The 61,462-nt window shown below is 44.0% G+C and overlaps 1 protein-coding gene and 1 non-coding gene across 2 annotated transcripts; both read left to right on the top strand.

Annotated features, from left to right (window-relative positions):
• Nucleotides 1-2,999: 2,999 nt before the first annotated feature.
• Nucleotides 3,000-38,110, top strand: BLVRA (biliverdin reductase A). Its single transcript, XM_068973224.1, has 7 exons — nucleotides 3,000-3,030; nucleotides 15,869-15,990; nucleotides 18,957-19,076; nucleotides 23,528-23,625; nucleotides 28,798-28,905; nucleotides 32,911-33,082; nucleotides 37,826-38,110. Exons 1-7 carry the CDS (start codon nucleotides 3,019-3,021, stop codon nucleotides 38,082-38,084), a joined length of 891 nt encoding a protein of 296 aa, XP_068829325.1. The 5' UTR covers nucleotides 3,000-3,018; the 3' UTR covers nucleotides 38,085-38,110.
• Nucleotides 38,111-57,255: 19,145 nt separating this feature from the next.
• Nucleotides 57,256-57,362, top strand: LOC138080512 (U6 spliceosomal RNA). The gene has a single exon (XR_011144972.1). It is a non-coding gene; the product is annotated as a U6 spliceosomal RNA (small nuclear RNA).
• Nucleotides 57,363-61,462: the final 4,100 nt, after the last annotated feature.

Raw genomic sequence — 61,462 nt, 5'->3', positions numbered from 1 at the left:
AATATGATAATTATTAACTCTGGGTCCATTCATGTTGCTGCAAATGGCATTATTTCAATTCTTTTTATGGCTGAGTATTATTCCATTGTATGTGTCCTTATCTTCAATGAACATTTAGGTTCCTTCCATGTTTTGGCTATTACTTATAAATTATGTATGTATATGTGTGATATATATAATTGAATCACTTTGCTGTGCACCTTAAACTGACACAACATTGTAAGTTAACTGTTAAATCTTGAAAAAAAATTTGTAATTAAAAGAGGGAAGCAGTAGAATTGCCAGGTCAGAGTTCATTTGCTTACATTTGGAATTTTAATGGATGTTGCTAAACTGCTGTCTGTGGAGATACCTACCTATAGTTTCCCAGTGATGTTAAGGAATTCGCTGGTGGTCTAGTGGTTAGGATTCCGCACTTTCACTGCTGGGGCCTTGGGTTCAGTCTCTGGTTGGGAAACTAGGATCCTACGAGCTGCAAAGCATGGCAAAAAAAAAAAAAAAAAAGATATATGACTAACACTCTGTGGCAGACATTCTGAATTCTTGTCAGTCTGATAGAGGCTCTGGGTAAAGTCATTTCACAACTGAGGCTGAGCACTGTTTCAGGACTCACCAGATATTCCTGTTTTGGGAATCAGTGAGCATTATACAGCTAGAAGAGACGTTAAAGATGAAGTCCAGCCATTTAGCCTACAAATGGGGAACCTGTTTGACCGGGGTCACTTGAGCAGTCCTTGACTGAAGCCAGATCAAACCCTCTATCTCCTGTTTATTATAGCAGCTCTCTGGCTGAGTGTCAGACAGCCCTGGAAAGATCTCTGGAGCATTCTGCGTTTGGCTCCAGAGCCAGGAAGCTGAAAGTTACAACTCAGAACCACAACACGCTGACTGTGAGGCCAAGTGCTTTAACCTACCCTGAACTTCAGGTCCCTCATATGTAAAGTGGAGTTAATATTATTAGCCTTTTTGTCAGTTTTCAAAGATTAGGTTCATGTAGATAAAGTAGCTGACCCAGTCTCACAACTGTTATCCACCTCCTCCTGTTTTGTTATCGGACTTCCCCACCCACATGTAAGCCCCAAGGAACACTCACACTAACATTCTCAACAGGATAAGTAACTTGCCATAGAGTGATGGAGAGGAATCTGTGAGGGGCAGGCTCCTCCAGGAGCCCCTGTAGTCTAGACCATTGCCCAGAACACATCCTTGACTTAGTTCTGGGTTTTTCTGGCTTTGCCATCAGTGTCTTGGTTATTCTTTGGAGGTATTTTATGAACAAGAAGACATCATACCCACACTGACTCCCGAGGACCTGAGAAGAAAGCTCACCCTCTTTATCACTCACTCTCTGCTTTCTAGGGTCTGATTTCTAACAAGTTCCTCTATTCAGATTTTCCAGGAAACTTGGAAAGCTTCTATATGGCCAAAGGAGAGACATGTGTGCTGACCAGCTTGGGTCATGAGACCCACCGTCAAAAGCAGGAAGAAGGAACAGGAAGGGAGGAGGGAAGGGAATTACTGGAAACTTGTTATTTTCAGAAGGGAAATACTGAAAACCGGTTATTTTCAACGCACAGCCTAGGTGATCTGAGGATTGCCAGGAGTCAAGGCTTTTAAAGACAGGTGTTATTTTTGCTGTTGCCAGTCAGTTCATTTCACTACATGTAACCCTTCTTGTATTCTGAAAGAGAATAAAATCAAATGCAGGACTGGTCCAAGGACAGGGGCTACCTCAGCCTCCCTTTCTGGAGGCCCTGGAGGGCTCTCCTTCCCCTTCTCAGCTCCTCAGGAGCATCCTTTTTGTTGGCATCCCAGACAACCCCTCACCCCAGGCGGAAGGGCTGGAGAGGCTTCCTTAGTCCCTTCTCCATCACTTCTGTCCCCCAACCCTCACTCACCATCCTAGTTAAAATCAAGTGAAAATTCTAACTGTTCTGAAAATGAATGAAAAAGTTCACTCTTTGGGACCCATCTGTTCCACTCTCAATTCTAGTGATTCTCCAAGAGTGGTTCTCTGACCATCTGAGCACAGTCTCCTAGATACCTGTTGAAAATGCACACTCTTAACCTCTCTCCCCAGGGTAGAAGCTCTGGGGGTGCAACCCAGAAAAGCACATTTCCAACAGGCAGCCCCAGGAGTCCATTCAAGTTTGGAACCCCCAAACTTTGGAGCCCCAGTATTCTGTACAGGTTCCTTATTTCTTTGCCTTCTCTCTCTCGTTTCCCCTCATCTTTTCTTTTTCTTTCCTTATTCCCTGTGACTCTTGCTCACCTGTCTCCTCCCTTCTTCCTCCTCCTTAATGCCAAGGCTTCAGAGTAGCCCACTGAACTATTTTTTTTTTAATTTTTATTGTAAATTTTCATTTACAATATTGTATTAGTTTCAGGTGTATAGCAAAGTGAATCAATTAATATATATATATACATATATCCACTCTTTTTTAGATTCTTTTCTCATATGAGTCACTACAGAATATTGAGTATAGAGTTTCCTGTGCTATACAGTAGGTCCTTAGTAGTTATCTGTCTTATACATAGTAGTGTATATGCATCAGTCCTGATTTTTTAACATATTTAAGTCCCTGGGAAACTCAGCGAGGAGGGAAAAAAGAAGGTATATATTTCTTACTGCCTTGTTTGTCCCCATAAAAGAAGGGTAGACAGGAAGCTCCTCTCTCCAAGCCCCAACTTTGGGAAATGCATCATTCTTTTAAGTACACAGAGGCATCCCTTCCAGTATAGGAGAACACCTTAGAGGTTGGCAGTATCCGTTAGAGAAACAGTACTGGTGTGATGTCCTGGGGGGGCAGCGAGGACCTGCCTCAGAACAGACACCTGGGTCCCCTCACTGGAGGGCAAGGTGATGAAGGCATTTGAGGGAGACGGAGCCAATTGGACAGGAAGTGGGGGAGAAGGGGAGGTGATCAAGGAGAGTGTCTGCACAGAGTTGGGGGTGAGTGCCACCAAGGTCCTGATCCTCTGCTTTTGTTTTCACAGCTTCTACAGAAAGAGACCAAGATGAACACAGAGGTGAGTTCTCTAAGAGGACCGATTTAAAGATGCTTTTCTTGCAGCATGCCTCATTCCTCCTTCACAGAGCGTCTTTCCCTCCAGAGCTTTTGGAAACATCAGCAAACTTGAAAAGATGTCCCCTGCATCCTGCCACACACATGGCTCTGGGTGATATGGGAAGAATTAGGCCTTTCTGAGCTCTTATCTGTGTCTGTCCAGCTTTAGTTAGATTAGAATTTATCTACCTCAGTTAATCCTGAAACAACACTCATGGGCTGGGGTGGAGTGGGCTACAGTGGAGCATGGCAGCTGCTGGGCCCTAGTGTTATTCTGGGGACGATTGACTCTGCTTAGAAGGACCTTCCTCTGCATCACCTCCTTGTATTCTCACTCCCACTGAACCTGTTCTTCAGTCCAGTGAGATGCCTTGTTTCTTTGTACCTTTGTGTTTTCCTGACCAATCAGCCCTTTCTGCTTTCACTCCCTTCAGGTCCAGCTAGACCCTGGGGTCCTCTCCTCCACTGCTGCTGTGCTCATGCCCCCAGCTCCTTTCCCCTTGTCCCCCGATCCTGCATGGCAAGCCCAGAGGCCATGCCCACAGGATGGTGGTCTTGGGTGAGTGGCACAGTTTCATGCTATTTGCAGCTGACAAACTTCTCAAAACCCTCATCTGGGTACTCAGCATGCCCACCAGGCCCCCTCCTTGGCCCCCAGACAGCTCTCTTTCCCTCTGCCCTGAATAACCAGGTCCGGTCTTCCTCGCTCCTCCCAGCTCCTTCCTCACTCTTAGCCTTTTACTTTGTGGAGAAAAATTGGAACCATCAGACATCATCTCTCTCAGTTTCTGCCTCCCGATTTGTCTTGTTTTTCTTCCTAGAGGAAGGGATGTTTATCAGTGAGAGAGCTCCAGACTACGAGTACAGAAAATCCCAATTCAATGTGGTTTTTGTCCTGGAAGTCCAGATGGAGGGCAGGCTCCAGGGCGGGCTGACCCAGTGGCTCAGCCATCTCATCAAAGACCCAGGCTCTTTTCATCTCTTTGCTGTCATCCAGGTGTTGGCTTCATCTGGGAGATAGTGGCCCTCATGGTTATAGGAATGGCTGCCAGCAGCAGTTGGGGCTACATGCATCCTCATTCACTCTGAGTGGGAGAAAGAGATGGATTCTTGCAGCTCTCCCAGAAGAGTGGCAGCCTCCTTTCTTGAAGCTCCACCAAGTGCCTTTTTAGGCCTCATTGGCCAGATCTGGGTCATATCCCCATTCCTGGACCAATTACTGTGTCGGAGGAGCCAGGATTTTCTCAGCTAGTGCATCTTCTCCTCTACACCAGAGCTGGATCTGGGAAGGAGGAAGGGGAATGGACTTCAGGAGAGGACCCACTGCATTCCTTCCCAGACATTTCTTGTGAATGTGGGTCAATTGAAAAACATGCAAAGTTGAGAATTATGTTTTATGGGCAGACTTACTGAGAACTTAAGCCTGGGCTACGGCCTCTCTTATAGCTCTGAGGGACTGTTCTAAAGAGGTAAGGGATGTGCCAAGGATATATAGAAGTTTTTGCAAACAAACACAAAAAAACAGGTAGTTGGAAGGTGATCAAAAGATTGTTATTAATTAAAGGAAAGCAACTATCTCAAATTAGTGAATTTATCACTTGTGTGTGTATGAGAAGATGCAAGAGTCTAGGCTTATTGAAATCATTCTTCTGACATGCACCTTAGCACCCTAAACCAGTATCCTATTCCTTCCCATCTTGAGTCCCCTGAGGGTGCACCATTTTGGGTAGCTGCAGAGGTTGCTGGCTTGGTAGCCTCAACATCCTCTGTTTACTGGCATGATAAGCAACACTGTCCACACTCAGAACCAAAGATTCTGCTGCCTGTTCAGATTCTGTACCACCTCTCTGAATTCCTCTTTGACCCGCTGCATTGTTCAACTTGTTTCTACCAGTTCTTCCCCATCAGCATTTCCAACTGCTTTAGTTTTCACTTTTTCAGAAGGAAACAACACCTGAGGTCTTCTCAAGCTACTGTAATCCTATTTTCTCATCCCCTTCAGAAGGAGGCTTGTTGACATGCTCAACCTGCTATAGTCTTTTCCTAGTATTATACTGAAATTCATCTTTTAAAAGTAGTTTTTTAATATAATTCTAAAAGAAACATGTACCTCTATGCTCAGAGCAGCACTATTCACAAGTCACAGCACGGAAACACCCTAAATGTCCATCGACAGATGAATGGGGAAAGCAGATGTGAGGCATGCGTACGATGAAGCACTGCTCAGCCGCAAGAAGGAAACAATGCCATTTGCAGCAACGCAGACGCAGCTAGAGATGATCCTCCTGAAGTGAAGTAAATCAGAAAGAGAAAGACACATACTATATCACTTGTATGTGGAATCTAAAATATGGCACAAATGAGCCTATCTACAAAACAGAAAGAGGCTCCTTGACATAGAGAACATACTTCTGGTTGCCAAGGGGGAAGTGGGGAGGGAGAGATGGACTGGGAGTTTGGGGTGGGTATATGCACACTCTTACATTTAGAATGAATAAACAACAAGCTCCTAATGTTTAGCACTGCGAACTATATCCAATCTCCTGTGATAAACCATAATAGGAAAGAATATAAAAAAAGAATATATATGTGTAAAACAAAGAACAAGTTTTTATAAAAAATTCATTTTTGTAGTAGTGTCCATACACAGACCTAGAACAAAACTCAAAGCTACAAAATGTTAAATAGTCAAAAGTGAGTATCCTCACTAACTCATCACCCCAGCCTCCCCTACCCCAGGGTTGACCTCTGTTAACCATTTTCTGGTGCCTCTGTCCTCTTATCCGAAGGCGCCATGACTCGCTCTAATTCTCATGGTCTTGGACGTTGTGCACAGAGTAGAAACTTTGCACTCATATTAAGCTCATGGAGCCTGGCTCAGTAATAGTTCTGTCAATCGTCAACCACCCCTACTGTTCTATAATTTCGACTTTCCTTCTTTTGGTGGCTTTTCTCTCTTAACCTTTTAAAAATATTCCCAGACCGTGGGACCCCTCTCTAACTTGTCTGCTTTCTCTTCTTCCTTAAATACCCTGTGACCACCTTCTGTGACCCCCTTCTCACTGCCATTTCCTGTCTAATCCCTGGGCAGCCTGACATGGTCCTCACTGCTCTGGTAAAACATCTCAGAGCTCTCTCTGTCTCTGGAAGTGATACCTCCCTTGTGTGAATTTCCATGGCCCTTTAATGATCACTTCTTTTGTGACCTTCCATTCTCTGACTTGAATAGAACTGTCCGTGCGCCTCCTTCATCTTAGCATCCCCACAGCATCTGACCTGGTGCCTCAAACACCATGTGTTCTCATTGTGTGGCAGTTGGCTCAGTGATGGGATGATTCAGAGACTGTCTCGTCATCGTGTACAGCAATCCAGAGCTTGCGTGGATTAGTGAAAATGCAGAGGAAGAGAAACCTGAAGTGACTTGAGGCTGGCTGAAGCGGGGAGGGAGGAACAGGCTCTCAGCTGCAGTCAGCCCTTTGGTTTCAGAGGATTTGTCTGAGGCAGCAAAGACTCCCGGGATTTCCAGCACGTCACGCTGGGTGCCTGATAGAATTTGCGGAGCCCCTGGCCTTTGCCTGGAAGTTCAGAGCACAGTCTGTCAAGTGAGGCTGGTGGTTGGAGTCTAGCACAGGACAGGAGGATCCAGGTCAGGGTGGGACAGCCGGGTGGAAATGCCCAGTTGGCATTCCTTCCTGGGTCTAGAGCTTGGAGGAGAGGACAGCTCACCGTGCACGATGTTGGAGCCTTCAGCACAACGGTGGTCTTGGAAACCTTAAGGAGAGGCACCCCTCCCCGACTCAGGGAATACAGGGAGGAGAGAAGACCAGGGGCACAGGATTGAGCGTGGGGGAACGTGCACCACCAGGGTGCAGGATGAAGACGGAAAGCGGTGAAGGGTGGAAAGGAAATCTCGCTGTGAGGTGAGGGAAGACAGGGAAGGAGTGAATTTTAGGAAGGTCCCCTCAAGCATCAAACAGGAGTGAGGTCCAGGAGAATGCAGCCTAGGGAGAGCCCTTGAAGTTGGTGAAGATCTGAGATGACCTGTGATGAGGCAGAGAGGTTTGTAGTGAAACCCAGATGACAGCTGAACTGGAAGGGCGAGTGGGGAGAGCAGACGCAGCCTGGAGTTGTGGGGTGTTGGCTGATCTGGGGGCAGTGGGTACCACCAGGGGCAGAGTGTCCTGGAGGGCAGACAGCAGAGGACACCCGGCTCTGTAGTGAGGGCCCGGGAAGGGAGCAGGGTGTACGCCCAACTCTGTACAAACTGTAGAGTTCTCATCTACTCAGAGCATTCCTCGGATTTTTATATCTATCTGAAATGTTTCTGTTTTGGATAACATACATTCACATGATTCAAAATTTTGAAGAATTTCACACACACACGAAAACTTGATCCTGAGAAGTCCTCTTCTCTCCCAGCTACTCTGTTCTCATGGTCCAAGGCAACTACCTTTACTGGTTTCTTGTCAGTCCTTCCAGAGAGATTCAAAACATATACAAGTATATTTTTTCCTTCAGCCATTGCCCTGCCCTCCTTTTTTTTTTTTTTTTTTTTAACATAAACTAGAGCACATATCTTACACTGGTCTGTATTTTGCTTTTCTCACCCAACAATGTATCTTGGAGATCAGTCCCTTCCAGTACATAAAAAACCTCCTTGTTCTTTTTTTATAGCTATGTAGCATTCCATTTTCAAAGTATACCATAATTATCTAACCAGCCTGCTATTGATAACGTATACTTTATATTCAGTCTTTTGCTGTTACAAGCAAGGCTGCAATAAACCTGAGTCATTTCACTTATGTATGTGCTTTAAAAATGAATTCCCCCCCATGCCCAACAAAGAGTATTTGCATGTTAAATGTTTCCAAGCTGTTCTCCACAAAGGTTGCCTGTTCTCCTCACCCTCTAGCAACATATGAGTATGCCTGTTTTCCCATGCCAGCCAATGTGTGGTCAAACTTACTGATTCTTGTAAATGATTGAAAAACATTAGGTTGTCCTTCCTGACTTTGCCATCATCATACCCCCTCTTGGAGTGGGAACCTAGCACTTGCCCTCATACCTTCCACCTTGAAGTTCTATGGTGATTTTACATTTTTTTCTACCCTCCTTATCTCAAAACAAAAAAATTTTTTTTTCTGAGTTGGCAGAGCAAGCCTTGGTTGGTTTGATCTTCCCAACCCTTTGTATTTAAAGTGGATTCTTGTAGGCAACGTAGAGTTGAGTCTTGATTTTTGGTCCACTCCAACAATCTTGATCTTTTAATTGATGCATTTAGACCATTAACATTCAAAGTGATCACTGATACAGTTGGATTAATATTTGTTATTGTTTTCTATTCACTGACTTTGTTCTTTGGTCCTATTTTTGTCTTCCACGCTTCTGCCTTTTGTGATTTAAACTGAGTATTTTATATGGTTCCATATTCTCTTTTTTCTTAGCGTATTGGTTATACTTCATTTTTTAAACTTTTTTATTGGTTGTGCCAGAGCATGCAGTATACATTTACAACTAATTCAAATCCACTTTCAAATAATAACTGTACCACTTCACAGGTCGTGTGAGTACTGTAGAATAACAATAATCCCATTCCTCCTTCTTGTCCTGTGGATCGGTGCTGTCATTCATTTCACTTATGTATGTGTAGTTACATAAACGTAAATATATACATACGCATAAATGATTCAATACTTTGTTGCTGTTATTATTTTATTTAGATTAATTAAGAATAAGAAAAATAAAGTTTGTATTTTACCTTCACTTAATCCATCTTCCTTTCTTTAGGTAGATCTGAGTTTCTCACCTGTAATATTTTTCTTCTCTCTAAAGAAATTCTTGTCATATTTCTTGCAAGGTAGGTCTACTACAAATTCCCTCAAATTTTTGTTTGTCTAAGAAAGTCTTTATTTCTCCTTCACTTTGGAAGGATAACTTCACAGGGTACAGAATTCTAGGTTGGTAAGGTTTTCTTCTTGACACATGACATATTTCACTCCACTCTCCTTCCTTGTATGGTTGTTGAGGAGAAGTTGGATATAATTTTTATCTTTGTTCTGCAGGTAAGGTTTTTCCCCTGGCTTCTTTCAGGGTTTTTCCTTATCTTTGCTTTTCTGTGATTTGAAAATGGTATGCCTGAACATCATTTTTTGGGACAGGCATCTATCTTCTTTGGCATTCTCTGAACTTCCTAGATCTGTGGTTTGGTGTCTTGCCGTTAGTTTAGGGAAATTCTTACTCATTATTATTTCAAATACATCTCGTGTTCTTTTCTCTCTTCCTCCTCTTTCTGGTGTTCTCGTTACATGAGTGTTACACCATTTGTAGTGACCCACAGTCCTTGGGTATTCTCTTCCTTTTTTCAGTCTCTCTTCTCTTTGCTTTTCAAGTTTTCGGGGGTTGCTATTGAGATATCCTCAGTTTTACTGACTCTTTCCAGTGCTGTATCTAGTCTACTAATAAGCCCATAAGAGGCATTCTTCATTTCTGTTACATTGTGTTTGACCTCTAGCATTTCTTTTTTCTTCTGTCTCAGGATTTCTCTCAATTTCTTACATTGCCCATCTGTTCTTAGATGTTTTCTACTTTATCCATTAGATCCTAATCATAGTAATCATAGTTGTTTTAAATTCGCAGTCTCGGTAATTTCAACACTCCTGTTATGTCTGGTTTTGATGCTTCTCTCTTTCTTCAGATTGTGTTTTTTGTCTTGTTATGGCTTGTCGTATTTTCTTGAGCTCCAGACATGATGTATCATATGAAAGGAACTGCTTTAAATGGGCCTCACATGGTGGGGGTGTGTAGGGGGAAGGGACACATTCTACAGTCCCGTGATCGAGTCTCAGTCTTCTGGTGAGCCTGTGGCTCTGCACTGTGAACCACAGAAGTATTTTTCAGCTTATTTTCCTGCCCCTCTTAGGTGGGGGAGTATGGCTAGTGTGGGCTAGAGTTGGGTGTTTCCCTTCTCCCAAATGGAATTCTAGAGTAGCCTGGAGTTTTGTACAGTTGACCCTTGAACAGTACCAGGGTTAGAGATGCTGACTGTCTGTATAGTTGAAAATCTGCCTATAACTCATAGTCCACCCTCCACACACACAATTCCTCCATATCCACAATTCTGTATCCACAGATTCAACCAGCCACGATTGTCTAGTACAGTGACAATTTAGAATTGAAAAAAATCCACGTATAATCACTGTTCAAACCCATGTTGTTCAAGGGCCAACTGTTTTTTCCTACCCTGCAGTCAGTTAGGTTCTAATAATACCCCAGCAGGTTAGGGTCTGGTTAACTAGTTTCCTGTAAGGGCAGTCTCCTTAGGAAATACAAAGCACTGGTGAATTTCAAGAGTGATGCTTTTACCCAGTCTTGTTGGAAACATGAGAGGAAGTGTCTCCAGTATTTACTGTGAGAACCTGGCCAAGCTCCTGGAGGTAAACGTCACAAAGCTGAGAGGGGCTTCCTGTGACTGGGTCCCTCTGGGGTTTCTAGGTCTCAGAGGTGTCCGCGCTGAGCCCCCAGTCGCTCGTCTGTTACAGGTCAGGCTTCCTGTTGGCTCCTGCTGCGCTCCCCACTCTAGAGTCTCTGCTCCGCCGACGTCTGTTACAGGTCAGGCTTCCTGTTGGCTCCTGCTGCGCTTCCCACTCCAGAGTCTGCTCCGCCGAGTTATTCTCGGCATTAGTCCCTCTGTTTCTCCAGTCGTGGGGGCAGCAGTTCACCTCGTGTTCTCACCTCTCTTAAGGATCCTACAGGAGTCGGTTTTAGTTAGCTTTGCAGTCTGGTTAGCTGTTTATTTGTCAGGGTAGAGCGGCAGCTTTCAAGCTCCTTACGTGTGAAGTGGAAAGCCAGAAGCCTTCATCTCTTTGATTTGCAGTTTCCTTTCAGAACGTGCCTTGATGCCTCATGTAACATGAACAGACACAGGTGAAATGGTCTAGCAAAGTCATTTTTCTCAAAAATGAAGTTCTTTCCCAATGAGGAACTAGGTTGTTAATATGTCAGCATTTTCACCCATCTCTTGTCTCTTGGTATCAGTTTTGCAAAGGAATGTTGTCTAAACGAAATTTGAAAGCACTTTCAGTCAGACAGTATGCAAGCCAGGTTTACAGGTGTGTGTGTATCATTAATTATTAAAATGGAAAAAGTGACTTGGCTCCTTACAGATAAGGAAGCTGTTTCTTAACCTCATGCCTCTTTTAAAGCTAACAGAAACCTATGATCCTCGTTATTTTCTATAATGTAGTAATTTAGTACTTAATCTTAGGAATACCATAAATATTCAGCCTCATAAGGAGATTGCTTGTTTCCTTTTCCAAGTGAAAGAAGAAACAAATATTTGATCAGCCTCATAAGGAAATCGCTTGTTTCCTTTTCTGAGTGAAAGAAGAAGCAAATATTTGATCAGACTTGTATTTTGCCTGTTCAGTAGAGATTTCTCTAAAGACTGTCTTTCTGCTTTTTTGTGTATGATACTGTCAAAAATAAAAATTAAAAGCTAGACTTGTAACCCAGAAGGCACTAACTGGACTAAACGGCCTGTTGTCAGTTGGGCATTGTGGCCACAAGCTTAGAACTACATTTCCCAAAGTTCCATTTCATGTGTGAACTTGACCAGTGAGAGGCGCTCCTGGGAGATTTGGAGGCTGAAGAAAGAAACTTATTCAGAGAGCACAGTTGCTCTTCCAAGCTTCAGGCTGCAGATGCTTTCCTGGTCTTGGCTTCCAGGCAAACTCTTGAGAATCACTTGCTTGATTGCAGTAGGAGATGGTCAGTGACGGCTTCTCTGGCTTTAGCTCCCCAGTGGTTGCAGTGGTGATGTAAACCTCTGATTCCCCATGTTAAAACTCTGTGCTTAGAACACATTGCTGAATCCTGACTGGCACCTTGAGCAGTTTATAAGTTATGTAATAACACTAGTGCAAAGTCAGGGAGAGAGGAAGTGGAAGTATCCTGTTGTAAGGTTCTTAGGTTTGAAATGGTATAATGTTATCTCAGTCATGACTTAGCGACTGAACAACTCTCATGAACACAGATGCAAACATTTAAAATAAGATTTTAGCAAATAGAATCAATAGTATATGTAAAGGATAATACATTATGACCAAGTGAGGTTTATCCTAGGAATGAAAGGTGTCATTGTATCAACGGACTTTAAAAAGAAAAATATCACATGATCATCTCAATAGACACAGAAAAGGCACTTGACAAAATTAGACCATTTATGATTTTAAAATGTAAGCAAAATATGGATAAATGGAAGTATCCACATCCTGATAAAGGATATCTACAAAAAAATCTACAGCCATGGTGAAAGAAGAAACTTTATCCCCACAGATTAAAAGGTAAGCAAGACTGCCCTCTCTTACTGCTCCTATTCAAAATCATACCCACCCAGGGCAGTCAGGCAAGAAAAATGAGTAAAGCACATACAGATTGGAAGTAAAATCATTTCTAGTCACATCTCACTCTATGGTCTATGTGGAGAATGTAATAGAATTACAAAAAAACTGCTAGAAGTAATAAGTGAGTTCAGCAAGATTGCAAGATGCCAAGTCAGTATACAGAAATCAGTTGTATGTCTATATACGCACAATGAGCAATTGGAAGTGGAAGGTAAAGCATCATTTCATTTATAAATAAAATTTATAACAGCACTAAAAATCATAAAAATTTAAGTATAAATTTAACAAAAATGTGTGCAGAATCTATCCACTGAAAATGACAGAATGAAAGAAATCAAGGACCTGGATAAATGTATATATATATGCCATGTTCATGGATTAGAAGATTCATTTTACTGAAGATGTTGGTTTTTTTTCCTCATACTTATCCATAAATTCAGTATAATCCCACTCAAAACTCTGGCAGGAATTTTTATTTTACTTCATTTTATTTATCTAGTCATCGGTTCTAAAATTTATATGGAAAGGCAGGAGAACCATAATTTTGAAAAAGAAAATGAATTCACGGTGATGGACTTCCATACTTACCATAAAACTATAGTGATCAAGACAGCTTCCACCAAGGTACAAAGGCATTTCAACAGAACAAGGTTGGTCTTTCTCAATAAATGATATTAGGACAATTGGATAGTGTATGCAAATAAAACAAAACAAAAAAGCTTGATGGCTTCCAGAGAAGATGACCTGTGAGCTGGGTTTAAGGACCCAGTATATTTAAAGACAGGCCTGGCATCCCCTGCCTAGTTGTAGACAGTTGATACAGCCTGTTGAATAATCAGACACCTCACCAGTGGAGATTTATAGATGGCAAATAAACACATGAAACAGTGCTCAACATCATTAGTCATTGCTGCTGCTGCTGCTGCTGCTACTGCTGCTGCTGCTGCTAAGTCGCTTCAGTCGTGTCCGACTCTGTGCGACCCCATAGATGACAGCCCACCAGGCTCCCCTGTCCCTTTCGCCAGGCAAGAACACTGGAGTGGGTTGCCATTTCCTTCTCCAATGCAAGAAAGTGAAAAGTGAAAGTGAAGACGCTCAGGTGTATCCAACTCCTAGTGACCCCATGGACTGCAGCCTACCAGGCTCCTCCATCCGTGGGATTTTCCAGGCAAGAGGACTGGAGTGGGGTGCCATCGCCTTCTCCGCATTAGTCATTACGGAACTGCAAATAGAAACCTCGATGAGAGACCACAGCACACCTATTACAATGGCTAAAATGGAGAGAGGAGGAGACCTGGTGATACCAGGTGCTGGCGAGAATGCAGAACCACTGGACCCCTCAGACCTCAGTGACAGAATGCAGACCAGTATAAATGCACTGTTTCAAGTGGAAGCCAGACCCAAAGATGGCGTATTGTGATTTCACTTATATGATATTCCAGAAAAGGCAAAACTACTGGGATGGTAGACAAGTCGATGGTTGCCTGGCAGGGGAAACAGTTGACTGCAAAGAGGTATGGGTAATTTTGGAGGGGATGATAGAACTGTTCTGTATCTTGATTGTGGTATATATGTAAGTGTGTGTTGGTCAGAACCCATAGAACTGTACACGAAATGGGTGATCTTCATTATATGCAAAAAAAATCTAACTGATAGCATCAGGAAAGCCTTCATATGGTTTAATTTGCCCAAGTCTTGAAAGCTCTGAAGGCATCCCCCTGTGGATGGTAGGGAGAAGCTCCTTCCAGGCAAAAACAGGATTTGCAAAGACTGGGAGGGAGCGAACAGTCCTGTGTGTTCTCGGGAGGTCGAAAGCCTGAAGTTGTAAAGTGGAGGTGACTGAAAGGCAGTGCTGGAGAAGCAGGCTGGAGCTGGGTTGTGGAAGGACTCGTGTTTGGTAAAACATGGTCTTGGATTGTTTTTCCCCTTCAGTTGTTTTCTTACAAATTGTCTCATGGTTTGGGCTGCTGTACAGTGCCACAGAAATTCTCTTGAAGTTCAGAGTCCAGAAGTCTGAGATCAGGCTGAGATATGGCGGGCCCCCTTTGTGGGCTGCAGACTGCTGACTCCTCATCATGTCCTCACATGGGCAGAGAGCAGGGAGAGGGTCAGGCTGTCTTGTGACTCTTAGAAAAGTGCCAGCCCCATTCGTGGGGGCTCCTCCCATGTGACTTCATCTCACCCTGATTACCCAGAGGCCCCACCTCCTACTGCCATCATATTGGGGGACAGGGATCCCAGTATGCCTTTTGAGGGATACAGTCATTCAGTCTGTAACAGCTGGGAAAATGGAGACCTTTAATCAGGGGAAGGACTTAGTTTTCATCTGAAGCATCTGCTCTGGCAGCCCAGGGTACCAGCCATGGGAAGGGTGAGACCAGGGGAGGATTTATCAGATCATTAGGCAGGACGCAAAGAAGTCCTGGGCCAAGACCAGAGCAGTGGATGCAGGAAGGGGAGCAAACTCTGTAGGAAATGGTGACACCCAGATGACAAAGGGGAAGAAAAGGGGAATCTAAGGGGGACATTGGAGTTTCTGTGCTTGGAGGCATCCAAAAAGAACCGGGTTTGAAGTTTATAAAGAGAGGATTTTTATCAGTTTGCATTATAGTAAGTTGCTATATAACTTGAAAAACTTGAGTTGATTTTTCATTCTAATACTATATGCATTGTACCCAGATAATGAGTAGGCTGTCACAGTAGGGTGAGAGTGACATGAGTTGGAACCCAGAAAGCCAGAGTGGTGAGGAGTCTGAATAAGCTGATCGTGTGCCCATGTGCCCCGTCCCCCCGAATCTCACTGAGCACTGTCACTTCTGTATGACTCTCCGCTGAGTCAGATTTGTACGTCCACTGGAGGAGAAATTTAGGGAGGACAGTGGTACCAGCTTAGGGCTGGGTACAGCTTCAAGATGAAGATCTTTCATTAGGGGGGAGGTGGCCGTAGAAGTGGGTGGAGAGCCAAGTGTGCAAGGAGCCTTTTCCATGGATGACACAGGTCAGAGCAGCCACAGAAATATTTTGGGGGAAGCCTTCTCTCCAACCCTGCATTTCAGGGAGTCTCATTCCCCTTTCCTGCTGTGGCTTCTGTGATCTGTGTTGGCTCCTGGCTTGCTTGTCTGGTCCCTGACTGGTCCTGCCCACATGTCCGTTTTGCTGTTCTATGCTATCTGCCCAGACTGTTTCATCTGGGGGGTGTTCTTTTAGATTTTAATAAATGTTTATTGGATTTTAAATTTTGTCAGAATGAAAAATATTTGGTCTTTTCAGTTGATGTTGTACTCAAGCCAAACAAGCTCAGCATCCATACACGGCAGGGAGGACACAAATACTCAAGTTAAACATTGTAAGTATGAGCCTGGACCATTTTTAAACCCCACCTAATCCCGTGTGTTTCAGCCCGAGAGGAAGTTTGGCGTGGTGGTGGTCGGTGTCGGCAGAGCTGGCTCCGTACGGATCCGGGACCTGCGGAGTCCACACGCTTCCTCAGCGTTCCTGAACCTCATTGGCTTTGTGTCCAGGTGGCTTTGCTTTGTGCCCTGTAATTCCCCGGGAGCTGGGTGCAATGGATTAGGGTTCTCCAGACCCCAGAGAGAGCAAGCCAGCTCTGGGGTCATTCCAGAGAACTCTGCAGGGTCAGCCCCACAAGATCTCAGACGGGTCCGGGAACTAAACAGCGCTGGCCCTACAACTGGGATGTGCAGTGAGTCATCCTATAGGGGACTGCAAAGGCAGAGGTGGGGAAGGTGAGCACAGGGCCTGACAGTGACAGGAGGGGCACAGTGAACACACGTGGGCTGGCCTGAAAGAAGGCTTTAGGTGTGTTCCATCAGTTAACTATGACAGCCTTCCAGGGCCCTGGGCTTTGTAAGCCTGACCAGTTATTTGACATCAATGCCAATATCAACCTACTTGACAGATCCAGAAGCTGAACCGCAGAGAGGTTAAGTAATTTGCCCGATGTCACACAGCTGGAGAAGTGGAAGAGCTGGACGACGGTGCACGTCTATCCGATTCCAAAGCCTGGCTTTTAAACACCGTGTATTCATTGCCCCTTTGATAATTCCGAACCCTGCTTTTAAGGATTATCATTTATCTCCTATAACTCAGCCAAAACATAACTTTAACTGCGTTTCTTCTTCCCTTACTCACCCTCAGCTCCTCCTTGACCCCCACCACTTCCATACACACTACTTAACAAAACTCACACCATGTAACATCAGTTATCAGAAGTCATTGTGAACCTGAGGTAGGCCCTATATCAGCCCAGGCATTGGGGCAGAGAGCAAGTCAGGCAGGTCTCTGCTTTTTAGTGCTTTAGAGAAATCACCTAAATGCCAGTACTTAGACCAGCGTAAGTAACCATCATGATGGTCCATGTAGAAGTTCTTTCATATTTTAATGTATGGGACCTGCCTTCTTCCAGTTTGCCTGTCTCAGAACCTAGCCCTTCCTTAAGGACTTAAAGTGACTTTGGGGGCACAGAGGCAACCCAGAAGTGCTGGCAACCTGCCCTTGGTCAGTCTTCCCCTCGCAGGAGGATTCTAAGGGAGCAGCACAGATGGGACTCGATATCACGCTTAGCAGCACTGTTCCTCCCCCTGCTCCCCTGCCTGCATTTGGGATCTCACGTACAAGGGCTCCAGGCTGAAGGGGGGCTTCTGCTTCCCCAGCAGCCCTCCTCTGCAAGCTGGTGCTATGCCTGACCTACCCAGGTCCCATAGGATGGCCATCATCCTCCCTCCCTCTCGCTTTACCACCCCTCTGCTGTTATCACACTGTCCCCTCGCCACATGCTCTGTTCCTCACAACCTACCTGCTAAGACCTGTCACCTCCGCAGGAATCCTCTTCTGAAACCCTGAACTGGGTGTTCCTTGCTTTCCTGGAATCTCCCACTTGTACCCCTGGCACAGCATTCCTCTGGTTATTTTTATTTGGCCATGCTGCATGGCCTGTGGGATCTTAGTTCCCCAACCAGGCGTCAAACCCGTGCCTCCTGCATTGGAAGCACAGAGTTTTAGCCACTGAACCACCAGGGAAGACCCCGCCTCCTGTTATTCTTGTGTTGTAGTTATGTAGTCTCTTCCTCCCTCTACCAGACCAAGCTTGCTAGAAGCTGAGGACTTTAATTCATTCCCCACTGTTGCAGAATCCAGTAATTGAGAAACCAAGCACCACCCTTGGAGAATTGGAGAGCTCAGGTTTATTACGCCGGTGAGCCCGAAAGAGTCAACACTACAAGCTCTGAGCCCCGAATAAAGGGGTTACAGAGTTTTTGTAGACAGACTATAGTGGGCAAATCTAGCTGCTAATAGGGTGGTTTAAGGGGTTTCGTGAGTGTGGGAACAGTAGTCAAGATGGGGAGGGGGATGCTTGACCTTTACATGGACAGGCATGATTAAGCAGGTTTGCAGGGTTGGGCAACTGCAGACAGCAGGACAAGGGTGAGTGAGATAAGCTCCAGTTCCTAGTGTTGTAAGTCTTTCTGAGACTACGTGACCTCTGTGATCCAGACTTTGCAAGGAGCAAGCTGAGTTACAGAGGCAGAACGAGCAGGAGGTTATGTAAAATTTTAACCTTTCCTCTTCACCACAGCTTCCCTACTGGGAAGGCACAGGGAGGCAAGCAAGAGGCATTGGTCAGACCAAGCAGTGCAGATGGGGTGGCCCCCACAGGAAAGAACCTACCAGAATGTTTTCAGCAGCCAAATTCCCCCAGCTGCCCTCTGGCTGCTGCCACTCAAGGGGGCTCTGCGCTGCCCTCAAGCCTCCTGCCAGCTGCCCCGTTTCCTCTGTGACAATCTTTGTTGGAGGATTGCTTCTCTGCTCCAGCCTCGGCCCCGGGGCAGCGTGCAGCCAGCACTCTAAGCTGTTCTAAAGCAGGGGTCCTTCTTACTGTGTGGGAGTCAGAAGGCTCAGGCTCCTGTCCTGCCCCTACTACAGTTAGCTGTGGAGCCCCTGCCTCTCTGGGCTTTGTCAGCTCGGCTATAAAGGAGGCAGTGACGCCTGCCTTCTGCTGGATGGACACAAGGCAATGATGTACGTGAAGGAGCTCAAAGTCACACAGCACTGTGCCCCTCAGAGGTGTTAGTGTCTTGGATCTGGATTAGGTTTGACAGTCCTAGTGTCTGGCCAAGTGCTTGGAGCTGGCAGTGACCATAGAGATTACTTCTTATGAGATAACAGGAGATCCGTTCTTTTTATTTTAGAGATGACATAAATTCAAAGGCTCCCACATCATACAGGCTGTTAGTGGTGGTATCAGCACTCAATGCCAGTTCCCCAATTTCTTACTCTGTGCTGGAGGCTTTGTTTCTTACTTTGTGCTGGAAGTGTCCTGGAAATGAGATGGAAGAAATTGCTTTCTTCATTTCCAAAAACTGATCACCAGGACATTGTTGGGAGCTGGGGAGCAGGATGACACTCATTTATTCTCAGCCGATGTTCTGCCTGTTTTGAGTTCCACTTGTCTGTTCTTCTCAAACAGACGAGAGCTGGGGAGCATTGATGAGGTGCCGCAAATTTCTCTGGAAGAGGCTCTTTCCAGTCAAGAGGTCGAGGTTGCTTTTATTTGCAGTGAGAGCTCCAGCCACGAGGACTACATCAGGTGGGTGTTCAAGTCCTCTGCTTGCACAGTAGTACAGGACGGTGAAAATGCCTGGGCTAGCGTCTTACACAGGGATCTTAATAATCAGTGGGATGGATCCAGGACTTTCAAAAATTATCATCAAAATGTTAACTCTCAATATGGGTTATAAAGGTATAAGGACATGAAAAATATAGGACTAATATTTAGTTCACCATAATTAAAAACATTAGACACATAAAGAATTATAGTGCCTTATTTCATTGTAAAAATTTTATTGAGAGTAGTTTGACTAGTGCCTACCTTCTTAGAATCTGCCTACAATGTGGGAGACCTGGGTTTGATCCCTGGGTTGGGAAGATCTCCTGAAGAAGGGAAAGGCTACCCACTCCAGTATTCTGGCCTGGAGAATTCCATGGACAGAGGAGGCTAGCAGGCTATAATCCACCGGCCGCAGAGTCAGACACGACTGAGCGACCAACATTTGCCTTCTTCTCAGCGTATAACTTAGGATATGGAGCCAATGTCTTTTTTGTGCCTTGGAGAAATGCCATAGTTCTTTCAGCTTCCAACATTTTATCCTTTGTACTTTAAACAACATGAAATCTCTCTGAAAATATCTCTAGGAGTTCTTTAATAGGAAGTGTTTTTTGCCATGAGTTGATTAAGGAAATAGTGGTGGCCTAGAAGATCATGGCATCCGGTCCCATCACTTCATGGGAAATAGATGGGGAAACAGTGGAAACAGTGTCAGACTTTATCTTTTTGGGCTCCAAAATCACTGCAGATGGTGACTGCAGCCATGAAATTAAAAGATGCTTACTCCTTGGAAGAAAAGTTATGACCAACCTAGATAGCATATTCAAAAGCAGAGACATTACTTTGCCGACTAAGGTCCGTCTAGTCAAGGCTATGGTTTTTCCTGTGGTCATGTGTGGATGTGAGAGTTGGACTGTGAAGAAGGCTGAGTGCCGAAGAATTGATGCTTTTGAACTGTGGTGTTGGAGAAGACTCTTGAGGGTCCTTTGGACTGCAAGGAGATCCAACCAGTCCATTCTGAAGGAGATCAGCCCTGGGATTTCTTTGGAAGGAATGATGCTAAAGCTGAAACTCCAGTACTTTGGCCACCTCATGTGAAGAGTTGACTCATTGGAAAAGACTCTGATGCTGGGAGGGATTGGGGGCAGGAGGAGAAGGGGACGACAGAGGATGAGATGGCTGGATGGCATCACTGACTCGATGGACATCAGTCTGAGTGAACTCCAGGAGTTCGTGATGGACAGGGAGGCCTGGCATGCTGCGATTCACGGGGTCGCAAAGAGTCAGGCACGACTGAGCGACTGAACTGAACTGAGCTGAAGATTGGGGAGGTCGCATTATATTCATAGAGTAAGAGAAATGAAATGTTTCCCCCACACATACCCTACCCCCTGCCCCACCTTTGAATGCAAAGCCTAGAGCTCTCCAGGCATTTGGTGGAATGGAGCCTGGAAGGAAGAGCCCCATGGAAAACCTGGCAGCCAGCAAGGCAGTGCCACCTGCCCCTAGAGCTCAGCTTTCCTTTTAGGTCCTGACATTAAACTACAGCTACTTCCACAGTGTGGTTGCCCAGAAGTCAGCTGCTGTCTCTTTATTACACTCACTGTAAATGTGGACAGAAGCGCCTTTATGTGGAGCCCCTTAACCTTCTTTGGCACCAGAGAAGACCTGAACGAAGTAATCATATAATTCCCATACTTATCAATGTTTGTCCCCTAGAATATCTGGAGCATGAAAGCCGAACTTCTGAGCACAGCACTCTGGGTCCTTCCCTTACATCAGACTCCCAGCTCCTCTTAGGACCTCGTTTCTCTCTCTCTCCCTTCCCCTGCCACACAGAAATGCTGAAATTCACACCATGTCTTAATGGACAAAGCCCCATAAATGCCCAAGCCCCTGCCTATGCTGCTTATCATGAAATACCCTCATCCCCTGGCACCTGGAAAATGCCTGTTTACATTTCAAGACCCAGTTCAGAGCCTTAGTGAAATGTTTTCCAGTTGCCTCAGACAGAGCTGGCTGCCACAAGTTTTGTAGTCTTTATTTATAGCTGTCATGTGGTAATGGAGCTACTGGAGGTGATAGAGGCCAATGGCACCCCACTCCAGTACTCTTGCCTGGAAAATCCCATGGACGGAGGAGCCTGCTAGGCTGCAGTCCATGGGGTTGCGAAGAGTCGAACACAACTGAGCGACTTCACTTGCACTTTTCACTTTCATGCATTGGAGAAGGAAATGGCAACCCACTCCAGTGTTCTTGCCTAGAGAATCCCAGGGATGGGGAGCCTGGTGGGCTGCCGTCTGTGGGGTCACACAGAGTTGGACACGACTGAAGCGACTTAGCAGAGGTGATAGAATTCCAGTTGAGCTATTTCAAATCCTAAAACATGATGCTGTGAAAGTGTTGCATTCAATATGCCAGCAAATTTGGAAAACTCAGCAGTGGCCACAGGACTAGAAAAGGTGAGTTTTCATTCCAACCCCAAAGAAAGGCAATTCCAAAGAATGTTCACACAATTGTTCACACAATTGCACTCATCTCACACGCTGGTAAAGTAATGCTCAAAATTCTCCAAGCCAGGCTTCAACAGTACATGAACTGTGAACTTCCAGATGTTCAAGCTGGATTTAGAAAAGGCAGAGGAACCAGAGATCAAATTGCCAATATCCATTGGATCATCGAAAAAGTGAGAAAGTTCCAGAAAAACATCTACTTATTCTTTATTGACTACGCCAAAGCCTTTGACTGTGTGGATCACAGCAAACTGTGGGAAATTCTTAATGAGATGGGAATACCAGACCACCTGACCTGCCTCCTGAGAAATCTGTATGCAGGTCAAGAAGCAACAGTTAGAACTGGACATGGAACAACACACTGGTTCCAAATTGGGAAAGGAGTACATCAAGGCTGTATAATGTCACCCTGCTTATTTAACTTATATGCAGAGTACATTATGAGAAACACTGGGCTGGATGTAGCACAAGCTAGAATCAAGATTGCTGGAAGAAATATCAATAACCCCAGATGTGCAGATGACACCACCCTTATGGCAGAAAGTGAAAAAGAACTAAAAAGCCTCTTGATGAAAATATAAGAGGAGAGTGAAAAGTTGGCTTAAAGCTCAACATTCAGAAAATGAAGATCCTGGCATCTAGTCCCATCATTTCATGGCAAATAGATGGGGAAACAGTGGAAACAGTAACAGACTTTATTTTGGGGGGCTTCCAAAATCACTGCAGATGGTGACTGCAGCCATCAAATTAAAAGATGCTTGCTCCTTGGAAGAAAAGTTATGACCAACCTAGACAGCATATTAAGAAGCAGAGACATTACTTTTGTCAGCAAAGGTCCGTCTAGTCAAGGCTATGATTTTTCCAATAGTCATGTATGGATGTGAGAGTTGGACTATAAAGAAAGCTGAGTGTTGAAGAATTGATGCTTTTGAACTGTGGTGTTGGAGAAGACTCTTGAGAGTCCCTTGGACTACAAGGAGATCCAACCAGTCCATCCTAAAGGAAATCAGTCCTGAATATTCAGTGGAAGGACTGATGCTGAAGCTGAAACTCTAATACTTTGGCCACCTGATGCAAAGAGCTGACTCATTTGAAAAGACTCTGATGCTGGGAAAGATTGAAGGCAGGAGGAGAAGGGGACGACAGAGGATGAGATGGTTGGATGGCATCACTGACTTCATGGCCACCTGATGCAAAGAGCTGACTCATTTGAAAAGACTCTGATGCTGGGAAAGATTGAAGGCAGGAGGAGAAGGGGACGACAGAGGATGAGATGATTGGATGGCATCACTGACTTCATGGCCACCTGATGCAAAGAGCTGACTCATTTGAAAAGACTCTGATGCTGGGAAAGATTGAAGGCAGGAGGAGAAGGGGACGACAGAGGATGAGATGGTTGGATGGCATCACTGACTTCATGGACATGAATTTGAGTAAGCTCCAGAAGTTGGTGATGGACAGAAAGGCCTGGCATGCTGCAGTCCAAGGGCCGCAAAGAGTTGGACAAGACTGAGTCACTTTCAGTCGCTGCCGAAGGACTGCAGCACACCAGGCCTCCCTGTCCATCACCAACTCCCAGAGTTGGGAACTGTCAGTGGTAATAGACAATTTACCTGTTGACACGGCTGTATTTCTCCTCCAGAATAACTGGTAAACAGTACCTGGTTGGATATGTCAGTGGACATATGGGTGAATGTTCAAGTGAGCACATAACTAGAAAGCCTTTCTCTTACTGCTTAATAGAAAATAGCTTGGATGCAGTTCATCCTCCCCACCCCCTGGCCCTGACTCTCATCTGCATTCTGTCATAACATACTTACCCGGAGACTTGTGTGCATTTTTCACAGTCTGTCCTGCACGGTACTTAAGCAAAGTTTAATTGAAGTGCATTTTATCTGTATTTATCCCTCTTTTCCAAAGGCAATTCCTGAATGCTGGAAAGCATGTCCTTGTGGAATACCCCATGACACTGTCTTGGGTGGCAGCTAAGGACCTGTGGGAGTTGGCCGAGCAGAAAGGTGATGTATGTTCTGTGCGTCTGGAGCGCACACCCTCTTACTAAGAATTCCTGCCTCTAAGACTTCTGTGGTACCATCTTCATGCCTTATAAACAACCCTGTGTCAGATACATTACTGGCCCAAGGGCTCCCAGCTCAGCCCCCATACTGTAGGCACATAAAGCGCGGGGGTGGGGGTGTGTTTGTGTAGGAACACGGGGCAGAGGAAGGGATGGGAATTTGCAGACTTTTGTTCAAGACTTACCAGCTTCTTTTACTCTAATGAAAAATATGAATTAGCTTCTACTTATGCTAATATTATCTTGCTTTTATTCATGTGATACTTGTATTGCTAATGGAAAAATGCCTAGATTAGGGTAATTGATTGTCTGATGTGCACAGTTTATAGTTTTTGTTGTTTCTCAAGAGGAGCACTGTTTATTAATACTGGGAACTTGGAAACTCTTCTAAGCATATGTTATTTTGCTTAATTCTCTTAGAAATCCTTGGAGGTAGGTATTTTCTCTAGCTTATGTATAGGAATCCATGGCTCACAGAAGTCAAAAATTTTCTACCAGAAATGGAGCATAACCTTCAAAAATTGTATGCCTGTAATTTATATAATATTGTACATCTACTATACTTTTAAAAAAAGTTTTGTACCAGGTCACAAAGCTAGTAATGTGACCACTAAATGGGAGGTGGAGATTTGATTTCAATCCTTTTGGGCTCTGAAGTCCACGTTTTTCCCTCTGAGCCTTGCTGAACACCACAACTAGAGAGAGGCCCACATGCCACCAGTAAGACCTGATGCAGTCAAATATAAAGAAATATTTTTTAAAAGGCATGTAGTCCAATGGAATAGAATAAAGAGCCCAGAAACAAACCCTTGCGTATATAGATGGTCAAGTGATCTTTGACAAGGGTCTTTGAGATCACACAGTAGAGGGAATGGACAGTCTCTTTAACAGAAAGTGCTGGGAGAGATGGATAGCCACATGCAAAAGAATGAAGTTGTACCTTTACTTTATACCATTTAAACTCACACAGCCCTAAATGTAAGGTGTAAAAGTATAAAACTCCTGGAAGAAAATGTAGGGAAAAGCTTCTGGACATTGGCCATGGCAGTGACTTTTTTTCTGGGTGTGACACCCGAAGTACAGGCAACAAAAGCAAAAGTAGACGTGGGATTTCACACTAAACTAAAAAAAGCTTCTGCACAAAGAAGGAGGCAGTCAACAGAGTGACAAGGCAACCTACAGAAGGGGAGAATGAGTTTGCAAATCAGGTACCTGATAAGGGTTAATATCCAGATTATATAAAGAGCGCTTAACACTCAACAACAACAATAAATAACCTGATTTTAAAATACACAAAGAACCTGAAAAGGTACTTCTCCAAAGAAGATTTACAAATGACCAACAAGCATACAATAAAGATTGTCACATGGGAGAAAGGCCTTAAGAGTACACTAAGTGTGGGAAATATTTTATGAGCAAATCTGTTTGAACACTGGAGAATTCACCCTAGAGAAAGGCATAGATGAACATGGAATTTGCAATTTCCTTGTTCAGCATAGGGTCACTGGAGGAAACTGAGGGGCCATCGGTCTGAATTGAATCTCACTTCCGAGTGCTTCTGAGAGCAGCCTGAATTTTTTCCTTACTCAAATTAGAGATTATAGAGTATTGAGGCACTATTGAAGGGGATGTATTTCTCAGTCCTAAAAGAACCATACTTTGTGATGGCCACGATTCTTTGAGCTAATGTTGCTGTTTGCAAGACCACTGGGTCCAGGGAAACCATAATTGGTACAGAAACTTACATGGCAGCCGGTAAACAATCCACCTGCCAATGCAGGAGATGCAAGGTGCGAGTTCGATCCCTGGGTCGGGAAGATCTCCTGGAGAAGGAAATGGCAACTCACTCCAGTATTCTTGCCTGGAAAATTCCATGGACAGAGGAGCCTGGTGGGCTACAGTTCACTGGGCCGCAGAGAGTTGGACACAGCTGAGCAACTGAGCACACATCACTAAGGATTAAAGGAATGCAAAGCAAAGCCACATTGAAATATCTCCTCAAACCCATGAAGACAGCCACTATTAAAAACAAAACGAAACTGGGACTTCCCTTTTGGTCCAGTAGTTAAGACTCAAAGCTTCCATGCAGGGGGCACAGGTTTGATCCCTGGCAAGGGAACTAAGATCCCACATGCCACACAGTATGGTCAAAACAAAACAAAAAATCGGAACAAAACAACAAATGCTGGTGAGAGTGTGGAGAAATTAATTAGAGCCCTTGTGCCCTATTGGTGGGAATATAATATGGTTCAGCCACTCTGGAAAACTGTATGGAGGTTTCTGAAAAATTTATAAATAGAATTAGCATATGATCTAGCAATCCCAGTTCTGGATATAATCTGAAAAGACTTTAAAGGATTTGGAAGAGATATTTGCACACTCTGGTTCATAGCACATTATTCACAATAACCAAGAAGTAGAAACAACTCAGATGTCCATTGATGAATGAATGGATAAAGAAAATGTGGTGAATATATACAATGGAATATTATTCAGCCTTAAGAAAGAAGTGAATCTTGTCACAAGCTACAACATGGAAGAATCTTGAGAATATTATGGTAATATAAGCTAGTCACAAAGAGATTATATGAAGTATCTAGAATAGTTAAATTTGTAGAAACAGAAAATAGAAGGATGGCTGCTAGGGAGTGGTGTGGAGGAATAGAGGGAGTTATTTTAGCTGGGTACAAAATTTCAGTTTTGCAAAGTGAAAAAGTTCTAAAGATCTTTTGTACACAGTGTCCTTATAGTTAATACTACTGGACTATAGACTGAAAATTGGTTAATAGGGTAAATTTTATATTATACATCTTACTACAATTTTTTAAAAAACAAATTTAGAAGAATCAGAGCAATCAAAATTGAAGAGAGGATTTGACCTCAAGTGGAATGTTGATGCACAATAATTAGAAAGCCCCAAATGCAGCATCATTAATTTAACAATTTGGGCAAGTCAAAATATGTATCAAAGAATAGTAAAAAATTCAGATCTTTTGTAAACCTAATTTTACAGAAATACATTAAAAAATTATTTTGTACAGAAGTGTACATGCCAACATTTTAAGAGCAAAAATTGGCATGCAAATTCAGTATTCAAAAGAGAAAGGTTAATGGTTAATTATGGTATTTTCATCTGATGAATGCTATTCAGGCTCTAAAAGTCATAGATTCTTACTGTCATAAAAAAGGTACATGATACATGACTAAATACAAAACGGTAACAGAACTACATGTAGTATCACTTTAAAACAAATACAGATATGTGGACAATTTGTTTTGATAGTGGTTATTTCTTGGTAGTGGTATTTTGGATGATTTTATTTACTTTCTATTTTTCTTTATTTTTCATGTTTCCTATAATGAGCATAATTTGTTTTACTAATATGAAATAATACATTTTTAAAAATTGTTAAGAAGGTGCTAAATTGTATATATAGTATAGCCCCCCAAAACAAAAACAAATTTTAAAAAGTTACACATAATTTGGACAAATCACTAGAGAAATTTAAATATTTAATGTAAAGGAAAAAACATTAAGATATAATAAAAGCACTCCATAGAAAGAGAAAATAAATTTATGTTGTATTGCTTCTGCTGGTAGGGGGTAGAATTATAGAGATGGAGATCTCATCTTCATACAAGAAAGAGTTTTCTAAGAATCATAACTGTTCCAACATATTTACCCAGGACGCCATAGAAAATAGTTTCAGCATTGGTATCATATAGTTTACTACTCCTTGGTTAAGAGTACTGTTTGCATTTTAAATATCACAAATATAATGGAAAATCATATTTCTGTTTTCATGGGCGGGCACACATAAAATGAATCTCTAGCCCCATCTGTTTCCTCACCAATCAGATGGGACAGCTTGCCAAGTCTGACATATTTAAATAACGAGTGAGATAAGCTTTTCTAGCACTTGAATGCTAGAAACTAGTTAAACTAGTTAAAAATCACGAACCCTATGACCCAAGAATTTCTGAGAAGTACATTTTATTTCTTCTACAAAAGTAGCTTAACACCAAAGCCACTGAAGAAATTGAATAATAATTCTGGTGTTCATCTGATTATCTGAGTTTTTGTAATTTGAGACAGAATTGCCTTGTGATAAATTCAGAGATTTTAAGTGCAGAGTTAAATGAATTTGGACAGAGTATATATACCCATGTAATGATTACTCCAGTCAAGATACAGAACATTTTTATTATTCCAGAAAGTTCCCTAGTGCCCATGTCCTGTTGGTCATTTATACCCACAGTAACATTGATTATCTACTACCAAACTACCTTTCCGATTATCTCTCAGCTAGGACCTGAGATCTTTTCTGTATTGCTTAAACATCAGTGTCAACATCGTGTCACATACACTGGAGGGGAAAAAAAGCAAATGAAACAAAATGGCAACAATGATTAACTGGTAGCATTCTGAGTGGTTTCATTTTTTTCTTTATGCTCTTTCACGTTTTCTCAATTTTCTACAATGACATGAATTTACATTTATACTTTAAAACTAAAAATAATTTTGTTTCTACCGTATGATCACAATCATGAAAAATAATTCACAGCAGAATGACAAAAGGGAAATAAACCAACATCTTAGTAGTGGTTCTTTCTGGTAAATAGGATCGTGGTATTTTTACTTCTCATTTTCCTCCCAAATTTAAAAACACGTGTTATTTCTAAGATAGACAAAACACTCTATTTTGAAAGATGAGGCCAAAATGGTTCTTGAGAATTTCATAAATTACTAGTTATTTTAGAAAGCTGCTGAAATATGTGTGAGAAAATGAATGAGCTGAGACTTCAAGTCCATTAATTGCAAGCTGCCCTTTCATTTTCTCCTAAGAAGTTCTTATTTCATAATCCATGGCTGTTTCTGGCTTGCTCTCACATTTTTGTTGCTATAACTGTTTGTTTTGTGGAAGACTATTTATTTGAAACAATGACAGACTTACAGAAGAGTAGTGAATATGATACAGTACAGAGAACTACTTTTTCTTGAATCGTGTAAGAGTAAGTTGCCCAGCTGATCCCCTAATAATTCCATGTGTATATCCTACAAATAACACAGTTGATGATAACTGCCTTTTTCACTCCATCCTGGTCATGACAGGGAAAGTCCTGCATGAGGAGCATGTTGAACTCTTGATGGAGGAGTTTGCATTCCTGAAGAAAGAAGTGGTGGGGAAGGACCTGCTGAAAGGGTCTCTCCTCTTCACAGGTCAGTCCTTGGTGAGATCACAGGTCATATGTAACTGGTGAGGCAGGGTGGGGTGAGGTGGGGAGGCTGAGTTCTTTCCTAGCTCTCTAGGATGTGAACTTGGATTCATTTCTGCCAAAGAGTCTCTGCGGGCCAATTTAATTTTCCCAAATAGCCACAGACAATAAAAATATCTATTTTGCTTCTTTCCTCAAATGAGATTTGATTGCTTGGTGGGCCTTGGGTAAAATATGTGTTAGAAATCTGAAGCACATTTATACTTTTGGCCCAGTCGATTAGACAGAAGCTTCTCTCATGAAATCCTGATGAATTGGAGATTATATTCTACAGATTAAAAATGAAGGCTCTCTTTTAAAAAGGACTGAGAAAAAGGTTCCTTGGAGAAGAGAATATTTTTATACTTCTCTGTGCAGCAAATAGACTATGCATAGCCCCTTCCTTCCTCCAACAAGTTATCAGAACAGTAGCTGCAGCCAAAATATCCAGTCTACTATATATCCAGCTATTTAGGTTGGTCTTTCTGGGAGCACCTCCATTAGCAGTAGAGAATGAACGACCTGGAGCTTCCAGCTCTGCAGTCTCCTTTGGGCGGACCCCTTAGATTTATCTGTACCCTAAGGCATTAGCAGTAGGAAATTAACAAGCTGGAGCCTCCAGCTCTGCACCCTAAAGCATCTGGGCCACCTTTCCTGAGGACTTGCATTACAGGAAGGAAAGTGTGACATTGTTAAGTGGGAAAACCATTCATCTCTAATCTCATTTCAGAATCCATCTTCATCCTTTATTTTATTCCTTTTTGTATGTTTTAAACTTTTTTTTTTCCTTTACAATACTGTATTGGTTTTGCCATACATCAACATGAATCCACCAGGGGTGTACATAAGTTCCCACTCCTGAACCCCCCTCCCACCTCCCTCCCCATACCATCCCTCTGGGTTATCCCAGTGCACCAGCCCCAAGAATCCTGTATCCTGCATCGAACCTAGACTGGCGATTCGTTTCTTATACGATATTATACATGTTTCAATGCCATTTTCCCAAATCATCCCACCCTCTCCCTCTCCCACAGAGTCAAAAATCTGTTCTGTACATCTGCGTCTCTTTTGCTGTCTCGCATACAGGGTTATTGTTACCATCTTTCTAAATTCCATATATATGCATTAGTATACTGTATTGGTGTTTTTCTTTCTGGCTTACTTCACTCTGTATAATAGGCTCTAGTTTCATCCACCTCATTAGAACTGATTCAAATGTATTCTTTTTAATGGCTGAGTAATACTCCATTGTGTATATGTACCTCAGCTTTCTTATCCATTCATCTGCTGATGGACATCTAGGTTGCTTCCATGTTCTGGCTATTATAAACAGTGCTGCGATGAACATTGGGGTACACGTGTCTCTTTCAATTCTAGTTTCCTCGGTGTGTATGCCCAGCAGTGGGATTGCTGGGTCATAAGGCAGTTCTATTTCCAGTTTTTTAAGGAATCTCCACACTGTTCTCCATAGTGGCTGTACTAGTTTGCATTCCCACCAGCAGTGTAAGAGGGTTCCCTTTTCTCCACACCCTCTCCAGCATTTATTGCTTGTAGACTTTTGATCGCAGCCATTCTGACTGGTGTGAAATGGTACCTCATTGTGGTTTTGATTTGCATTTCTCTGATAATGAGTGATGTTGCGCATCTTTTCATGTCTTTGTTAGCCATCTGTATGTCTTCTTTGGAGAAATGTCTATTTAGTTCTTTGGCCCATTTTTTGATTGGGTCGTTTATTTTTCTGGAATTGAGCTGCAGGAGTTGCTTGTATATTTTGGAGATTAGCTGTTTGTCAGTTGCTTCATTTGCTATTATTTTTTCCCATTCCGAAGGCTGTGTTTTCACCTTGCTTATAGTTTCCTTTGTTGTGCAGAAGCTTTTAATTTTAATTAGGTCCCATTTGTTTATTTTTGCTTTTATTTCCAATATTCTGGGAGGTGGGTCATAGAGGATCCTGCTGTGATGTATGTCAGAGAATGTTTTGCCTATGTTCTCCTCTAGGAGTTTTATAATTTCTGGTCTTACATTTAGATCTTTAATCTATTTTGAGTTTATTTTTGTGTATGGTCTTAGAAAGTGTTCTAGTTTCTTTCTTTTACAAGTGGTTGACCAATTTTCCCAGCACCACCTGTTAAAGAGACTGTCTGTAATCCATTGTATATTCTTGCCTCCTTTTTTGAAGATAAGGTGTCCATAGGTGTGTGGATTTATCTCTGGGCTTTCTATTTTGTTCCGTTGATCTATATTTCTGTCTTTGTGCCAGTACCATACTGTCTTGATGACTGTGGCTTTGTATGTTTTAAACTCTTTTTGCTTCCCTGGTGGCTCAGAGGTTAAAGCATCTGCCCACAATGTGGGGGACCTGGGTTCGATCCCTGGGTCAGGAAGATCCCCTGGAGAAGGAAATGGCAACCCACTCCAGTATTCTTGCCTGGAGAATCCCATGGATGGATGAGCCTGGTGGGCTACAGTCCACGGGTCGCAAAGGGTCGGACACGACTGAGTGACTTCACTTCACATAGCCATTTAACAATGTGTGATAGTTTCAGGTGGACAGCAAAGGAACTCAGTCATACATATGCATGTATCCATTCTCCCCAAACTCCCCTCCCATCCAGGCTGCCATAGCATTGAGTAGAGTTCCCTGAGCTGTACAGTAGGACTTTGCTGGTTATTCATTTTAAATACAGCGGAGTGTACATGTCGATCCCAAATACCCTAACCATCTCATCCCTACTCTCTTCCCCACTGTAGAAGTTCATTCTCCAAGGCTGAGATCCATCTTCATCCTTTAAAATGACCATCTAATGAGCATTGTGGCCACAAATAATAACCATCAATCTGCACAAGGAATTGTGCTAAGTATGTGACATGCATTATTTCATGTTAATTCATAGGATAATCCCATAAAGTGGGTATTCATTACCCCTGTCATACAGATTTTTTTTTTTAATGAAGTTCAGAGGTGGGTAGCTTCACAAAGTTGACCCAACAGTTATGACTTTGGGGCTCAGATTTGTGACAGCTGCTCAGTCCTCTGCAAAGAGAAGGAGCAAACAGTGACCAGCCCAGAGGGAGCTGTGTTTCCTGTGTAAGTCTGACACTTAGGTCCTAGTTATTTCAAACCATGTAGTCTATGAAACTTACAGTCTTGGTTTGCTATTATTTACCTTTTTATTTGATTTGCTTGTGATCTTCTTTAGAACATACTCATAATTATGAGTTGTTTTAAGTCAGTATCAAGTTACAAGAAATCTGTGGTTTAAAGATCAGTGTAACAGATATGATATCTTATAAATTGAAGTTATGTTTAAAATTTAGACTGGGAACAGAGGAGAGTAACATCTTGACCAGGTTTCTCACCCAGATCCTCTTTGGAATGTACTGTTGTACCTGAGATGATAGATATTGAAGTCTAAGAAAACACCACTGTATCAATTATCTTGATATTGATGTAGTCTATAGGTATTACTGTTTTCCTCACAGCTATCACGATTCCTTCGCCCTCTTATAATTTATACAGTTATATATTTATAGGAATATAGGCTTGCAGGACTAAAATATGTTAATTCTTCTTTTACTTCAAGTTACTAAGAGAATATAGATGTATATGTGTGTACCACATATATATGTGTATATATGTGTGTGTGTGTGTGCATGTATATATATATATATACATGCACATACACACATAACATATACATGTTAGAAGCCTGAAACATTTTTATTTCCCTGTGGGCCAGATAACCTGCAATATCCAATGAAATATTTTATTTTACCAACAAACTGAATTTCACAAGCAGGAGCAAAGGGAGACGTTTCTCTGAAAGTCTCCATAAGAATCATCTCGCATACCCCCGCTATGAGGCAAGGTTGTGTGTTCTGATCCCCAGCCACATCTGTTGGCTCCCTGTCACCCCCAAATCACCAGCCTTTCCCCTCCAGTCCCCGACTTGTCTGTGTTTCCCCACAGCTGCCCCACTGGAAGAAGAGCGGTTTGGCTTCCCTGCATTTAGCGGCATCTCTCGCCTGACCTGGCTGGTCTCCCTCTTCGGGGAGCTTTCTCTCGTGTCTGCCACTTTGGAAGAGCGAAAGGAAGACCAGTATATGAAGATGACCGTGTGCTTGGAGACAGAGAACAAAAGGTAGGTCGGGAAAAGCTGTGAGGAGTGGGCAATATAAGGACATCCTTGTGTGTTCATGAGGGAGAATTCGGGAAGACCCAGGGACCTAAACCCCAACCCCCGACTCCAGAAGAGCCATCTGCTTCTGCAGTGGGACAGGTGCTGAAATCTCACTTGCGTTGCTTCACGCCTTGCTCCTAGTAGCCCCATAAGGTTAAAAGAAGCATACAGATCTGATATGTTGGATATGTTTAGATCAGAAGAGCCCCCGAATGGCTCACAATTAAACAATCTGGAAGTCAGAAGGCCTTACAGAGGAGGAACACTCTAGTAATGAAGATGTCCCCAGGAGCTCCCAATTGTAATTGGGACTTGAGGCATCCAATTCTAATTTTCCCTATGGGAGCCCTGGAGAAGGAAATGGCAACCCACTCCAGTATTCTTGCCTGGAGAATTTCATGACCAGAGGAGCCTGGTGGGCTATAGTCCCTGGGGTCGCAAAGAGTCAGACATGACTGAGCGACTCAGACATAACACACAGATATGAGTGGGTTGCCTAAGCCACACAGTGAACAATATCAGATATAGGAGCAGAAGTCCGGTTATATCTGTGACCTGCATTCATTCCAACATTTTATTGTGAAAGTTGCAGGCACTGGTGAAGTTGAAAGAACTCTGCAGTGAGCATCTGTATAGCTACCACCTAGATCTTGCCATTAATATTGTACTGAGCTTGCCTGTATCATGCCCAGCTCTTTATCAGCTTTATCACATCACACTGTTGTAATGTTCCCCAAATACTGATTCTTTATTCTCCATACCACGTCTTTTTTTTTTTTTTTTTTTTCATTTAAAAATGTTCAAGAGACTTTAAAATAGTACAAAGATGTTCGGGTTGACTATAAGATCATACTGAGGTGGTGTCTGTTGGTTCCTCCATTGCTAAAGCCTCCATTTGATCCTGGTTCATTACACACCCTGATAATTCTTCCAGTTGGGTAGTAGTGATATTCTTTGATTCCCAGCATCTTCCATAAACTGCTGCACGTCGATAAATGACAGAAAACACAACGCCAGAAATAATCACTAAATGTTTGCAGATTTTACCTGAATATCCTTGATGTGTTGTTTTTCGAAACCAAGTCCTCTTGGTCCATTTGGGAAACCAACATCATGATGGGTCCCATCTGGTACAAAATGCAGCTCTTTCACCAGCAAACAACCCTTCAAGATAAAAAGCTTCATAACAAGTCTTTAAAACATTAGGAGCCTCTGCGAGTTGTTTGCAGACACAATTCCTTAAGTTAGAGCCGCCTTCTAACAACATAGTGGAACAGAGCAGAGCTGCAGCAGGGCTTGAGGAGGTGGGGAGGCATGATGTTGAAAGGTCACAGTAAAAGGACCAGTGAGACCAGGGTCATTGCCTGAAGCCCTGTTGCACAAAGTGCTAGTATTTGCTAACGTTTACTGAGTTCTCGCCAATGTGCCAGGGCCTAGCGCTTTTACAAGAATTTTCTCATATAATGTTTATACCAACTGTCTGGAACGGGCATTATTATGATCACTTGGGAAATTATGATCACCCGAGACTCAGAGAGGTTAAGAAACTCGCTAAGGGCACACAGCTAATAAATGATTATGTGAAAATCATGCTCAAGCAGCCTGTCTGCAGTCCTCGAATGATCATACCTTCTCCTCCACAATGCACAGGAAGGGCACAAAAAAGGAATATCATTGAAAACACATCGGGCCTTATCTTTACCTCATCCTTACCTATCAGTGAAGTAGGTATCATTAGCCGCAGGCCCCAGATCATCCAGGAAAACCCAGTGCAGCTCACTTCCAAGCCTGTGTTCTTTCCATTTTACTAGCAGTTTCCAAACTTTGTAGAAATAAGCATTCAAACACTTTTTCAACCCAAACCTATATAGAAGAGGTGCACATTTCAGTCCTCTTGTTGAAGCTGGTTGGTAGGGCTGGGACCAGAGCCAGGTGCACCCCCCACCCCCTCGTCCTGTTAGAAGAACAGAGTTAGAAATTGCCACCTCTGCAGTGCTTGAGACACATGCTGACTAGAGGAGTGTGGCTGAGGATGTATACCTTCCTGTGGAAGGTGAGAAGGAAGAAGCATTTTTGCAGGTAGTCAGAGCTCAGGCTGGTGAATGCAGATATTTGTAAGTGGAGGTTTCCAGAGAGGACCAGAGGAGCCATCTGAGTCCAAGCTTGTGGTTTGGGTCGGGAGGCCTAGAGCTAAGAGCTGTCCAAGCCCAGAACATGGATGGGCCCGGGGCCACCTTTAGCTCCTCTCTAATTGACAGTAAAGTCCCAACAGCTGATGTCCTCACTTAAACATGTGAACAGGGAGACTCCCCCTGATGGTTCATAGTTAAGACTCCCCGCTTCCAATGCAGTGGGCGGAGGTTCAATCCCTGGTCAGGGAACTAAGATCCATATGCTGCATGGTGCGGCCAAAAATTATATATATATATTTATATACACATATATATATGAACAGGAAACAACATAACCAAGTTTTGAGCAGGTGGGACCACAAAAGGAGGAAGTTTCTCTGTCTACATCTCTTGATGTTTCCTGGCATGTGTGGGTGTTGGCATGGTTCCCCCTTTATGTACTTCACATATTTTTCTCTTAAACATTTTACTCACTCTCTAGTGTAGGTCTCGGTAAGCTGAAGGGAGGGTTCGTTTACCCTGAGCTTCCTGCAGTGCTCAAAAGAATCTTAAGTGATCCGTCTGGGCCCCTTTCTTGCAACCTCATATCATATATCTGTTTGTTTGTTTTATGCCTCACAGCATGTAGGACTTTAGTTCCCTGAGTTTCCCAACCAGGGGTCGAACCCATGCCCCCTGCATTGGAAGTACAGAGTCTTAACCACTGGGCCACCAGGGAAGTCCCCCCATACCTGTATATTTAGCTTTATTATGTCCCATCCCTCTAGAGGCAGAGAACAAACAAAAGGTAGTCCCGCTTTGTCCATTAGCAACACTGGTCTAAACTGCCCATTCTGGACCTGCCCGCCTGCAGCCTGGGGGGAAGGGGGAAGGAATCCGAGGAAGGGTAATGGGAGACAAGACCCTGATGCCTGTTCAGGATTGAACCCTTTCTCTGTTCATATCACAGCCGTCCAACCAGATTGCCTTGTCCTTGACCCTGACTCAACCCTGTAGGAGAAGTAAGGACGGGAAGGCAAAGAGAAGTAGCCAGAGCAAGTCTTCTTAAGACTTCCTGAAACTTTGTTCCCAGAAGAAGGAAGGAAAACTTCTGTGTATATGTGTGAAAAGTTTGAATGCAGGATATCCATATTAAATTAAAATTGGAAAGAGCTTGAATATTTGGCAATAATAAAATAGTAAATGAATTATATAATCAGTTGTCCATGATATACAGATGAAAATAATCATCATAGCAGTATCTGTAGGATGATATTTTTAAATAAACATAGTCAAAAATTAGTTATATTTTAGGGTTTATATACCACATCAGTTCAGTTCAGTTGCTCAGTCATGTCCAACTCTTTGCGACCCCATGAATCACAGCACGCCAGGCCTCCCTGTCCATCACCAACTCCCAGCGTTCACTCAAACTCACGTCCATCAAGTCAGTGATGCCATGCAGCCATCTCATCCTCTGTCGTCCCCTTCTCCTCCTGCCCCCAACCCCTCCCAGCATCAGAGTCTTTTCCAATGAGTCAACTCTTTGCATGAGGTGGCCAAAGTACTGGAGTTTCAGCTTCAGCATCATTCCTTCCAAAGAAATCCCAGGGCTGATCTCCTTCAGAATGGACTGGTTGGATCTCCTTGCAGTCCAAGGGACTCTCAAGAGTCTTCTCCAACACCACAGTTCAAAAGCATCAATTCTTCGGCGCTCAGCCTTCTTCACAATCCAACTCTCACATCCATACATGACCACAGGAAAAACCATAGCCTTGACTATAGACAAATACTTGAAAGGATTGTCTCAAACTGAAGAGGTTTTTATTTAGGTGAAAGAATTATGGATTTTTTTTTCTTTTTCTTGTAAAAGTCTTTAAATCAATGCTGTATTGTTTTTAGAATACTTTTTAAAGCAGATTTTGTATTTTTGCTGTCATATTATTCAGTGAAGCTTCTTTAGATCAAAAGCCTAATTAGGCTTCTCTGTTTCTGATTAAGCAGGTAACACAGTTATTATCTACTATAAAGACAGAAGAGGTAAACCCAGAGAAAGGAGAAACTTTAGAGAAGTGGGGTATGTCCCATTAGGACTGGAGATTTTTCTGAGTGCTGACCTTGACCTTGACCTGGGGGGCACATGTAAAATGGAAACAAATGCTTTGCGAGCAGGCAGAGAGTGTCTAGTCTTTTCTGGCATGTGCGGGGGATCACAGACCTCTTTGAAATGGGATGAAAGCACTCTAAGAATTCTTTCCCATAAAAATGCACATACACTTGGAAACAGCAGTTTGCTCCAGAAACTCAGGTCTGCATCCTCAGGGCTCAGGGTAGAAAGTCCTGAATAATGAACTGATATTCACACCAAAATCATTGCACAGATTCCCCTGCCTGGTGGCAAAACTGAATAAAAGGACCGTTGGTCAGTAGAGTTGCCAACAGTCACCATGGCCTCTGGGGGGCTGGTGGAGGTCGGGATGCAGCTGCTGCAGGAGAGATGGGCTCACAGGAGGATCTAGCAGGGGTTGCTCAGGTGCCAGCAAGCATCCATGTGCCCTCAGTGAATTTAACACTGTGCCTCTCGCCTCCGCAGCCCGCTGACCTGGATTGAAGAGAAAGCACCTGGCCTAAAGCGAAACAGACGTTTAAGCTTCCATTTCAGATCTGGGTCCCTGGAGAATATGCCCAACGTAGGCATCAATAAGAATATTTTCCTGAAAGATCAGAATATATTTGTCCAGAAACTCCTGGGCCAGTTCTCGGAAGAGGAGCTGGCTGCCGAGAAGAAACGCATCCTGCACTGCCTGTGGCTCGCAGGAGAGATCCAGAAACACTGCTGCTCGACGCAGTGAGGGGAAGGGGCAGTGCTGCTCTGCTCAGCAAAACCGGAGCCTGATCTTTATCGAGAGTTGACCTTTCTCTCTGTTCTTACCATTAAACATGTCTTGGGTAAACAGGATTTGCTTATTGTCACCAGCTATGTTGGGGCCTCCAGTGGGGGCTCCCATGGGAATGAAAAAAAACAAGCAGCTAACCTTGGTTGAGCAGCGCTAAATGCTTTAAGATGCCTGGTTTCACTCAGGCTTCCCAGTGGCCCTGCCAGATGAGTGTTATCAGATATGTTTTCCTTAGTATCTTTGAAAACCTTATTTGAAGTCACCCAGATAGTAAACAGCAGAACCAGCCTTTAAAGCCCACTCATATGCTAAATCACCAAGAAACAGTGCCTTGAACCCTATTCCCTGCCTTGGAAAAGTCTTAGTCACTCAGTCGTGTCTCACTCTTTGAGACCCCATAGACTGTAGCCCACCAGGCTCCTGTATTCCTGGAATTTTCCAGGCAAGATCACTGGAGTGGGTTGCCATGCTCTCCTCCAGGGGATCTTCCTGACCCAGGGATCGAACCCAGGTCTCCCACATTGCAGGCAGATTCTTTACCATCTGAGCCACCAGGAAAGCCTTCTTTCCACCCACGTGCCCCCCACCCCTGTCCCGCCAAACTGGGTGGTCATGCCTAGTGCTGGGGATCCCAAAAATGAGTAAGATGTAGCCATTGCCTTCAAAGACTCAATGTCCAGAGGGAAGCAAGTCACATAAACTAGTCATTGCCGGAGGTCCAGAGTGCTCCTGGCCATCTGGAGAAGGGTTCAGGGAAGATGTCCATGCCAGGTCCTGATGATGAAGAGCTCAACCATGTGAAGGTCAGAGGAGACGGCATTGTGGCCGGGAGCAGGGTGAACAGAAGGGAGTGAGGAACAGCCTGGCCGGTGCCCTGGGGCACTGGGTCTAGAAGTGGGAGTCCCAGGGAGGCAGAGCTGATGTTGGGGGCCCTGTAGACCAGGTGAAGGGCTGGGGAGTTATTAGGCTGTGCAGAGGCACCAAAAGGTGTTACTTAACGCAGGGGGGCGAGGGTGTGCATGGTTAGGTTTCTGGTTTAGGTAGAGAACTAAGAAGGCTGCCTGGAGAGGAGACTGGAGACCCAGGAGGAGATGGCCAGGGGAGCCACGCGTGTTTGTAGCTGCAGCCCTTGGCTCCTCTGGACTCATGTCCAGTTCTGTCTGCTGACCTTGAGGCAGAGTGGAGTCCCAGGAAGCTGCTCTTCCGTGTCACTGGTGGCCCTGTTGCATCTTCTAAGTTGGTGTTAAGAGTCTTGCTTCTGTCAATGTCTCTCTCGGTTTGTTCTGCTCCCTACTTGCCTTTGTGAGCTTTAACTATTTTGGAATCTGTGAGATGGAGGCAAACTCCATTTTCTACCTCTGTTTCTATCACTCCATCACCTTAGTTGGTAAAGTAGGCAAATATATTAAATCTGAAAAAAAAAAAATCCTTACGGTTTTTCTTTCATTTGCCGCATAAAATAATTTGTAATAAATATTGGCCCACTGGTTCTCTTGTTTTATTATCCACATCAAATGTTGCTCAAGGCCAGGAAGTATGGTATCTGTTTTGTATGCTCAGCTGCATCTAGCATGAGGTAAGTGTTACAGATTCAATAACCAAAATACAGTGCTGTAGTCTCTCCCATTTGGGCTTCTTAACTTGACTGTTTCAAAATATTGGCCCTATTTGATACTGGAAGTAGGGTGGGTAGCAAAGAAGACCAGAGCTGGACAGTAAAGAAGTAGAAGCAGATTTTATTCAGAACAGTTGCAAAAGGGGAAGAGAGACCTCAGCACAGAACAGGACTCAGTTCTGCACAGAGCGTGGGCAAGTGGGGATTTATAGCCATGAGCAGGTCAGTGGATGAAAAATCGCTGAGAGGAAACATCAGGTGTGGGCGGGGGGCGGGGGGGGGGGGCCAGGGGAGGGGGGGTTTGACTACTCTGACTTCAGATGATTCTTGCCAAAGGCAGGCTGGCAAGATCAGATATGAAGGGTGAGGGATGAGGAATCTGATCAGCTATTGAAGAATTTATTAGGATTCTTGCTAAAAACCGGGCAATGGAAAGACAGATGGGGAAGACAGAAGGTTGAGGTCTAGTTGAGCAGAGGGTTCAGAGCAGCCTTACTAAACCTGGTCCAGAAAACAGTCTTCGTCATGGGCTATGTGATTACTAATTGATATTGACAATCCAGCTTGTTTTGTGTTTGGTCAAGAGATCCAAGATGGAAACATTCATTCGTTGTACTAACTGGAAGGAACTGCAGAGGGAGAAGGAAGAGGAGACGGGAGGAAACAGAGGCGAGAGAGAAGACAGAGCAGCGGCCTTGCTCTTCTGTTTACAGCTGCCCTCGCCTTCTGGGGCATCTGGAATCATCCTGGTTTCCTGCCCCACCCCGGCCACTCCCCACTGACGCCTTTCCCAGATACTCCTCTCTCTGAAGGCTGCACTCAACTCTCCAATCACAGCTCCTCAAAAAAGAAACGACAAGTAGAATCTGAAAAATAGGACAGGGACTTCCTTGGTGGTCCAGTGGCTAGGACTTCATGCTCCCAAGACAGAGGGCCTGGGTTCGATCCCTGAGCAGGGAACTAGATCCCACATGCCGTAACTAAAAGTTCTCGTGTGCTACAACTAAGATCTGGCACAGCCAAATATTTTTTTTAAAAAATGAAAGCTTGTGTAGGGAGAAGATTTTCTAAGTGAGAAGTCAGGGAAGGCTTGCTGAAAGAATATGCTGAAGCCTGGAGGTTGAGAAGGACTTGCCGCAGGCACAGGCAAGCGAGGGAGGGCAGGACATTCCAGGCAGAAGGAAGAACATGTGCAAAACCTGTGTCCAGCCAGGCCTGAGGCCAGCATGCCCTGGATGGATTAGGTTCAGGTATCTGAAGTTACTTTTATTAATTTCCAGTGGCTTTAAGCCTAGCTTTTCTTTCTTTCTTTTTTTTTTTTTTTAAGTTGTGGGATGAGAATGATCTGCTAACATTGGAAAGTCTCTTTGGCTGACATTTAACCATATGAATTATTATTGACTAGCTGAAACTCCAGTACTTTGGCCACCTCATGCAAAGAGTTGACTCATTGGAAAAGACTGATGCTGGGAGGGATTGGGGGCAGGAGGAGAAGGGGATGACAGAGGATGAGATGGCTGCATGGCATCACCGACTCAGCGGACGTGAGTCTGAGTGAACTCCGGGAGTTGGTGATGGACAGTGAGGCCTGGTGTGCTGTGATTCACGGGGTCTCAAAGAGTCAGATACAACTGAGCAACTGAACTGAACTGAACTGAAGCAAGCAAGATGCTGCAGGCTTGGTGCTAAGAGTTTTACCTCCCCTAGTTCACTTACTCTTGTCATTTCCACACAAGGACTTTTCATTCAACCTTTTTAACAAATGATAAAACAGACTCAGAATTTAAGCCACATGGCCAGGTTCCCTCATCTAAGTCAGCAATGTACAGCCTGCAGGCCACATCTGGGGTTCACCGACTGTAAAGATTGGTGGGAACACAGTCACATTCGTTGATGTAGTGGGCACAGTTGCTTTCATGCGGCGACAACAGAGTTGAGTCATTTTGACAGTAGTTGTATGACCCATGAAGTTGAAAATATTTACCATTTGGCCCTTTATGGCAAAGATTTCCCAGTGTTGAGCTCTGGGTCCATCTGGCTGCACTTTTCTGTTCAGTCCCCATGAACCCACTCATGTCAAGGTAAAAGGTAAAGCCACTGTCATAAAGTCCAAACTACAGTCTGGAAATCACAGTGGGCAATTAGAACACACTTCCCAAAGTTCACTGTAACTTCCTGGTTCCAGTATGCATCCAAGATTCATTCATTTGTATTTAGCTATGATTGAGATGGCATTATTGACTCAATGGACATGAGCTTGGGCCAACTCCGGGAGATGGTGAGGGACAGGGAAGCCTGTTGTGCTGTATTCCATGGGGTCATGAAGAGTTGGCCACAACTTGGTGACTGAACAACAACGTTTGAGAGGTCTGCACTGTGTGAACACTGCTGGTACTGGGCTCCAGGAAGACTGCAGTGATGAAGACTCAGCCTCTGGATGCTGACAGCTTACAAGGGAAGGGTACATGCCAGCTTGAGAGTTTCATGTCCTAGGACAGGCAGCCTGAAGCCAAGGGACCCCAGAGGAGGGAGCACTTGTGTGTGAGAATTCTGGGAGGAAGCAGCATTGGGGTTGAGCCCAATAACAAAGTAGGAGAACAAGGAACGTTAGGGGAAAGTTAGCCACGCAATTTGATAGCACAGAAGAGCATGGTGGGAGACCAGGCCAAGAAGCAGGAAGGGGCTGAACCTGGAAGACTCCAGGGTGAGAGAGGGTGGAAGCTCAGGAGAGTGGCAGAAGGCTGGCTGCAGCCCCAGGCACTTCACTAAAGGGAGCTGCAACCTTGGTTTAAGAAAAAGGTCAGTGTCTCTGGGGTTCGGTTTCCACATCTTAAGAGAAGGGACAGGAAAGCAGATCATCTTCATTCCTTTTAGGAGGACTATGAGCAAGAAAGTAACACGAGTCGAGCTGCACCTCGGGCTGATGAAACCTGAGAAGGGGATTGGGACCCCTGTGTTCTCCCCAGGCAGGTGACTGAAAGAGAATCTCTCGCCTGGGAGAGGAAGAGGCTTTCACATGATGACAGCTGAGTTAAAGAGACAGAAGCAACACACTGAGCCATAGCTGAAGTATCTTCCATAAAAAAGTAAACCCCAAGATCTCTTTGCTGAATCTTGATCAACAGAACTGACCTTCACAGAAAGGTAATTTGGGATATTTCTATGGAGGTTAGAGAGGCCTCTGAAAGAATGAGAACATCACCGACTCGATGGACATGAATGTGAGAAAGCTCCAGGAGTTGGTGATGGATAAGGAAGCCTGGCGTGTTGCAGTCCATGAGGTTGCAAAGAGTCAGACATGACTGAGCGACTGAACTGAATGAGAAACAGTGGAGATAAGATATCAAGAGGCTGCAACTAGGGCCCAGGAATGAGGTTAAAGCGTCTGCCTCCAATGCGGGAGACCCGGGTTTGATCCCTGGGTTGGGAAGATCCCCTGGAGAAGGAAATGGTAACCCACTCCAGTATTCTTGCCTGGAGAATCACATGGATGGAGAAGCCTAGTAGGCTACAGTCCACGGGGTGGCAAAGAGTCAGACATGACTGAGTGACTTCACTTTCACTTTCTTTATCTTAGGATCTAGAAAGTTTAGGCTCAGCATGAGGTAGGAGGAAAACTTAGGCAAGATGGCAGAGTTGCTGAGAAGAGGGCACAGCTACAGAAAAGCATGTCAGAAAGTGTGTTCACTGCCTAACCCTTGTACCTCCTTCCTGAGCCTGTGGCAGATTTCTTCACATGGATAGAAAGCTCCCACGGCAGTGGCCACTTGTACCCTGTATGGGAACTGCAGCCAGAGTCAAGAACCCTCTTAATGGTCCTTTCTTTGCGAGATAGTCAGTCCATATCTCATTTGTTCCACGTGGGGGCATGAGAGACTTATCCAACCAATGCTAACCCACCTCTAGTCCGCTGCCTGCCTTGTTACTGTGCTGCCCTAGGTGGAGGACTAGTTTTCAGCAGCTCACAGAGCAAAGGAGGATGTTACAGGTTGTTGAAGATCTCCAGGGACCTTGGACTCCTGTTCACATCAGGGAACTCGACTCAGATTTCCAGGAGAAACTAAAACTTAAAACTGAGATGCTTGCCTGGATTACAGAATGGGTAACCTCATCCTTGAAAAAAGGGAGTACAAAACAGTTCTTTGAAGAAGCTATAGTTTCAAAGGAAGGACCGGGCTGAGCTGAGCTGAAAGCCCATGGGGAACAAAGGACCAGGAAGCACAGCCCACCGCCAGCTGTATACATGTGGTGCCCCCACCATAAAAGTGCCTTCAGAAGGAGGCAGTCAGGCTTGGAGGGAGGGGACAGGGGTTTGTCAGCCACTCAAGAGCAGACTTCTTGGGCTAGATACTTTGGATGTGGGAGAAGCTGGAATCCATCACAAGTAATTAACAAAACGCTTGGCAAGGAGGGGGGATGGGTAGGTGGCCTGGTGAGAGAATGATGCCCAGGAAGAGAGGCAGGGAAAGCTGGTCTCTCTTCAGCTTGACAGTTGGGGAAAAAAGAAAGCCACGGGACTCTAATGGTGAAATCTGCATTCACAGAAAGACAGTACCGAACCCACTCTGTGCTTTTCTGTGTGCCAGGGAAAGAAGTGGGGAAGAAAGATTGCAGGGCAGCTCCACTTGGCAGGTCTTCTGCCTTGCACATTGTGCTCGGTCACATCCAGCTCTTTGCAACCTCATGGACTATCGCCTGCCAGGCTCCTCTGTCCGTGGAACTCTCCAGGCAAGAACACTGGAGTGGGAAGTGGTGCTCATATTTAAATAGCTTGTCAAAATATTGAAATCGATGTGACATCCACACAGGCTGAGAAGGATGAGTTGGTTTTCAAGTTCCAGAAATCAAAAGTATAAGCAGCTACACGATGAAAACCTTCCCTTCATTCCTGTCTGCATCTACCCATTTTCTCCCATCTGCTGTCATGAAGGTGCTGCTACCACTGCTAAGTCGCTTCAGTCGTGTCCGACTCTGTGCGACCCCATAGACGGCAGCCCACCAGGCTCCCCCATCCCTGGGATTCTCCAGGCAAGAACACTGGAGTGGGTTGCCATTTCCTTCTCCAATGCGTGAAAGTGAAAAGTGAAAATGAAGTCGCTCAGTCGTATCCGACTCTTCACGACCCCATGGACTGCAGCCCACCAGGCTCCTCCATCCATGGGATTTTCCAGGCAAGAGTACTGGAGTGGGGTGTCATTGCCTTCTCCGTCATGAAGGTGACAGATGTTGAAATTAGCCCCTACCACTTTAACCACCTAAAAGTGTATGGTTCCATGGGATGAAGTACATTTGCATTGTTGTGCAACCATCACCTTTATCCAGTTCCAAACCATCCGAAAAAGTAACTCTGTACCCATTAAGGAGTCATGCTTCAGTCCTCCCTTCCCTGTTTCCTGGTGTTGGGCTGCACTCCAGAGGCCTGCAAGCCTCATAATTGCCCAACCACAGGACTGAAAAAAGAACCTAGAGATAGCAACAGACATCAGTGACTTATTGGACAGGGGACCTCACTCATCTGAAGCAAAGGGTCCTAAAGGAACTCCCCACCATGCACAGCGAGCGGCGGGTCAGACACGGCAATAATTTTCACTACCTGGAGAAGGAGGCTGCCATTTATAGGGGGAATGAACATCAGGTTGGCTCATCAGTTACCATGGAAACCATCGGCTGGGGCAAGGGGTAAGCACATAATCAGGCACATAAAAGTTACTGATTAAGCTCTATAATTAGGAGGATTGGATAGTCCTGTGAGTGAAGTTGGGACTGGTCAATCAGGAAGTGTACAGGGAGCAAGAGAACAGCCATCTTGAGTGGCCTGACCATACACTCCACCACTATATGCTTTGCCTGACCCTTACAATCTTGGCCCATCCCTCTCCCGTAATATCTCTGAGGTCAGGTAGGTGGAGGGTCACTGCAACCAAATACCAAAATGCAATACAGACAAAAGCAGCTAGAGAGTACCAAGAGAAAGAGACCTAGTATGCTAAAAATATTAATAGTGATTCACGAAGATATGAGCAAACTTTGGAAGCAGATGCTTATTGGGGCAATTTTGCATGGAAGTCCAGAGGAGGATGACAACAGCACCTCACCATTGACCCAGCAATGAGACTCAGTTCACAGCAAGGTCACCCCTGCCACCCAGTCTGCAAACAGATCCCTCTGCTCAGACTAGGGGTGAACTGTAAGACATTTAATAGGCATAGTACAGGGGAGATCATGACCATTAAGCAAAATACAAGCAGTGACAGCATCCTGAGATAACACCACCCTGCCTGTGGCTTTTGTCCCAGCCTGCAATACCATACTGCCCACCCATCCCAGTCCCTATAGCTAGTGTTGAATTCAGGACTTAGCAGCAGCAGCAGCAGTATAACCACAGATCACAAGGATGATATAAGAGTGCTCACATAGGGCCAGGTAGAAGACAGGTGAGATCTGTAAGCCCCTTGTGAATTCTATTCCCCTACCGGGCAGCAAACCCAAATCACGGGGGACTTACCTGTCAGTTCCAGGCCATTTTACACAGTGTTCCCCTGAGGGTAGGTCCTGTGGTCAAGGCAAAAGCAAAGTACTCTCCTGATCCATGATTGGCAATGGTCCTTCTGTGGGCAACAGTTGAACTTGGATGGTGTTGACTAGTTGCCTCTGGGTTAACATGACCGAGCCACAGGGACAACTGTTTCTGGAGTGTTCGAGATTGTAGTGTTAGTCACTCAGTCGTGTCCAACTCTTTGTGACCCCATGGAATGTAGCTCAACCAGGCTCCTCTGTCCATGGAATTCTCCAGGCAAGAATACTGAGAGGTAGGTAGCCATTCCCCTTTCCAGGGGATATTCCCAACCCAGGGTCAAACCTGGGTCTCCTGCATTGCAGGCAGAGTCTTTACTGTCTGAGCCACCTTTGAGTTAGCCTCCTTGTCCACACATTGAAAGAGGGTTTTGTTCTCTATGAAATAGTCTATCCATTCTTTCATTAGCCTGGCAGCAGTGGGGTCATAAGGCAGGTGAAAATACCAGTGTATATTATTTTTATCAGCACATTCCTGAGCTTCATGGTCAGAAAACTGGGTTCCTTGGTCACTATTGATGTCCATGGGGGTCCTGGACACCACACACAGCTGTTGTAGACCCTGAACAGTGGTTTTCTGCATTGCACAATGTCTTGCGTAGACCTTCTGTAATGTCTTGCACCTGTTGTAAGGCACTGTAGATGCATATAGCTGGCCCATCCTGCCATATTGTTGCCTGCCCCCTTCCATAGCTGGGACCAGAAGTCAAAGAATACTCTTATTATTTTGCCGTTGCCTCAGGCCCCAACCAAACCCTTCTGGGTGACTGGCCATGTCCAGTTCACAAGCCTATCCCTGAGTATGTCCCTAAAGCATGTGTCTGTAATTGCTCAGGGGTGGTGGGTCGGGGGTAGGCTTGTCTTACCCAAACAGATAACATAGATAATCCAGGTCCTTGTGCTTTGTCTGTATCCACCAGCCATCCTGGGCAGTCAGAAGATCCATGAGCTGAGGGCTGTTACTTTTAAACTGGAAAGAGACTTAGACTTACAGGTCTCACGTGTTAGTGGATGGTCATCTTAAGATTTCCCCCACAATCCTCTGTTTCCCATCCTTATTTACCGACATCTTGGCACTCAACGGAAGTTTCCTCAGCTTCCTGGCTGGTTGCACCCTGCAGGCCTGCAAGTCTTGTATTGGCCCAACCTTAAGACCATAGAAAGAGCCCAGGAACAAGTGACAGAGACATCAACAGCTTACTGGACAGGGGGTCTTACATGACCGAATCAAAATGTCCTGGAGCGATATCCCACCTTATGCAGCAGATGACAGGCAGGACACTGCAGCCACTTTGCTACTCGGGAGAGGCTCCCATTTATAGGGGGAATTGATGTCAGGTTGGCTTATCAGTTACCAGGGAAACCAGGGCTGGGCAGGAGGCAAGCACATAAGCAGTTACTAATTAAGCCCTATGATTAGGAAGATTGTATAGTCCTGTGAGTGCAGCAGGGCCCAGGTAAGCAGGGGGTGTACAGGGAGCAAGCAAACAGCCATCTTCAGTGGCCTGAACATTACACCTGGCAACCACTAATCTTTCTTTCTCTATGGATTTGCCTACTCTTCAGTTCAGTTCAGTTGCTCAGTCATGTCTGACTCTTTGCAGCCCCATGGATTGCAGCATGCCAGGCTTCCCTGACCATCACCAACTCCCGGAGCTTACTCAAACTCATGTCCATTGAGGCGGTGATGACATCCAACCATCTCATCCTCTGTCGTCCGCTTTTCCTCCCACCTTCAATCTTTCCCAGCATCAGGGTCTTTTCCAATGGGTCAGTTCTTCGCATCAGGTGGCCAAAGTATTGGAGTTTCAGCTTCAGCATCATTCCTTCCACTGAATATTCAGGACTGATTTCCTTTAGGATGGACTGGTTGGATCTCCTTGCAGTCCAAGGGACTCTCAAGAGTCTTCTCCAACACCACAGTTCAAAAGCATCAATTCTTTGGCACTCAGCTTTCTTTATAGTCCAACTCTCTCATCCGTACATGACTACTGGAAAAACCATAGCTTTGACTAGATGGACCTTTATTGTCAAAGTAATGTCTCTGGTTTTTAATATGCTGTCTAGGTTGGTCAGAGCTTTTCTTTCAAGGAGTAAGTGTCTTTTAATTTCATGGCTGCAGTCACCATCTGCAGTGATTTTGGAGCACCCAAAAATAAAGTCTATAACTGTTTCCACCATTTCCCCATCTATTTGCCATGAAGAGATGTGACCGGTTGCCATGATCTTAGTTTTCTGAATGCTGAGTTTGAAGTCAACTTTTTGATTCTCCTTTTTCACTTTTATCAAGAGGCTTTTTAGTTCTTTTTCACTTTCTGCCATAAGGGTGGTGTCATCTGCATATCTGAGGTTATTGATATCTCTCCTGGTCATCTTAATTCCAGCTTGTGCTTCATGCAGCTCAGCATTTTGCATGAGGTACTCTGCATGTAAGTTAAATAAGCAGGGTGACAATATACAGACTTGACATACTCCTTTTCTGATTTGGAATCAGTCTGTTGTTCCATGTCCAGTTCTAACTGTTGCTTCGTGACTTGCATACAGATTTCTCAGGAGGCAGGTCAGATGGTCTGGTATTCCCATCTCTTTCAGAATTTTCCACAATTTGTTGTGATCCATACACTCAAAGGCTTTGGTGTAATCAATAAAGCAGAAATAGATGGTTTTTCTGGAACTCCCTTGCTTTTTCAATGATCCAACGGATGTTGGCAACCTGACCTCTGGTTCCTCTGCCTTTTCTAAATCCAGCTTGAACATCTAGAAGTTCACGGTTCTTAACATTGCATATAAATTAACATTTTATAAGCATATAAATTAACATTGCATATAACTTACATGCAATATAAGCACATAAGTTAACATTGCCTACTCTTAACATTGCATATAAATGGAATCATACAAAGTATGGCCTATTGTGGGGCTTCCACCATAGCTCAGCTGGTAAAGAATCCGCCTGCAATGTGGGAGACCTGGGTTCGATCCCTGGGTTGGGAAAATTCCCTGGAGGAGGGCATGGCAACCCACTCCTGTATTCTTGCCCAGAAAATCCCCATGGACACAGCTGCCTGGTGGGCTACAGCCCATGGGGTCTCAGAGAGTCGGACATAACTGAGTGACTAAACACAGCACAGCGTGATCAATTGTGCCTGGCTTCTTTCACTAGCATAATGTTAAAATTAGAGTCTTCTGTGTCCAACCACAGTCAAACAAAAATGAATTCTGTCCCTTAAAAAAAAAAATACACAGAAATGGTAGCATATTATTTACACTGGGAAATTACTGTTGGGTTCTTTGTGATAGCAGCTGGTTCTCCTACTTCAGAATCCTGTGGTGACTTTGTGTTCTCAGAATGGCAAGGACTTCCAGCTAAAGATTCTAAGCATCTTTGTTGAATCTGCCCTTGGCTGCTTGCTCAGAGCACCCTGCCCGCTCTCTGATTGGGTCAGGCTGCTGGGATTGATTATCCCACTGCCCAGTGAGGTAGCAAAACTGCAGCCCAAGCCTGCCCCCTACCTCAAGGTGTGTCATAGAGGCGCCTGACCTCCCAAGACTCAAACAATAGTGGGAAAACACTTGGGCTGGTTCCTCTGTTGAAAGAATCTTTACTTTAGAGTGGTAGGAAATTCCAAGTGAAGAAACAGTTTGGGGGGCTCTAACTCACATTTGCTTAGCAACAGTTTCTGGATTTCAACATGTCTGATAGACCAATTTCACTGATCTTTAAAACACCCAGTAGGTTTGGGGAGAGACAGTCACTCCTAGTTCTGGATAGAGGCCTGAGAGAGGAGGAGTTTGAGACATCAAAAGTGAATTTGGAAGGGTGGCTTTTTTAAAGCCCAGGATGAGTATCGTCACAATCATTATCAAATAGCAGGCATCTCCTAGGCAGCTAATAACCTTGGACTTAGGAAATCTGGGTCTATGGAAGAACGATGAAGGAGTGACAAATCCAGGGCTTGTTTCTTCAATGCACAAGTGACTGGATGAGCAGGTTCATAATGGGCTGTGCAGACTAGCTAGCAAGATGGAAAACAGAATAAATCAAAATAATATAAGATTGTATTTTCTCAGTGATGATTGATTGGTATTGCCAAGATGTTTTTGTAGGAGTGTCAGAGGAAGAGTTGTATTTAAATTGAGGAAGGGTGTTTATAAAGGGTGGTTAACACTGAAGCCCAAGATTTGGATCTAGCATTTGCAGGGACCTCCGGCTTATCCATTTTGTGGAAGGCGGTCCTTCAAGGAAAGGAATATAGAAATTAGGTGTGTGAGTGAATATTATTTAAAACACTAAAAGAACCCACAAACTACAAATTTCTGGATGCATGATTATTCAAATATATTCCCTATTGATTGAATCCCATAGAACATATAGGTTCTCTCCCCTCATATAAAAAAAATAATTTAATTTTGGCTGTGCTGGGTCTTTGTTTCTGCATGGGCTTTCTCTAATTGTGGAGCACAAGCTCCAGGCCATGAGGGCTTCAGCAGTTGCGGTACATGGGCTCAGTAGTTGCAGATCCTGGGATCTAGGGCACAGTCTCAATAGTCATGGTGCACGGGCTTAGTGGCTCCGAGGCATGTGGGATCTTCCTGGACCAGGGATTGAACCTGTGTCTCCCGCATTGGCAGGGGGATTCTTTACCACCAATCCACCAGTGAAGCCCCCCCCCATTTTTATTCTTTATCCTTGTTCTCGTATAACTATTTATTTCAAATTTCCTTTCTTCTAAGTCATTTATTCTATCTTCCCTCTGCTTTACTACAGACGCTATTTCATTCTTCAACTTCACTGAATTCTTCAACTCCAGAATTTTTGTTTGGCCCTTTTTTTATATTTTCAATGTCTTTCATAAGTAACTCATTTTGTTCATGTATCTTTTTCCTAATACCATTGAGCATTTTTTGGCTGTGCTGGGTCTGTTGCTTTTGCACAGGCTTTCTCTGTTTCAGCGAGCAAGGGCTCCTCTTCACTGCAGTGTGTGGCCCTCTCATTGCGGTGGCTTCTCTTGTGGAGCACAGACTCTAGGCTCACGGGCTTCAGCAGTTGCGGTTTGTGGGCTCTAGAGGGCAAGCTCAGTAGCTGTGGCACACAGGCTTAGTTGCTCTGCAGCATGTGAAATCTTCCTGGACCAGGGATCAAACTCATGTTCCCTGCATTGGCCAGTGGGTTCTCATCCACTGCACCACCAGGAAAGTCCCACTGAGCTGTTTTAATTCTTTTTGTAGCTTATTGAATTTTTTCAGTACCGCTATTTTGAATTCTTTATCAGATAGATTGCAGGGTGCTGGGACTTTGGGCTCAGCTCTTGGAGAGTTGTTGATACCTTTTGGTGATGGTGTATTTCCTCGACTTTTAAAGTTCTTTGTGTTTCTGTATTGCTGCTTTAGCGTTTGAAGTCTCTTTACTGGTTATCTTTGATGAGGTACTGTTCTTTGGTGTTGCTTCTCCAGGGATCCTAGGTTTATAAGGGGTAGACTTGCTCCACTCTCGTTCTCTCTTGGGGTAGAATTCTTCCTTCTGTGTTTCCTCTTGTTCTCTAACTCACCACGCTGGCTGCAGGAAACCTCTCTTTTGTCTTCCAGAAGGTGGCACTATAGCTTCAGTTTGTTGATTCTCACTTGTCCGCGGACCCTGGTCCATCTTTCTGAGAATATTCGGATTATCTAACCTATTCTCACTGCCACACTTGGGAGCACACAGGAGGAGCTGGCTGCAGAGTTGAGAGCAGGGGCTAGTGGGAGACATGGGTGGGTTAGCCCTTGGAGCTTTGAGACGCCAGCGGGGCCAGGGGGGAGATCTTCCAGTGCATACTCCCCAGAGGTGTGTGGGTGGTCCTGCTGAAGTCCTGAAGCAGCCAGCAGGACCTGCATATGTTTAAAGCCCACAGATGTTATCAGGTGCTTCCTTTCTTCTCCCTTCCCCATCATGGAGGTCCTGCCTCAGAAAAGCCAGTGCTGCTGGAGAGAAATAAGGTCCTGAGCGCCGAAGAATTGATGCTTTTGAACTGTGGTGTTGGAAAAGACTCTTGAGAGTCCCCTTGGACTGCAAGCAGATCCAACCAGTCCATTCTGAAGGAGATCAGCCCTGGGATTTCTTTGGAAGGAATGATGCTAAAGCTGAAGCTCCAGTACTTGGGCCACCTCATGCGAAGAGTTGACTCATTGGAAAAGACTCTGATGCTGGAAGGGATTGGGGGCAGGAGGAGAAGGGGACGACAGAGGATGAGATGGCTGCATGGCATCACCGACTCAGCGGACGTGAGTCTGAGTGAACTCTGGGAGTTGGTGATGGACAGGGAGGCCTGGTGTGCTGCGATTCACGGGGTCGCAAAGAGTCCAACACGACTGAGCGACTGAACTGAACTGAACTGAAGCATAACCTGCCTAGCAGGAGGAGCCAGGCAGTCACTCACCATTTTCACTTTACCTGTCCTCCATCAAGAGGCTGCTTTCAAACTACTCTGCCTGAGACATTGCTGCTGCTGCAGCTGCGGGAAGCCCAGCCTTTTACATCTTTGCCGTGGGGAAGGAGGCTCCCTTGGCAAGTGCTACCCTTTCCTCTGCATCCAAATTCTACCCCACACTGATGGCATGACACAGATCTCCCCTTAGGCAGACTTTTTTTAGTCGCTCAGTCATGTCTGACTCTTTGCGACCCCATGGACTGTAGCCCACCAGGTTCCTCTGTCCATGGAACTCTCCAGGCAAGAATACTGGAGTGGGTTGCCATTTCTTTCTCCAGGGATCTTCCCAATGCAGGGATCAAACCTGGGTCTCCTGCCTTGCAGGTGGATTCTTTACCATCTGAGCCACCCTGGCCCTCCTCAAATTCTTTATTGCCCATGAGTAACCACCTAGCTCTGCACTAACCAGCTCCCTTCTTACCCAATCCCAGGACATAGAGGTGGCGGTGGCTTGCCAACTCCTTTGGATTCCATGACAGAGATCTGATATGTAAGAACTTCCTGGATGTCCAGGTACAGTGTGATGTGCAGAGGCACTTCTGTTTGGTTAAGGATATCCAAATAGTTGTTAATTAAAAGGGAGAGAAAAAGAGATGCTCCACACCACCTAGAACACTGGTAATAAAAACTTCTCTGAGAACTGCTCGCTTGCAGCATTGAGAACAGTGTTATATCAGTGAACAAAGCTTATAACCTTTCTCCAATGCATAGAGAGATGAGATTAAGAACAATTATAATACAGATGTTTCTAAAACTGCAATTTGCTTGCTGAATTGAGAACAGTTTCTATCAGTGAGTGGCAGTTCTAGGCATCAACAATGCATATACAGAAATGTTTAAATACACTTTTCTCAAAGAAATTTTTCAGAACACTAACACTTGCTACATTGAGAACAGCGTTATATCAGTGAATGGAGGTTATACCCATTCTGCACTGCATGTACAGAAATGTTTGGGAATGCTTGTAATAAAGATTTTTCTAAGAAACTAATTGCTGCTGCTTTGAGTACAGTGTTATATGTGTGAATGGAACAGGTTTTGCGATGCATGTGAAGTGTTAAGATTACCTGTAATACAGGTGTTCCTAAGTACATTTTTTTCTGGCAGCTTTGACCACAGAGTTGTAACAGTCAATGGAACTGAGAAGTCAGTGCATTGAGAAGTATTTGAGAACATTTGCACACACACAAAAAAAATGTTTCTAAGAATGGTACTTGCTTTCTTTATTGAGAACAGTGTACACTGGTGGATGGGAGTGACTCCATCTACAAGGCATGAAGAGGTGTGTTTAAGAACATTTATACCACTATGGAGGACAGCATGGAGGTTCCTTTAAAAACTAAAAACAGAACTATTGTATGATCCAGCAATCCCATTCCTGGGCATATATCCAGAGAAAAGCATAATTTGAAAATACGCATGTGTCCTATTTGTTCACAGCAGCACTATTTACAATAGCCAAAACATGAAAGCAACCTAAGTATCCATCAACAGATGAATAAAGATGTGGTGTATATATACAATGGGCTATTACCCAGCCGTAAAAAAGAATGAAACGATGCCATCTGCAGCAACATGGATGGACCTAGAGACTACCACACTAAGTGAAGTAAGCCAGACAAAGACAAATATCGTAGGATAACACACATGTAGAATCTAAAAAATCATGCAAATGAAACATATATAAAACAGAAATAGATCCACTCATAGTCATAGAAAACAAACTTGTGGTTACCAAAGTAGGGGCGGAGATAAGTTAGGAGTTGAGGATTAACATTTACACACACTGCATATATAAAATGGATAAACAACAAGGACCTACTGTATAACACAGGGAACTACACTCAATATTTTATAATAACCTATAAGGGAAAACAAGCTAGAAAAAATAGATACATCTGTATGTATAAGTGAATCACTTTGTTGTACACCTGAAACATACAACATTATCAACTATACTTCAGTTTTTAAAGAAGCATCTAAGGCAATAATAGCTATCCAAAAAAAAAAAGGAACACTTGTAATAAAGATGTTTCTAAGAGTGCTACTTGCCGCTACATTGAGAACAGTGTTAAAACAGTGAATGGTAGTGGTACTCATGTGGCAATGCACTTAGAGAAATTTAGAAGCGTATTTGTAATAAAGCTGTGTCTGGTAACAATCCTTATTTGCTGTCTTGAGAACAGTATTATATCATTTAATGGAATTTATACCTATTCAGCAAATCATGTAAAAAAGTGTTTAATAGCTATAATAAAGTAAATAGATGTTACTGTGAATGCTATTTGCTGGCTGCATAGAGAACTGTATTATATATCAGTGAATGGAAGAGGCACCCACTCGGCAGCACATGTTGAGAAGTGAAAGAACACTAATGAGAAGACATTTCTAAAAATGCTACCTGATGCTGTATCGAAAACATTGTTTATACGAAAGAAAGGACCTGCCACCCATTCTGCAATTCATGTAGAGAAGTGTTTAAGCCAACTGTGATAAAAACGATTTCTAGAAATGCTTGTTTGCTGTGTTTACAACAGTTTTATGTCAGTCAAAGGAGGTTATACAAGTTTTATAAAGCATGTACAAAAGTGTTTTAAACACTGTAATAAGATCATTTCTGAAACACCACTTATTAACACATTCTGTGTGGAGAAAAGTAATATATCCCTGGAGGGAGGGGCACTCCTTTAGCAAGGCATGTAGAGAGGTTTTGAGAACCCTCGTAATAAAGGTGTTTCTAAGGATGCGACTAGAATAGAAGTGGCACCGTTTCTGCAATGCATGTCAAGAAGTGTTTAAAACTACGTGAAATAAAGATATGTCGAAAAACAATGCATGGTAGGTGACTTGAGAGCAATATTACATCAGTGATTGACGTTATGTCCATTCATTGAGGCATGGATGGAATTAAGAAAAATTTTGGAAAGTTTGTTCTAAGCTCACAATTTGCTTTCCACATTGACAAAAGTCATATCAGGAAGTGAATATTATAAAGAAGAATGTATATATGTATATAAGTGAATCACTTCTATACAGCAGAAATTAGTACAACACTGTAAATCAACTATACTTCCATTTAAAAAAAAAAAATAAATAAATAATTACAACTAAAAAAGAAAACAAATGTTATACACATTCCACAATGTACGAATTGAAGTCTTTAGGGACACTTGTCATAAAGATGTTTCCAAGAACACTACTGCATGCTGTATTGAAAACAGTGCATTGCTGATGAAGACATTGCACCCATTCTTAAAGGCAGTCCAGGAGTCTTTCTGAACACCAGTTAAAAAGATGTTTCTGAGAATCCTACTTGCATGCTGCCTTACAACACTGTTTTACCAGTGCATCAACTTAAAGAAAAATGTACAACATAAGAGTTGTGAGTTTAAGGGAATTCCCTGGTGGTCCAGTGGTTAAAACTCTGCACTTCCAATGCAAGGGGTGCAAGTTCGATCCTTGGTCAGAGAAGTAAGATCCCCGTGCTGTGCTGCCAAGAAAAAAAAAGAGTTGTGAGTTTAGGTTTTATTCAGGAAACTTACTGGGGATAGACCAGGAGACAGCCTCCCAGTAGTTCTGGGAGAACTGCTCTGAAGAGCTATGGAGGGAAGCTAGTTTATATGTGATTTTTGGCTATGGGACACTTAGAGTCTAGCATGTGTGTGCATGTTAAGATGCTTCAATTGTGTCTGACTCTTTGTGACCCTATGGACTGTAGCCCGCCAAGCTCTTCTGTCCATGGAATTTTCCAGGGAAGAATACTGGAGTGGGTTCCCATGCCCTCCTCTAGGGATCCTCCCAACCCAGGGATCGAACCCCCATCCCTAATGTCTCCTGCATTGGCAGGCGGGTTCTTTACCACTGGTGCCACCTGGGAAGCCCACAGTCTAGCATATATCTTGCTAAAAGATTACTGCTAGTCACAAAGAACAGACATCTCAAGTGAATGATTCTAGTGCTTTTCTATATATGGAAAGATGAAAAAATCTGGGTTCCCTAGAATTCTTCCTGAGATTTAACTATCTAAGAGAGCTGCTTGCCCAAAGCACAAAGAATCTTGTGATGGTCTTAATTTTCTCTTGGAGTGCACTGTCAGTCAGCAACTGAAGCCAGTTATAAATAATCCTAATAGAATTGAGTGGTGAGCGAAAACGCTCTGTGATTTTCCAGGTGAATGGAAGTGGCACCCATCTGCAATGCATTTAGAGAAATGTTTAAAGACACTTGTTATAAAGATGCTTCAGAGAACTACTTATTCGCTGCATTAAGAACAGTGTTATATCACTGACTGGAAGTTATAACCATCTGTAATTCATGTAGAGAAGTGCTTAAGAAAACTTGTAATCTAGCTGTTTCTAAGAATGCTATTTACTGCTGCAATGAGAAAAGTGATAGTCATTTAATGAAAGTTATACTCATTCTGCAAAGAATGTACAGATCTGTTTAAGAACACATAATCAACATGCTTCTAGCGCTCACTTCAGCAGCACGTATACTAAAACTGGAACAATACAGAGAAGATTAGCATGGCCCCTGTGCAAGGATGACATGCAAATCTGTGAATCGTTCCGTATTTTTAAAATTAATACAGCCACTATGGAAGATGGTATGGAGATTCCTTAAAAAACTAGGAATAAAACCACCATACAACCCAGCAATCCTACTCCTAGGCATATACCCTGAGGAAACCAAAATTGAAAAAGACACATGTATCCCATTGTTCATTGCAGCACTACTTACAATAGCTAGAACATGGCAGCTACGTGGCGTCGAGCGAGCAGCCACGAGGAGATACCCTATGTCCAAGGGCAAAGCAGAGGCCCCAGCAACATGGTAGGAGGGGCAAATTCATGTTTAGAACCAAACCCCATTCCCACCAGAGACACTCAGAGCGCTCAAACAAACCTTGTGTGCACCAGGACCCAGAGACCCCACAGAGACTGAGACAGAACTGTGTTTGAGAGTCTCCTGTGGAGGTACGGGTCAGCAGTGGCCTGCCGCAGGGGCAGGGGCTCTGGGTGCAGCAGACTTGGGTGTGGCATAAGCTCGCCTGGAGGAGGTCGCCATTAACCCCACCATAGAGCTACCAGAACTTACACAGGACTGGGAAGTAGACTCTTGGAGGGTGCAAACAGAACCTTGTGCACTAGGACCCAGGAGAAAGGAGCAGGGACCCCACAAGAGACTGACCCAGACTTGCCTGTGAGTGTCCAGGAGTCTCCAGAGGAGGTGTGGGTCAGTGGTGGCCTGCTGCAGGGTTGGGGGCACTGAGTGTAGCAGTACATTCATGGGATCTTTTGAAGGAGGTCACCATTATCTTCATTACCTCCACCATATTTTGGCCCCAGGTAAATAGCACAGAGGGAACAGAGCTCCACCCATCAACAGAATATTGAATTAAAGATTTACTGAGCATGGCCCCGTCCATCAGAACAAGACCCAATTTCCCCCTCAGTCAGTCTCTCCCATCAGGAAGCTTCCATAAGCCTCTTATCCTTCTCCATCAGAGGGCAAACAGACTGAAAATTACAATCACAGAAGACTAAAAATCTGAATCACATGGACCACAGCCTTGTCTAACTCAATGAAACTATAAGCCATTCCGTGTAGGGCCACCCAAGATGGACGGGTCACGGTGGAGAGTTCTGACAAAATGTGGTCCACTGGAGAAGGCAAACCATTTCAGTATTCTTGCCTTGAGAACCCCATGAACAGTATGAAAAGGCAAAAAGATAGGATACTGAAAGATGAACTCTCCAGGTCGGTAGGTGACCAATATGCTACTGGAGATCAGTGGAGAGATAACTCCAGAAAGAATGAAGGGATGGAGCCAAAGCAAAAACAACACCCAGTTGTGGATGTGACTGGTATGGAAGCAAGGTCCGATGCTGTAAAGAACAATATTGCATAGGAACCTGGAATGTTAAGTCCATGAATCAAGGCAAATTGGAAGTGGTCAAAAAGATGGCAAGAGTGAACATTGACATTTTAGAATCAGCAAACTAAAATGGACTGGAATGGATGAATTTAACCCAGATGACCATTTTATCTACTACTGTGGGCAAGAATCCCTCAGAAGAAATGGAGTAGCCATCATAGTCAACAAAAGAGTCTGAAATGCAGTACTTAGATGCAATCTCAAAAGCAACAGAATGATCTCTGTTCATTTCCAAGGCAAACCATTCAATATCACGGTAATCCAAGTCTATGCCCTGACCAGTAATGCTGAAGAAGCTGAAGTTGAATGGTTCTATGAAGACTTACAGGACCTTTGTAGGAGACTTCCCTGGTGGCTCAGACAGTAAAGTGTCTGTCTACAATACCTGAGACCTAGGTTCGATCCCTGGGTCGGGAAGTTCCCTGGAGAAGGAAAAGGCAACCCACTCCAGTACTCTTGCCTAGAAAATCCCATGGACAGAGGAGCCTGGTGTCCATGGGGTCGCAAAGAGTCGGACATGACTGAGTGACTTGACTTTCACTTTCACAAGACCTTTTAGAACTAACATCCAAAAAAGATGTCCTTTCCATTATAGGAGACTGGAATGCAAAAGTAGGAAGTCAAGAGATACCCGGCTGCTGCTGCTGCTGCTAAGTCACTTCAGTTGTGTCCTACCCTGTGCAACCCCATAGACAGCAGCCCACCAGGCTCCTCTGTCCACAGGATTCTCTAGGCAAGAACACTGGAGTGGGTTGCCATTTCCTTCTCCAAGAGTAACAGGCAAATTTGGCCTTGGAGTACAGAATGAACCAGGGCAAAGGCTAATAGAGTTTTGCCAAGAGAATGCACAGCTCATAGCAAACACCCTCTTACAACAACACAAGAGAAGACTCTACACATAGACATCACCAGATGGTCAACACTGAAATCAGATTGATTATATTCTATCAGCCAAAGGTGAAGAAGCTCTATACAGACAGGAAAAACAAGACAGGGAGGTGACTGTGGCTCAGATCACGAAATCCTTATTGCCAAATTCAGACTTAAATTTAAGAAAGTAGGGACTACCACTAGACCATTCAGATATGACCTAAATCAAATCCCTTACAGTTATAAAGTGGAAATAAGAAGTAGATTTAAGGGACTAGATCTGATAGACAGAGTGCCTGATAAACTATGGACAGAGGTTCATGACACGGTATAGGAAACAGGGATCAAGACCATCCCCAAGAAAAAGAAATGAAAAAAAGCAAAATGGCTGTCTGAGGAGGCCTTACAAGTAGCTGTGAAAGAAAAGAAGCAAAAAGCAAAGGAGAAAAAGAAAGATGTACTCATTTGTATGCAGAGTTCCAAAGAATAGCAAGGAGAGATAAGAAAGCCTTCCTCCGTGATCAGTGCAAAGAAACAGAGGAAAACAATACAATGGGAAAGACTAGAGATCTCTTCAAGAAAATTAGAGATACCAAGGGAACACTTCATGCAAAGATGGGCTCAATAAAGGACAGAAATGGTATGGACCTAACAGAAGCAGAAGATTTTAAGAAGAGGTGGCAAGAATACACAGAATTATCCAAAAAAGATCTTCTTGACCCAGATAATTATGATGGTGTGATCACTCACCTAGAGCCAGACATCCTGGAATGTGAGGTCAAGTGGGCCTTAGGAAGCATCACTATGAATAAAGCTAGTGGAGGTGATGGAATTCCAGTTGAGCTACTTTAAATCCTAAAACAGGATGCTGTGAAAGTGCTGCACTCAATATGCCAGCAAATTTGGAAAATGCAGCAGTGGCCACGGGACTGGAAAAGGTCAGTTTTCATTCCAATCCCAAAGAAAGGCAATGCCAAAGAATGCTCAAACTATCGCACAATTGTACTCATCTCACATGCTAGCAAAGTAATACTAAAAATTCTCCAAGCCAGGCTTCAACAGTACGTGAACCATGAACTTCCAGATGTTCAAGCTGGTTTTAGAAAAGGCAGAGGAACCAGAGATCAAATTGCCAACATCTGTTGGATCATTGAAAATGCAAAAGAGTTCCAGAAAAACATCTATTTCTGCTTTATTGACTATGCCAAAGCCTTTGACTGTGTGGATCACAATAAACTGGAAAATTATGAAAGAGATGGGAATACCAGAACATCAGTCTTGCCTCCTGAGAAATCTGTATGCAGGTCAGGAAGCAACAGTTAGAATGGGACATGGAACAACAGACTGGTTCCAAATAGGAAAAAGAGTACATCAAGACTGTATATTGTCACCATGCTTATTTAACTTCTATGCAGATTACATCATGAGAAATGCTGGGCTGGATGAAGCACAAGCTGGAATCAAGATTGCTGGGAGAAATATCAATAACCTCAGATATGCAGATGACACCACTCTTATGGCAGAAAGCGAAGAACTAAAGAGCCTCTTGATGAAAGTGAAAGAGGAGAGTGAAAAAGTTGGCTTAAAGCTCAACATTCAGAAAATGAAGATTATGGCATCTGGTGCTATCACTTCACGGCAAATACATGGGGAAACAGTGGAAACAGTGGCTGACTTCATTTTTTGGGCTCCAAAATTACTGCAGATGGTGAATGCAGCCATGAAATTAAAAGATGCTTACTCCTTGGAAGGAAAGTTATGACCAACCTAGACAGCATATTAAAAACCAGAGACACTACTGTGCCAACAAAGGTCCATCCGGTCAAGGCTATGGTTTTTCCAGTAGTTATGTACGGATATGAAAGTTGGA

Source organism: Capricornis sumatraensis, chromosome 5 (assembly GCF_032405125.1).
Source record: "Capricornis sumatraensis isolate serow.1 chromosome 5, serow.2, whole genome shotgun sequence".
Lineage (NCBI taxonomy): Eukaryota > Metazoa > Chordata > Mammalia > Artiodactyla > Bovidae > Capricornis > Capricornis sumatraensis.
This window is presented reverse-complemented; position numbering and strand designations above follow the sequence as displayed.

Coding starts and splice junctions, on each gene's coding strand:
- BLVRA (XM_068973224.1), top strand. Junction 15,991..18,956: donor CTCATTGGCTTTGTGTCCAG/GTGGCTTTGCTT, acceptor CTTCTCAAACAG/ACGAGAGCTGGGGAGCATTG. Junction 19,077..23,527: donor AGCCACGAGGACTACATCAG/GTGGGTGTTCAA, acceptor TCTTTTCCAAAG/GCAATTCCTGAATGCTGGAA.